General features: G+C 47.9%; 1 protein-coding gene across 1 annotated transcript; it reads left to right on the forward strand.

Moving 5' to 3' along the window:
- The first annotated feature begins 7,106 nt into the window (after positions 1–7,106).
- Positions 7,107–43,675, forward strand: smo (smoothened, frizzled class receptor). The gene is made up of 12 exons (XM_086010613.1): positions 7,107–8,056; positions 17,129–17,334; positions 17,827–18,036; positions 21,673–21,845; positions 23,499–23,718; positions 24,222–24,345; positions 26,162–26,254; positions 28,171–28,279; positions 29,483–29,668; positions 31,605–31,753; positions 37,336–37,470; positions 38,058–43,675. Exons 1-12 carry the CDS (start codon positions 7,807–7,809, stop codon positions 38,666–38,668), a joined length of 2,466 nt encoding a protein of 821 aa, XP_085866739.1. The 5' UTR covers positions 7,107–7,806; the 3' UTR covers positions 38,669–43,675.
- The last annotated feature ends 28,414 nt before the right edge of the window (positions 43,676–72,089 follow it).

Raw genomic sequence — 72,089 nt, forward strand, 5'->3', positions numbered from 1 at the left:
CACGCACATCACGTTGTACGCGACGTTAGGGCGCGTCTTAAAGGGGCAATGGCCCCAACAGGTAAGTTAAAAGGGCAACGGCCCCAAAAGGTAAGTTAAACATACAGTAAGGTAAGTTAAAGGGAATTATGTGTCTCAATGTAAGGGACAACCAGTGGTACCGCCACACCACATTGCTTCTGCACCAGATTCGCTGCAGTGATGAAACATTGGGTTATTTTTAGGAGCTGGCTTTGACCCAGCAGCTCACCCTCGGTGCGGAGGAAGTGGATAGATGGAACGATGTAAATAACGTTGGAGGCTGCAGCTCCCACTTATTATGGGCTGCTGGAGAAAACCTGCAGCAGCGTTCTGCTGTGTGGCAGTGAACGTTGCTGGCGAGTGAGTATAGCTGAGGTTAATTGGCTGTAGGCAGCACTGTGACGCATTTAGTGTTAAGTTTGAAGTGTGTGAACCAATCACATTTCACTTTAATGACTCAATTATCTTCTACAGTTCTGGTCTCCATATTATTAAAAAAATACAGAAGCACTGGGGAAGTTACAAAAAGAGGAGGCCACCAGAACTGAGAGGTTCTAACGATCGGAACAGGCTGAGGCTCTTTTCTCCAGAAAAGAGAAGACCGAGGGGTGACTTGATAGAGGTCTTTAAAATTCTGAAAGGGTTTGAGAGAGTAGACGTAGAGAAGATGTTTCCACTTGTGGGGAAGTCTAGGGGTCAAACTAAGGGCCATAAATATGAGAGAGTCACTAATAAATCCAATAAAGAATTCAGGAGAAACTTCTTTACCCAGAGAGTGGTTAGAATGTGGAACTCACTACCACAGGGAGTATTTGAGGCAAATAGCATAGCTGCATTAAGGGAACATAAGAACATACGAAATAGGAGCAGGAGCAGGCCATTCGGCTCCTCGAGCCTGCTCCGCCATTCAATAAGATCATGGCTGATCTTCTACCTCATCTCCACTTTCCTGCACTATCCCCATATCCCTTGATTCCCTTAATATCCAAAAATCTATTGATCTCTGCCTTGAATATACTCAATGACTGAGCCTCGACAGCCCTCTGGGGTAGAGAATTCCAAAGGTTCACCACCCTCTGAGTGAAGAAATTTCTCCTCATTTCAGTCCTAAATGGCCAACCCCTTATTCTGAGACTCTGACCCCTGGTTCTAGACTCCCCAGCCAGGGGAAACATCCTCCCTGCATCTACCCCATCAAGACTTGAAGAATTTTGTATGTTTCAATGAGATCACCTCTCATTCTTCTAATCTCTAGAGAATATAGGCCTAGTCTACTCAATCTCTCCTCATAGGAATCAGTCTGGTGAACCTTCGTTGCACTCTCTGTATGGTAAGTATATCCTTCCTTAGGTAAGGAGACCAAAACTGCACACAATACTCCAGGTGTGGTCTCACCAGGGCCCTATATAATTGCAGTAAGACGTCTTTACTCTTATACTCCAATCCTCTTGTAATAAAGGCCAACATACCATTTGCTTTCCTAATTGCTTGCTGTACCTGCATGTTAACTTTCAGTGATTCGTGTACAAGGTCCCTCTGAACACTAACATTTCCCAATCTCTCACCATTTAAAAAATACTCTGCTTTTCTAGATAAGCACTTAATGGAGAAAGGTTATGTGATAGGGTGAGATGAAGTAGGGTGGGAGGAGGCTCGTGGGGAGCATAAACACCGGCATGGACTGGTTGGGCTGAATAGCTGGTTTCTGTGCTGTAAATTCTGTGTAATTCTACTCCTTGTGCCCTTCCTCTCCTCAAGGTATTGATTTCCCACTAGGATTTGAGAGCTAGAGGCACCGGCCAACCTCCAGTACTTCACACATTCCTCAATGTATTGACTATGGACTGGGAGTATCAGAGGGCTGTTTGACCGTGAGGGTCGGGGAGTACACCATTGATGAGCCTCACCCGAATTCTGCACATATACATTTCCAACAAGGAGTGGGAAGTTCCCTGGACAGCCATCAGCTGTTGGAATCCTGGTTGATTTTATTGCCTCCAGGCCGCAACTACCTCCATGGGATTGGCCTCCGCTTGCATGGCACTTTGTGGGTGTCGTGGCTGACATGAGAAGCATGGCGGACGGGACGTCCAAGCCTGGAGCCGCTTACCCGTGAGACGCAGGGCGGACTGGTCGGATGGGAACTGGGAAGATTCCATGGCGCTGTGATATCAGCGTTTCCACCCCCCACCCCATACCCTTAATCTGTGAGACTCCAGCGTCCTTTCAGGGGAGCCAGTCTAGCTCCAGCGTCCTGTGCTGTTGTGTCACCTTCTGCTTGCTATCCTTCTGTTTAACAAGTTTGCCTTGTTTGGACAGTGAACGATCGCCAGTGTGAACCATTGTGAACACATCACCAAGTTCCCCCTCCCCGGTTTATACTGATACTAAAGGTGTCCCCTCCCCTCATTCTGTTGGGTACAATATAATTTCTGTGCAACTTCCTCCTGAGTGAGTCAGAGGATACGCTGTTCTATAACAATATGAGTGCTATCAACAAAGTGTGACAGAGTGGGTGTGATAGGGAGAATGTAACAGAGAGTGTGACATGGAGAGTGTGAGATGGAGAGTGTGGCAGAGAGTGTGACAGGGAGAGTGTGACCGAGAGTGTGACAGGGAGTGTGTGACAGGGAGAGTGTGACAGGGAGTGTGTGACAGGGAGTGTGTGACAGGGAGTGTGTGACAGGGAGAGTGTGACAGGGAGAGTGTGACAGGAGGGCGTGACAGGGAGGGTGTGACAGGGAGAGTGTGACAGGCTGAGTGTGACAGGGAGAATGTAATAGAGTGTGTGACAGGGAGAATGTAACAGAGAGTGTGACAGGGAGAGTGTGACAGGGAGAGTGTAACAGAAAGTGTGACAGGGAGAGTGTGACCGAGAGTGCGACAGGGAGTGTGTGACAGGGAGAGTGTGACAGGGAGAGTGTGACAGAGAGAATGACAAGTAGAGTGTGACAGGAGGGCGTGACAGGGAGGGTGTGACAGGGAGAGTGTGACAGGGAGAATGTAACAGAGTGTGTGACAGGGAGAATGTAACAGAGAGTGTGACAGGGAGAGTGTGACAGGGAGAGTGTAACAGAAAGTGTGACAGGGAGAGTGTGACCGAGAGTGCGACAGGGAGTGTGACAGAGAGAGTGCAACAGGTAGTGTGTGACAGGGAGAGTGTGACAGAGAGAATGACAAGTAGAGTGTGACAGGCTGAGTGCGACAGGAAATGTCCAATGGGAGGATGTTTCAGGAAATAACTGACATTTACAGGAAATGCACTCTATACATAAGATTGTTGACATATTAAATGAATGTTTCCTTTTTTTCTCCCCAATGGTGCTGACATATCCTGGGGTACTGTTCCGGGATACAGGTGGACCTCTGTTATAACTGGTTAACCCTTGTGTGCCTCTATGCTGACAGTCTTTTTTCTATGTATCACTTGTGATGTGATTTAAAAAAAATATAAAATTGGCGAGTGAAAACACAATCTTAGAATCAACACTGGAGAGTGTGCAGGACATTACAGTGAGAGACACTGTATTGAGGAACACTGTATTGAGGGACCCTGCATTGAGGGACACTGTGCCGAGGGACACTGTATTGAGAGACACTGTATTGAGAGACAATGTATTGAGGGACCCTGCATTGAAGGACACTGTATTGAGAGACACTGTATTGAGGGACACTGTATTGAGGGACACTGTACTGAGGGACACTGTACTGAGGGACACTGTATTGAGGAACACTGTATTGAGAGACACTATTGAGGGACACTGTATTGAGGGACACTGTATTGAGGGACACTGTATTGAGGGACACTGTATTGAGGGACACTGTACTGAGGGACACTGTACTGAGAGACATTATTGAGGGACACTGTAATGAGGGACACTACTGAGGGACACTGTATTGAGGAACACGATATTGAGGGACACTGTATTGAAGAACACTGTATTGAGAGACACTATTGAGGGACACTGTATTGAGGGACACTGTATTGAGGGACACTGTATTGAGGGACACTGTACTGAGGGACACTACTGAGAGACACTATTGAGGGACACTGTAATGAGGGACACTACTGAGGGACACTGTATTGAGGAACACGATATTGAGGGACACTGTACTGAGGGACACTGTACTGAGGGACACTGTATTGAGGGACACTGTATTGAGGGACACTGTATTGAGGAACACTGTATTGAGGAACACGATATTGAGGGACACTGTACTGAGGGACACTGTACTGAGGGACACTGTACTGAGGGACACTGCATTGAGGGACACTGTACTGAGGGGCACTGTACTGAGAGACACTATTGAGGGACACTAATGAGGGACACTACTGAGGGACACTGTATTGAGGAACACGATATTGAGGGACACTGTATTGAAGAACACTGCATTGAGGGACACTGTACTGAGGGACACTGTATTGAGGGACACTGTATTGAGGGACACTGTATTGAGGGACACTGTATTGAGGGACACTGTACTGAGAGACACTGTATTGAGGAACACTGTATTGAGAGACACTATTGAGGGACACTGTATTGAGGGACACTGTACTGAGGGACACTGTACTGAGGGACACTGTATTGAGGAACACTGCATTGAGAGACACTGTATTGAGAGACACTATTGAGGGACACTGTATTGAGGGACACTGTATTGAGAGACACTGTATTGAGGGACACTGTATTGAGGGACACTGTATTGAGGGACATTATTGAGGGACACTACTGAGGGACACTGTATTGAGGAACACTGCATTGAGAGACACTGTATTGAGAGACACTATTGAGGGACCCTGCATTGAGGGACACTGTATTGAGAGACACTGTATTGAGGGACACTGTATTGAGGGACACTGTACTGAGGGACACTGTACTGAGGGACACTGTACTGAGGGACACTGCATTGAGAGACACTGTATTGAGACACTGTATTGAGGGACACTGTATTGAGGGACACTGTATTGAGGGACACTGTACTGAGAGACATTATTGAGGGACACTGTACTGAGGGACACTGTACTGAGGGACACTGTATTGAGGGTCCCTGTACTGAGGGACACTGTATTGAGGGACACTATTGAGGGACACTATTGAGGGACACTAATGAGGGACACTACTGAGGGACACTGTATTGAGGAACACTGTACTGAGGGACACTGTACTGAGGGACACTACTGAGGGACACTGTACTGAGGGACACTGTACTGAGGGACACTGTATTGAGGAACACTGTATTGAGGGACACAGTATTGAGGGACACAGTATTGAGGGACACAGTATTGAGGGACGCTGTATTGAGGAACACTGTATTGAGGAACACTGTATTGAGCGACACTGTATTGAGGGACACTGTACTGAAGGACACTGTATTGAGGGACACTGTATTGAGGGACACTGTACTGAAGGACACTGTATTGAGGAACACTGTATTGAGAGACACTATTGAGGGACACTGTACTGAAGGACACTGTATTGAGGAACACTGTATTGATGGACACTGTATCGAGGAACACTATTGAGAGACACTGTATTGAGAGACACTGTATTGAGGGACACTGTATTGAGGTACATTGTATTGAGGGACACTGTACCGAAGGACACTGTATTGAGGAACACAGTATTGAGAGACACTGTATTGAGGAACACTGTATTGAGGTACACTGTATTGAGGGACACTGTATTGAGCGACACTGTACTGAGGGACACTGTACTGAGGGACACTGTACTGAGGGACACTGTACTGAGGGACACTGTACTGAGGGACACTGTATTGAGGGACACTGTATTGAGGGACACAGTACTGAGGGACACTGTATTGAGCGACACTGTATTGAGAGACACTGTATTGAGGAACACTGTATTGAGAGACACTGTATTAAGGGACACTGCAGTGACCACATCATAAATGAGTTCTAAAGTACAAGCTCCTTTCTGTATTTATCGGACTCTTGGAGAAATGTATTTCTGTTTGTTCTCTCCACTCCGAACCCCTCCCCCCCCACTTTTGCTGGGTACAACCTCCATGGGCACCAGGCAGATACACGGGACATCGCCCACCAGGACATTCTTGTGTAAGCCTAGATAGTATCAGTCTTTCCCTGATGGAGGGGGCATCATAGTCAAGCCCAGTTCTCCCCTCACCTACTGTCCTCGCAGGCGTGCTTCCTGGCAAGTCACACTCGATAGTGGACAGGAGAAAGAAAGAACTTGCAGTTCTAGCGTACCTTTCACAACCTCAGGATGTCCCAAAGTGCTTTACAGCCATTTAAGTGTAGCCAATGTGGGAAATGTGGCAGTCAATTTTGCGCACAGCAAGGTCCCACAAACAGCAATGTGATAATGACCAGATAATCTGTTTTTAGTGATGTTGGTTGAGGGGTAAATATTTGCCAGGATGGGGGGGACTCCCCTTTCACTACTTTGAAATAGTGCCATGGGATCTTTTACGCCCACCTGAGAAAGCAGACGGGGCCTTGCTTTAAGGTCTCATCCGAAAGACAGGAGCAGGAATGCCTTGCCCCTTCCCTGACCCAGGGATCCCAGGGCTGGTTGTGCAGCCCTTTGGCTGGCTCAGGGGTGGAGCAGTCAGATTACTCCTCACACACTCTTGCAGACCACTACGTCACGGCCTCGTAGGCTCCTTTCAAGGGGTGTTTGGCGGGGTGGGAGGGGAACATGTTGATCTTTTGTGTTATGGCTGCCTTTGGAACCTGACAGTCGAGCAGGGAGAGCTTTAAAGCTCGCCGGGATCACTGGGTGCCCGGGAACAACTGTGTTTAGTATTCAGCCGGGGTGTTGACGTGAGGGTCGGAGGGGGAGGGGGTCTCAGTGGATGCAGCGTTGGGTGTTTGTATACTGAGAGGGTCTGAAGTGAAACTTTCCCTGTGTTCGAGTTTGCTGATGTTGTATATGAACTTGCTGTACGCAAGGGTTTTTTGTTTGGAGTTGAAGGGGGTGTTATCTTCCTAACTGCATGGATAGGCAGGCGGGGGCCTGAAAAGGGGGCACTCACTGGGCTTAGCTTTTGCCAGTGTTTTTTTTGGATTGTGAGTTGGCTGGGAGGGGGGGGGATGGGTTTGGCTTATCCTCACCATGTGCCTCCCATTCCCCACCATGAATAAAGACAGCTGTTGATGAACCAGCCTCACAGAGAGAGAGTGTGTGTGTGCTAAAAAAAAACTTTTTTTTTTGAATGTACTTAGTAGAAGTTCCCCTTATTGTAGATTGGAGACCCAGAACCTAACCGAGCATTGGGAGAGGTTGCAAGGAGCGAAGAGAGAGAGGGGGAAAAACCGACTGGGTATCAAATTACAATCCTTTTTTTTCTCTCTGTCACTTCTGCTGTTTGTTAAAGTGGGAGTCGGGAGGCGAATTCTTTCAGATCACGCTCGATCTTTGGTATAAATCAATTCGTTTGCATTTTTTCGTGGGCTTTGCTTTTTTTTAAAAATGTGACGGTGTTGAAAAAAAAAAGTCTGTCTCGCTGTGTTTGAGGAGAGGAGGGAGAGGGAATGGTCAGATCTGCAACCAGTGGAGTTTGCAATGAGTTGAAACTGACGCGATGGCATTCGCTGCAAGTTGGGAAACTGACACATCTTCTGGGGCAGAGAGGCAGAGAAGGAGGCCAGCAGTCCCGCAGATGAAGTTTCAGCAAGTTTTTTTTTGAGGGGAAGGGGGGGGGACACGATTATTGCCGCTGCATTCAGAGAGACGAGCAGAGAAAGGAGGGGGGAAAAAAGGATTTCTTTAAGTTTCTAAGTGGAAGTCTGGAGGTTCCAAGATGTCTACCGGCTGGGAGTCTTTTGTTAAGGCGGCTGCAGTCTCCTTGCTTTTACTCTGGACTTTCCTGGGGACGAGCGGCACCAACCACACGTCTCCCCAAGACCGCTGCAAGAAAGTGTCGGACTGCGAGCCCCTGAGATACAACACATGCCTGGGCTCGGTTCTACCTTACACCCACACCTCGCTCGCCCTGGCCGAGGATTCCACTACCCAAGAGGAGGCTCACAACAAGCTGGTCCTGTGGTCAGGTACTGCATTCAAACCCCTCGCATAAAAAAACTTGCCTTCCTTGACCATTTTTGAACATAAATCAGACTGGAAAAATCTTTTAAGCTCCAGAAGTAGATTCCCCTCCCCCCTTTCTTTCTTTTTTTTGGTACCATTTTAAGGTGGAGATGCAGAACTATCATGAAAACCGAATGCACTTCCAGCCTGTAAGATGGTCTCGTGAGTGAGCGAGCTGGATGGATTGTAGTTATACCTCACTTTTCAGTCAGTGTGAAATGGACTTGGCGTGTGCATCAGTATTATAGTGACGGTGTAACTGAAGAGACTACCAGCCGCACTAAAGTCCTGAGGGTCCCACCCCCCCCCCCTCGCTTCGTCCCACCATGGGCGGCTGTGCCTTCAGCTGCCTGGGCCCTAAATTCTGGAATTTCCTCCCTAAACCTCTCCCTCCTCCTTTTTAAGGTGCTCCTTAATACCTACCTCTTTTACCAAGCTTTTGGTCACCTGTCCTAATATCTCTTTATGTGGCTGGAGGTCAGATTTTTGTTTGATAATCGCTCTTGTGAAGCGCCTTGGGGACATTTTACTACGTTAAAGGTGCTATCTAAATGCAAGTTGTTGTTGTTTAGGTGGTTCTCGGAGTCGGATGGTGTAAGGGAGGTGAATTATTACTACTCAAGCTCCTTTTTTACCAAGCTTTAGGTCTCCTGTCTCAATATCTCTATGTGGCTCGCTGTCAAATTTATGTTTGATTACACTTCTGTACCCTCTCAAAACTTCACGTCGTTCCTAAAGTGTGGTGCCAAGAATTGGACAAAATACTCCAGCTGGGGCCGAACTAGTGTTTTATTTCGGTTTAGCATAACCTCCTGGCTTTTTGTACTCCATGTCTCTATTTATAAATCCCAGGATCCCATTTGCTTTATTAACTGCTTTGCTCACCTGTCTTCCCACCTTCAATGATTTGTGCACAAACACCTCCAGGTCTCTCTGTTCCAGCACCCCCTGTAAATTTGTACCATTTAGCATGTATTGTCTCTCCTCATTCTTCCTACCAAAATGTATCGCCTCAGACTTCTCGGCGTTGAATTTCACCTGCCACGTGTCCACCCATTCCACCAGCCTGTCTATCACTTGAAGTCTATTACTATCTTCCAAGTTTTGTGTCATCTGCACATTTCAAAATTGTGCCCTGTACCATCAAGTCCAAGTCATTAATGTATATCAAAAACTGCAGTGAACCTTGGGAAATGCCACTGTATACCTCCCTCCAGTCTGAAAAACAGCCATTCACCACAACTCTCTGTTTTCTATCCCTTAGCCAATTTTGTATCCATGCTGTTATTGCCCCTTTTATCCCATAGGCTTCAATTTTGCTAACAAGCCTAATGTGTGGTACTTTATCAAACGCCTTTTGAAAGTTCATATACACATCAACTGCACTGCCCTCATCCACCCTCACTGTTACCTCATCAAAAAACTCAATCAAGTTAGTCAAATATGATTTGCCCTTAACAAATTCGTGCTGACACTCCTTTATTAGTCCATGCTTGTCCAAGTGGCTGTTAATTTTCTCCCGGATTATTATTTCTAAAAGCTTTCCCACCACCAACGTTAAATTGATTGGCCTGTAATTGCCAAGTTTATCATTCTCCCCATTTCCGAACAAGGGTGTGACATTTGCAGTCCTGTATCTAAGGAGGATTTGAAGATTGTGGCCAGCAACTCCACAATTTCTACCCTTATTTCCCTCAGTAACCTAGGTTGAATCCCACCCGGACCATGTGACTTATCCACTTTAATTACCGCCAGCCTGTATAGTGTCTCCTGTTTACCTATTTTTATCTCATCAGTATCCCAGCAACCTCCTTGTTTACCATAGCTTTGGCAAAGTCTTCTTCTGTGGTAAACACCGATGCAAAGTACTCATTTAGTACCTCAGCCATGCCTTTTGCCTCCACCAATAGATCTCAATTTTGGGTCCTAATCGGCCCCACCGCTCCTTTAACAACCCTTTTACTGTTAATATGCCTATAGCTTTGGATTCCTTTTTATGTTAGCGCCAGTCTATTCTTGTACTGTCTCTTTGCCCCTCTTAGTTCCTTTTTCACTTCTCTACTTTTTATATACGGCCTGATTCGCCCTTGTATTATCAAGCTGGCATCTGTCATCTGCTTCATCCTACTCTCTAACTCCTTTGTCATCCAGGGCACTCTGGCTTTGGTTGCTTTCCCTTTCTCCCTTGTGGGAATGTACCTAGACTGTACCCGAACCATCTCCTCTTTAAAGGCCGCCCATTGCTCCATAACATTTCTGCCTGCCAGTCTTTGACTCCAATTTACACGGGCCAGATCCCTTCTCAGTTTGCTGAAATTAGCCCTCCTCCAGTTAAGTTTTTTATTCTAGATTGCTCCTTGTCCTCCTTCATAACTAATCTAAACCTTACAATACTATCATCACAATTCCCAAGATGCTCTCCAACTGTGAAGTTCTCCACTTGCCCTACTTCATTCCCCCAGGACTAGATCCAGCAATGCCTCCTTCCTCGTTTGGGCAGGAAACAGTTGTTGCTGAGCTGTGAGACCCCTCAAGGGGGTTGTCTCACACTGGCTTCAGTTCAAGCCTAGGGCAGTATAACTCCGGTCTTAAGTTCATATTGGGTTACTACCTCTTTCCATGTTCAAAGCGTGGGTGGAGGGCACAGTACGGGCACGTCAGGGAGGCACGGTCCCATGGCTGGGTCCTGTTTGCTTTATTGCTGGTGAAAATCAATTCAAAATCTCCGCTCCTCATTCATTCACAACAACTTGCATTTATATAATGCCTTTAACATAGTAAAATGCCCCAAGACGCTTCACAGGAGCGTACTCGGACAAAAACTGACACCGAGCCAAAGAAGGCGATATTAGGACAGGTGCAATGTTCCCTCTAAACTGTGCGTGGCCGCGCAGTAATCTGCAAGGTCCCACGCAGGCCGCTCACGAGCTTTTCCATTTGAAATACAGGGGCCTGCGCAGAAATTTAAAGAGACCGTGCTCTGAAATAAACAGGCCGCAGACAACAAAGACAATTTAGAGGGAACATTGGACAGGTGACTAAAATCTTGGTCAAAAAGGTGGGTCTCAAAGGAGGAGAGAGAGGCAGAGCGGTTTTGAGATGGAATTCCAGAGGTTAGGACCTAGACGGCTGAAGGCATGGCCTCCAATGGTGGGGCGAAGTAGTGGGGGGATGCACAAGAGGCCCAAGTTGGAAGAATGCAGAATTGGAGGAGGGACATAGCGCTGGCGGAGGTTACAGAGATAAAGTGGGGCAAGGCCGTGGAGGGATTTGAACACAAAAAGAGAATTTTAAAGTAGAGGCACTGGGGAACTGGGAGCCAATGTAGGTCAGTGAGCATAGGGGCGATGGGTGAACGGGACTTGGTGCAACTTACTATGTGGCCAGCAGAGTTTTGGATGAGCTTAAGTTTATGGAGGGTGGAAGATGGGAAGCCAGCCAGCCAGAAGAGTATTGGAATAGTCGAGTTTGGAGATAACAACAGCACAGATGAGGGGTTTGGCAACAGGTTGGCTGAGGCCAGGGCGGAGATGGGCGATGTTGGGGAGTTGGAAGGAGGCGGTGTTTATGATGGAGAGGATATGATGTCAGAAGCTCAGCTCAGGGTCAAATACGATGTTACGTTTGCAAACCGTTTAGTTCAGCCTGAGACAGTGGTCAGGGAGGGGCTTGGAAGTGGTGGGGTGGGTATGGAGTTTGTAGTGGGGGCCAGAAACGATGGTTTTGGTTTTCCAAATGTTTAACTGGAGGAAATTGTGGCTTATCCAGGACTGGATGTCGGACAACCAGTCTTAACAACGCAGAAGCAGTGGAGGGGTGGAGAGAGGTGGTGGTGAGGTAGAGCTGGGCGTCGTCGGTGTACATGTGGAACCTGATGCCATGTTTTTGGATGATGTCGCCGAGGGACAGCATGTAAATGAGGAAGCGGACAGGACCAAGGATAGAAAGAAAGACTTGCATTTATATAGCGCCTTTCAAGATCTCAATGTCCCAAAGCGCTTTACAGCCAGTGAAGTAATTTTTGACGTGTAGTCACTGTTGTAATGTAGGAAATGCGGCAGCCAATTTGCGCACAGCAAGCTCCCACAAACAGCAATGTGATAATGACCAGATAATCTGTAGTAGTGATGTTGGGCAGGAGCCCGAGGAGAACTCCCTTGTTCTTCTTGGATATAGTGCCATGGGATCTTTTACATCTCATGTGAAAGGTAATCTGCTACATCATCCCACTCATGAGTCCTATCTGGGTTTGTTGTTCACCATGTTAGTGACCTCAAAAAAATTCAACTAGATTAGTCAGACATGACTTACCCGTCACAAATCCAATGACAACACTCTTTGCTCAGTCACACTGTCCCTGATGATAGATTCCAGTAACTTCCCCACAAGTGAATTACATAGACTTAAGCCCAACTAGTCCGTGCTGGAGTCTATACTCCACACGTGTCTCCTCCCATTCCATCTACCTCATCTCAGCCTTTCAGCATATCTTTCTATTCCCTGCTCTCTCGTGTACCCATCTAGTTTCCTTTTGAAAGTGACGTTAAACTGACAGGTCAGTAAGTTTCCTGGTTTCTCCCTCCCTTCTTAAATAAAGGTGTGACGTTTGCAATTTTCCAATCTAAAAGCACAATTCCCAAATCTGGAGAGCTTTGTAAAATCATGACGAACGCATCTGCAATTTCCTCGCCTGTTTCTTTTAATACCCGAGTGTGGAAGCCATCAGGTCCTGGAGATTTGTTTATCTTAAGTCCCATTATTTTCTCCATGAGTTGCTTTATCAATCAAGTCAGAATTTTCAAGATGATGAATTATGTTAACAACATCTTTTAGAAATAACTGATTTGGGCAAAAGGTCAGTAATTTGAAGGTAAGAGGGATTACCTTTATTCGGGATATAATGAACACTGCCAAATTTCTAAGTACACAAGAAATGAAGAAATTCAACAAAGGATTAGGAGAGAAAGGGGTTGCTCTGAAAAGCTCTCATTCAAATTCCCTAAACAATGTGAGAAGCTGAATAAATCTCCAGTTCCTACGCTCTTGAAAACAGTGTCAGTACCCACATGTATGCTGACAACATCCAGCTCTACCTCCTCACCACCTCTCCCGACACCGCCACTGCCTTTGACTTGTCAGATTGCTTGTCTGACATCCAGTACTGGATGAGCAGAAATTTCCTCCAACTAAATATTGGGAAGACAGAAACCATTGTTTTCAGTCCCCACCATAAACTCTGTTCCCTAGCCACCGACTCCATCCCTCTCCCTGACAACTGTCTGAGGCTGAGCCAGACTGTTAGCAACTTTGGTGTCATGTTTTACCCCGCGATGAGCTTCTGACCACACATCCACGCCATCACTAAGGCCGCCTATTTCCATCTCCATAACATCGCCCAACTCCGCCCCTACCTCAGCTCATCTGCTGCTGAAACCCTCATCCATGCCTTTGTTACCTCTAGACTTGACTATTCCAATGCACTCCTGGCCGGCCCCCCACATTCTACCCTCCGTAAACTTGAAGCCATCCAAAACTCTGCTGCCTGTATCCTAACTCGCACCAAGTGCCGTTCACCCATCACCCATGTGCTCGCTGACCTACATTGGTTCCTGGTCAAGCAATGCCTTGATTTTAAAATTATCATCCTTGTTTTCAAACCCCTCCATGGCCTCGCCCCTCCTTTTCTCTGTTACCTCTTCCAGCCCTACAACGCTCCGAGATATCTACGCTCCTCCAATTCTGGCCTCTTGATTTTAATTGTTCCACCATTGGCAGCCATGCCTTCAGCTGCCAAGGACCTAAGCCCTGGAATTCCCTCCCTAAGCCTCTCCACATCGCTACCTCTCTCTTTCCTCCTTTAAGACGCTCCTTAAAACCTACCACTTTGACCCAGCTCTGCCCTAATTTCTCCTTATGTGGCTCGGTGTCAAATTTTATTTAACAAATAGGGTCCGGGTAAGAAAAAATTGTAATAAGACAAATAGGGCCATAGTAAAAAAATGTTAAGATGTCTAAAAATGTTAAAAAGACAAATCTAAAGGCACTGTATCTGAATGCACGAAGCATTCGTAATAAGGTAGACGAATTAACAGCGCAAATAGATGTAAACGGATATGATATAATTGCAATTATGGAAACATGGCTGCAGGGTGACCAAGGCTAGGAGCTGAATATCCAAGGATATTCGATATTTAGGAAGGACAGGCAAAAAGGAAAAGGGTGGCGTTGTTGGTAAAAGATGAAATCAGAGCAATAGTGAGAAAGGATATTGGCTCAGAAAATCAAGATGTAGAATCAGTCTGGGTGGAGCTAAGAAGCACTAAGGGGCAGAAAACATTGGTGGGAGCAGTCTATGGGCCTCCAAACAGTAGTGGTAATGTAGGGGACGGCATCAAACAGGAAATTAGAGATGCATGTAACAAGGGTACCACAGTAATTATGGGAGACTTTAATTTACATATAGACTGGCCAAACCAAATTAGCAATAATGCTATGGAGGATGAATTCCTGGAGTGTGTACGAGATGATTTTTTAGACCAGTACGTTGAGGAGTCAGCTAGGGAACTGGCTATCCTAGATTGGGTATTGTGCAATGAGAAGGGGTTAATTAATAATCTTGTTGTGCCAGGTCCTTTAGGGAAGAGTGACCATAACATGATAGAATTCTTCATTAAGATGGAAATTGAAGAAGTCCAATCCGAAACTAGGGCCCTAAATCTAAACAAAGGAACTACAATGGTATGAGGAGTGAGTTGGCTATGATAGATTGGGGAGCTTCATTAAAAGGCATGATGGTGGATAGGCAATGGCTAACATTTAAGGAATGAATGCATGAATTGCAACAGTTATACATTCCTTTCTGGCGCAAAAACACAAATGGAAAAGCAACCCAACCATGGCTAACAAAAGAAATTAAGGATTGTATTAGATCTAAAGAGGAGTCATATAAAGTTGCCAGAAAAAGTAGCAAGCCTGAGGATTGGGAGCAGTTTACAGTTCATCAAAAAAGGACCAAGAGATTGATTAAGAGGGGAAAAATAGAGTATATGAGTAAATTTGCAAGGAATATAAAAGTGGACTGTAAAAGCTTCTACAAGTTTGTAAACAGAAAAAGATTAGTGAAGACAAATGTAGGTCCCTTACAGTCAGAAACGGGAGAATTTAGAATGGGAAACAAGGAAATGGCGAGCAATTAAACAAATACTTTGATTCTGTCTTCACGGAAGAGGACACAAATAACTTCCCAGAAATGCGAGGGAACCAAGGATCTAGTGAGAAGGAGGAATTAAAGGAAATTAGTATTCGTAAAAAAATAGTGCTGGAGAAATTAATGGGACTGAAAGCTAATAAATCCCCAGGACCTGATAATCTGCATCCCAGAGTATTAAAAGAGGTAGCCATGGAAATAGTGGATGCATTGGTTGTCATCTTCCAAAATTCTATAGATTATGGAGCACTTCCTGCAGATTGGAGGGTGGCAAATGTAACCCCACTATTGAAAAAAGGAGGGAGAGAGAAAACGGGGAACTACAGATTAGCCTAACATCAGTAGTAGGGAAAATGCTAGAGTCTATTATAAAGGATGTGATAACAGGACACTTAGAAAATATCAACGGGATTAGACAAAGCCAATATGGATTTATGAAAGGGAAATAGTGTTTGACAAACCTACTGGAGTTTTTTGAGGGTGTAACTGGTAGAATAGATAAGGGAGAACCAGTGGATGTGGTGTATTTGGATTTTCAGAAGGCCTTTGATAAAGTCTCACATAAGAGGTTAGTGTGCAAAATTAAAGCACATGGGATTGGAGGTAATTATACTGGCATGGATTGAAAATTGGTAAACAGAGAGTAGGAATAAATGGGTCTTTTTCGGGTTGGCAGGCGGTGACTAATGGGGTACCGCAGGGGTCAGTGCTTGGGCCCCAGCTATTCACAATATATATCAATGATTTGGATGAGGGAACTAAATGTAATATTTCCAAGTTTGCTGATGACACAAAACTAGGTGGGATTGTGAGTTGTGAGGAGGATGCAGAGGCTTCAAGGCGATTTAGACAAGTTGAGTGAGTGGGCAAATACATGGCAGATGCAGTATAACGTGGATAAATGTGAAGTTATCCACTTTGGTAGGAAAAACAGAAAGGCAGAGTATTATTTAAATGGTGATAGATTGGGAAATGCTAATGTACAAAGGGACCTGGATGTCCTTGTACACCAGTCACTGAAAGGTGCAGCAAGCAGTTAGGAAGGCAAATGGTATGTTGGCCTTCATTGCAAGAGGATTTGAGTACAGGAGCAAGGATGTCTTACTACAGTTGTACAGGGCCTTGGTGAGACCACACCTGGAGTGCTGTGTGCAGTTTTGGTCTCCTTACCCAAGAAAGGATATACTTGCCATAGAGGGAGTGCAGCGAAGGTTTACCAGACTGATTCCTGGGATGGCAGGACTGTCGTATGAGGAGAGATTGGGTCGACTAGGCCTGTATTCACTAGAGTTTAGAAGAATGAGAGGGGATCTCATTGAAACGTATAACATTCTGACAGGGCTAGACAGACTGGATGCAGGGAGGATGTTTCCTTTGGCTGAGGGGTCTAGAACAAGGGGTCACAGTCTCAGGATATGGGGTAGGACATTTAGGACTGAGATAAGGGGAAATTTCTTCACTCAGAGGGTGGTGAACCTGTGGAATTCTCTACCACAGAAGGCTGTGGAGGCCAAGTCACTGAATATATTTAAGAAGGAGATAGATAGATTTCTAGACACAAAAGGCATCAAGGGGTATGGGGAGAGCGGGAATATGGTATTGAGATAGATCAGCCATGATCATATTGAACGGCGGAGCAGGCTCGAAGGGCCGAATGGCCTACTCCTGCTCCTATTTTTCTATGTGAAGCGCCTTCGGACGTTTTACTACATTAAAGACGCTATATAAATGCGAGTTGTTGTTGTGTTGGAGTTTATAAAGTCTCTCCTCAAGTACTTTTGGTAAGGGTCACATTCATGTCCCCTTTTCCTCTTGTCTTCTCTTCCAGGGCTGCGGAATGCTCCGGGCTGTTGGTCTGTGATTCAGCAGCTTCTGTGTGCCGTCTACATGCCGAAATGTGAAAACGGCAAAGTGGAACTGCCCGGTCAGGTCATGTGCCAGATCACCAGAAGGCCCTGTGCCATTGTGGAGCGGGAGAGAGGCTGGCCTGACTTTCTGAAGTGTTCGATTGACCGCTTTCCTGAAGGATGCCTGGTGAGTGGGTGCGAGTCAGCCAAAGCAAAAAAATAATCCGTACACGGGTTGTGTCCTCCACCCACTGAAGGCTTTGACTTCCCCGCTGGTGTCCCACTCCCCTCCGGTACCACCGCCCAACCAAATGACTGCTTTTCATGTGTGAGCCTCGAGAGTGAGTGTCGACAGACTATTCCATCTCGGGAGATGGGGGGGGGTGGGGGTAGAGATATCACACCGGAACCTGATCCTATCCGCACGCGCGCGCACTTTTTCCAGTCGGAGTCATTGGTATAGTCACACTATCTTTACCTGAGTTTTACAGGTTGGATTGGCACAGAGTTGTGGTGGTGCAACGTGTCAGGTTGCCAGGCTGCCAGATTGCCAGCAGTTGGTATGGGGACACGAAAAGGCGTGCTGTCGGAGCAGGGAGGAAATACAGAGAGGTAAAACGTCCGCAAAAGAATAAAGCGATTTTTAGCTTTTTATTTGTAAATTCTCTCTTCCTTTCAGAATGAAGTTCAGAACATCAAGTTTAACAGCTCCGGCCGCTGTGAGTCCCCTCTGGTGCGCACGGAGAACCCCAAGAGCTGGTACGAGGACGTGGAGGGCTGTGGGATCCAGTGTCAGAACCCGCTCTTCACAGACAGCGAGCACGACGCCATGCACGTCTACATCGCCATCTTCGGTTCCATCACTATTCTCTGCACCTTCTTCACGCTGGTGAGTGCCGCCTTGGTTGGCTTTTCAGAGGCCGTGTGCCTTTCATTGGGAATGAGCCTGCAAGCTCCCTGATCTCCGTGACCCCTTGTTACACAAAGGAGGGATAATAACACGGAAGTAAACAACAGCTTTGGCGGTGTGTTTATTTTAATCTCCCGGTGAAGTTAAATTTCACAAACATACAGGGGTAGATGTTAAAAATATTGGGCAGTGTACCAGCGGAGCCCAGTAGCGCTGCTGGGAGACTTGGTCCATTTCTGGCTGGCAGAAAGGTAGGTCCTGGGGTGAAGTAGCAGCCCAGTGACGCAGTGGCCCACATTCTCCCCATGGGGTCCAGAGCTGCCATTTTGCCCCACCAAAACAACTCTTAGCGTTTACCATTTTTGGTACCCACCGGATGCACTGTTGGGTAAAACTGGGCGGAGCCTGCACGGCCAACCCAGTGGGGTCTCAAAATGGCGATCGGGATCCTACTTGTGTCCCGATTTGCATATTTAAAGGGCCAACCACCTGAAGCAGATGGGCGTGCTGGAGGCCCATTTCACGATGGCGTCATCAGGCACGGGGCAGGAAGCTATTTCCCCCGTAGTTTTCGGGGCGCTACCAGGCAGAGGCACTGGAAATCTCCCCTATGATGTGTGTGCGTGTTTCGCGCCGGGGCGGAGGAGAGAGAGCAAATGACTACTCCAGGACTTCCTGTACTTTACAGCTGGGCTCACTTCAGAATAGAATTGCGTTATTAGAAAAGAGATTACATTCAGCCTGATGAATTCAGCTTCACGAATTGTAAAACACAGTGATTCCGAGGCAAAAAACGAAATCAGAGTTTAAATAACTGTAGTTTGTGATGTCATCTGAACGCCTTGATTAGATTCCAGCTTATAACTCACCCCCGGGTATCTGTTATTCAGGATGGATGTGTTAAGTGCTCATTTACAGCAGGATTGTGCTGATGTTTATTCTGGTAAGCCTGAACTATAGGTGCTTGGTGCTGGTCAGGATATGTTCCTCACGTGAATTCACCTCACTGAGTGTGTCGACGTTGAACAGGGCCGAGTGACCTGTGTCCTTTAGCACAAGGTTTATTGGCTATCAGAGTCCAAAATATTGGAGAGTCTCGACTCAGTTCCTGATGGGCAAATGCTCATAATGCATAAATACTCATTACTTGGCACAAATTGGAATGAGGTTGATAGTCTTATAAGGATGGCAAGGGTGAGAAATGGAACTAAATGGAACTATCAGTAGGGGATGTTTTGCTGGGATTGGAAGCTAAGGTACCTTATTAGGGTAGAGTAGAAGGAACAAAAACAGAAAATGCTGGAGATACTCAGCAGGTCAGGCAGCATCTGTGGAGAGAGAAACAGAGTTAACGTTTCAGGTCGATGACCTTTCATCAGCATAGAAGGAGCTTCACTCTCTATCTAACCGGTATTATATCTAACACCAGTTAGATATAATAGCAATTTATGAAAGGGAAATCCTGTTTGACAAACCTATTGGAGTTCTTTGAGGATGTAACTAGTGGAGTAGACAAAGGGGATCCGGTAGATGTGGTGTATTTGGATTTTCAGAAGGCCTTCGACAAGGTCCCACAAGAGGTTGGTGAACAAAATTAGGGCACATGGAATTGGGGGTAGCATGGATTGAGAATTGGTTAACAGACAGAAAACAAAGAGTAGGGATAAACGGGTCTTTTTCAGGATGGCAGGCTGTGACTAGTGGGGTACCGCAAGGATCGGTGCTTGGGCCCCAGCTATTCATAATCTATATCAATGATTTGGATGAGGGGACTAAATGTAACATTTCCAAATTTGCTGATGATACAAAGCTAGGTGACCAGTGTCAGTTGTGAAGAGGATGTGAAGAGGCTTCAGGGGGATCTCGACAGGATCAGTGAGTGGGCGAGAACATGGCAGATGGAATATAATGTGGATAAATGTGAAGTTATCCACTTTGGTAGAAAAAACAGAAAGGCAGAGTATTTCCTAAATGGTTAAAGATTGGAGAATGTAGATGCTCAAAGGGACCTGGGTGTCCTTGTACATGAGTCACTGAAAGTGAATGTGCAGGTGGAGCAAGCCATTAGGAGGGCAAGTGGTATGCTGGCCTTCATTACAAGAGGATTTGAGTACAGGAGTAAAGAAGTCTTACTTCAATTATATAGGGCCTTGGTGAGACCACACCTGGAATACTGTGTATAATTTTGGTCTCCTTACCTAAGGAAGGATATACAGTAAACTCTTTCGTATCCGGCACCTACGGGACCGGGATGGTGCCAGTTGATTAAAAATTCCGGATAATGGAGAGGTATACCTACTAAGGTACGAGAGCCCCATTACACAGCCACAGGTGCAGGAACCCCGGTTACACGGCCACAGGTACTGAAGCCCCGGTTACACGGCCACAGGTACTGGAGCCCCGGTTACACGGCCACAGGTGCAGGAGCCCCGGTTACACGGCCACAGGTGCAGGAGTCCCTGTTACACGGTCACAGATCCAGGAGTCCTGATTACACGGCCAAAAGTGCTGGAGCCCTGGTTACACAGCCACAGGTACTGGAGCCCCGGTTACACAGCCACAGATCCGGGAGTCCCTGTTACACGGCCACAGATACAGGAGCCGTGGTTACACGGCCACTTGTGCAGGAGCCTTGGTTACATGGCCACATGTGCAGGAGTCCCGGTTACACGGCCACAAGTGCTGGAGCTCCAGTTACACGGCCACAGGTACAGGGGACCCAGTTACACAACCAGAGGTACAGGAGCCATGGTTACACGGCAAAAGGTACGAGAACCCCGGTTACACAGCCACAAATATACAGTAAAACTTACTGTACCTACTCCTGAATTTTGCCGGTTATTAGAGAATTCCGGATAATTAGGCGCCATTTAAACGAGAGTTTACTGTACTTGCCATAGAGGGAGTGCAACGAAGGTTCACGAGCTTGATTCCTGGGATGGCGGAACTGTCGTATGAGAAGAGATTGAATAAACTAGGCCTGTATTCTCTTGAATTCAGAAGAATGAGAGGGGATCTCATTGAAGCATACAAAATGATTACAGGGCTTGATAGAGTGGTTGCTGGGAGAATGGGGAGTCTAGAACCAGGGGTCACAGCCTTAGGATAAAGGGTAGGCCATTCAGGACTGAGACAAGAAGAAATTTCTTCACTCAGAGGGTGGTGAATCTTTGGAATTCTCTACCCCAGAGGGCTGTGGAGGCTCAGTCATTGGGTATATTCAAAACAGAAGTTGATAGATTTCTGACTAGTAAGGGCATCAAGGGATGTGGTGATAGGGCGGTGAATGGAGTTGAGGCAAAAGATCAGCCATGATCTCATTGACTGGCGGAGCAGGCTCGAAGGGCCGAATGGCCTACTCCTGCTCCTATTTCTTCTGTTCTTAATGGTCCATGCTGACATTCAAAGATGCTCCAGTCCCAGCGCCAGCATCCCCACTTTGATGATGTCAACAAAGCAGTACCAATGTGTTTCCAAATAGATGTCGCTGGTGGCACCCTGTAGTGATTGTTGAAGGGCCTTGTGTTGTTTGGGGCTCTATTCTCAGTCTAGCTTCTTGCACTTTATGTTTAGTTTATCCCGTCTTTGTTTGTTTCTCTCTTTCTTTGTTTCTAGGCCACGTTCGTTGCTGACTGGAAGAATTCTAACCGTTACCCTGCTGTCATCTTGTTCTATGTAAACGCCTGCTTCTTCATTGGAAGCATTGGCTGGCTCGCCCAGTTCATGGACGGAGCACGGAAGGAGATTGTGTGCAAGGCAGATGGGACCATGCGACTCGGAGAGCCAACGTACGTTCATCTTGCATTGGTTTATTCTTGTGTGTCGCACTCTCCTGATGGCGCCTCGTGGTCTCCACCATGAGCATTTTACTTCCAGGTTTCCGTCACAAAGGGTGGGATCTGTGCAGAACTGAGAGATTATAACTGTTGAACAGGCTGGGACTCTTCTCTAGAAAAGAGAAAGCTGAGGGGGTGATCTGGTGGAGGTCTTTAGGATTATGAAAGGGTTTGATAGGGTAGATGTAAAGATGATTTTTCCACCTGTGAGGGAGTCCAAAACCAGGGGCCATATATATACGATAGTTACTAATAAATCCAATAGGGTAAAGAAGTTTCTCCTGAATTCCCTAAGAGTGGCTAGAATATGGAACTCGCTATCGCAAGGAGTAGTTGAGTCGAATAGCAGAGATGCATTTAAGGGGAAAGCTAGATAAACACATGAGGGAGAAAGGCATAGAAGGTTATGCTGATGGGGTTGGATGAAGTAAGGTGGGAGGAGCCTCGTGTGGAGCATAAACACCAGCATGGACCAGTTGGGCCGAATGGCCTGTTTCTGTGCTGTAAATTCCACGTACATCTGCTGCAAACCAAGTGGTTGACCATGCAGTGAGCTGCAAGGTTAGTGTCTTAACGGGTTATTTTCTAAAAGAGCTCTCCCCTCCATAAAGGTCGCAGGTGAGTATGAGGATAGAAAGGTTGCTGCCCGGGGTTTGTGATAACACCTATGTCCCCTGGAGGAGATGCACACTGTTGAGAGTAAGAGAGTTAGCAATTGATGGACTTGAACAAGCATAAAATCCATAAAGCGATGGCTACAGCCATTCATTTTATATGAAAGGAATTCTTATGATGCTCAAATTGAAGCAATCCCATTGTTTGTGACCTTTCGATCTCATTGGGTGGAGAGGCAGTCACAGTGAGAAACGATAAATATCTCCGGAGACCTGATACTCAATGAGTGTCCCAGACTCATAAAAGGGGTTATGGTTTCTGTGTAGGGTTGCCAACTCTGGTTGGATGTATACCCGGAGGTTTCATCACATGACCTCCAGCCTCTAAAAGCCCTGCATAGTCAGAAACGGCCTTTTTCCCCCGTTTCCAATATTTCTATTAACTAATAAACAAAAGTGTCCAAAGACTATGGAAAAAAAATCATTTGTTCTGTAATTGTCCCTACGATTTATCTCCTGGGTTACTCGCAGCAGTGTCCAGGGGATTAATCTTAAATTCCTGGAGACGCCAGGGCAATCCTGGAGGCTTGGCAACCCCATTTCTGCGACAAAAATGAAGCATGTGTGTTAACTTTAGTTTGGTAGTGTTTTCCGGTGTCCTGGCCAATATTTATCCCGCAATCAAATCACTAAAAACAGATTATCTGGTCATTATCACATTGCTATTTATGGGCAAATTGGTTGCTGTGTTTCCTACATTACAACAATGATTACACTTCAAAAGTACTTCATTGGCTGTAAAGCGCTTTGGGACACCCTGCGGTCTTGAAAGGAGCTATGGAAATGCAAATTCTTTCTTTAACACACTTCTAAAACATACACCACTGAAGTATGAAGTGGTTTGATTTAAGTACATTCCGGGTTCCCAGGTCCACACGGTGCCAGTGTACCGACGGAAAGATCTCACTGTAAACTGCTGTTTCTCTGACAGGTCCAATGAAACGCTCTCCTGTGTTATAATTTTCGTTATTGTCTACTACTCTCTCATGTCTGGGGTGATCTGGTTCGTGATGCTGACCTACGCCTGGCACATGTCATTCAAGGCTCTCGGCACCACCTATCAGCCTCTCTCTGGCAAGACATCCTACTTCCACCTCGTCACCTGGTCGATCCCGTTTATACTCACCGTCGCCATATTGGCTTTGGCTCAGGTAATCCATGCATCCAACTGTGCTGCCCAGGAACTGGGAGGGTTTGGTGGGATGGTCAGGAGGACGATGGCGATTGGGATCTGGGATGGAGAATATGAAGGAACCCCTTTTTTTGGGGGGAGGAGGACATGTTCAACTGGAATGGTAATGAGGGTTAAGGGATGGTGCTGGGGTTTGAAATAAGATTAGGAAGACACATCAGATTTGGGATGGTGGTTGAGGGGGGAATGGTGTCACATTCATGGTGGGAGTCAATAGAAGATGCATGTTGGGTTCAAGGTGAGGATGGTGTAGAGTTACTGAGTAAGATTAGGAGTGAGGATCTATTCCCAGTATGTAAAATATAAAAACTCTCCCTCTATGCTTAGTATTTGCTCTTGCTTAACATGTATCACAGTTAGACTTGATTCTTGACCTGTACATGATCTGAGTCTGTGTCCAGCAACTTCTGCTGGAATATTCCCATCAGGATGGTCGTGCAGTAAGATGATTTTGTTCCGTAGGTGGACGGAGACTCCGTAAGCGGGATCTGCTTTGTTGGATACAAGAATTATCACTTTCGGGCAGGGTTCGTCCTGGCTCCGATTGGATTGGTTCTGCTGGTTGGTGGCTATTTCCTTATAAGAGGTACGTAGCATTGACTTGTTCTTTGTACAATTACAACGTCAGACTCTGCAATACTAGTGTGTGATACCTTCGTGTGCTTTACTCAATATGCATTGGGCAGGCGCAGTACAGCAGCAGCCAATGCACTCTTGGTTCTCAGCCAGATCTCACTCCCTCAAGTCAGTTCCCTGCATTGCTTTGTCCTCCATTTCCTCAGGCTTGTGGTGACTGCCCCTTTGATTATTCCCCTGCTCCGCAAGGGAAGGGACCTGACACTCTACTGTGGCACGATTAGTACCAGCCACTGACCATGTGTGCAGTTGTCCGCATAGGACCCAGGTCTATGGTTCCTCATTGCAAGTTGGAACGCCAACGCACCGAATTCTTGGTTCCGTAACCCTTAATACCCTTGCCTAACAAAAATCTATCAATCTCAGTTTTGAAATTTTCAATTGGCCCCCAGCCTCAACAGCCATTTTGGGGGAAGGGATGAACAGGTTAAAGTGCAGGGTCAGGACATAGATTCATGTTGGGCAATTTCCCACGTGGTACGGCCCCAGCCTCTTCCCTCACCCTTGCCTCTTCTGGCTGCCCTTCCCCCTGAAATACTGTACCGGAACTGCAGCAGATACAACATCTGTCCACCTGACTCTTCCCAAACCATTGTCCCAGGCCCCAAACACTCCTTCCATGTGAGGAGTAATTTTAAGAAGAAAGGCTTGCATTTTATATAGCGTCTTTCACACCCTCAGGACGTCTCAACGCGCATTACAGCCAAAGTACTTTTGAACAGTGAAGTTACCGTTGCAATGTAGTGAAACGTGGCAGCTAATTTGCGCACAGCTAGGTTACACACACAGCAATGAGATCATGACCAGAAGATCTGTTTTAGTGATGTTGGTCCTAATAAAAATGAATTGGCAATCTCGGTCAGTTAGACAACTGGATGGCTAACGTTTGAAATGGGGAAAAAATATCACCCTGATACATTGGGGCAGGAGGGGCTCTCTTTTGAGATTCAGGCTGAAGCAAGTTGCTGGGGCAGTGTAGAGGGAACTTTACTCTGCATCTGGCTGTGCGATACCCGAGTTAGGAACAGGAGGAGACCATTCAGTTCCTCGAGCTATTCAATTAGGTCATGGTTGATCTGTATCTTAACTTAATTTACCCACCTTTGCTCCATATCCCTTGACACCTTTCCTAACAAAAATCTATTAATCTCAGTCATGAAAACTTCAATTGACCCTCAGCATCCATAGTCCGTTGGGGGAGAGAGTTCCAGATTTCCACTGCTTATGCTTGACATTGCTACTGGGTATCTTAAATGGCAGAAGTTCCATTCCCTAGCAAAAGAATAAACATACCTGACCCTGCACTTTAACCTGTTCTTCCCCTCCCCTCTTCATGTTGTTCAGTCCTATAAAGGATCTCTTCCCTCCTAGTTTCCAGATCTGGTGAAGGATTTACATCCCTTCATTAATCTGCCTTTTCTCCTTTCAGATAGGAATGAGAGGAGGCCAGTCAGCCCCTCGAGCCTGTTCGATTAGATCATGGCTGATCTATCTCTTAACTCCATCGACTTAACCTTGGTTCCGTAACCCTTAATACTCTTGCCTAACAAAAATCAATCAATCTCAGTTTTGAAATTTTCAATTGGCCACCACCCCCCCCCCCCCCCCCCCCCAGCCATTCTGGGGGAGGGGAGTTCCAGCTATCCACTACCCTTTGTGTGAAGATACTGCTTTACTTTTTGATTTCCGGTTTCTAGTATTTGCAGTTTCTTGTATTTTTAAATTGGTCGCAGACTCATTTCAGTTGCTTATTGTTTCTTTTACAGGTGTCATGACCCTGTTCTCAATTAAAAGTAACCACCCCGGGCTCCTGAGTGAGAAAGCAGCCAGTAAAATTAACGAAACGATGCTGCGTCTCGGTAAGGGCCTGTCAGCACAAGAACTCTCCTCTTTATACTCAAAGAAACACTTCAATTCTCTGCTGTGTAACTTGAGGGATTGGCACAGGGGCATTAAAATAAAATGTTTTTTTTAATTCATTTTCTTTGAACATTTTCATGTATTAGATGTAAAAATATTGGAAATGGAGAGGTGGGGGAAAAGACTGTTTGACAGTCGAGATTAATCCGATAGTTTATCGGAGAGTCTGGTCACTTTCCAATTGCCGTGGGACGGTGGTGGAGGATGGACCGATGGCGGGAGTGTGGGGGCGGGGGCGGTTGGAGGTCATGTGATGAAACCGCCAGGAATATGCCCAACCAGAGTTGGCAACCCCATGAGACAACCATGTGAGTGAGGAGGCAACTAGTCCAGGATGTTGCATGGCTAATTTATTTGGGAGCGCAGGGAGGGGGAGGCAGCGTGAATGTTTTTTTTTGTAGAATTTTTCCTCCGGAGTTGGGTAGAATCCATGCTTAGAAGTGTGTTTTTTGGTCTAATTTTCCCTACCTTTTCGTTTGTCCTGTTTAGACCTAGATTAGGGTTGCCAACTCTCCAGGATTGTCCTGGAGTTCCCAGGAATTCAAGATTAATCTCCTGGACACTGCTTCCAACAACCTTGGAGAAAAGTGATAAGGACACTAAAAGAATGAGTTTTTTTTAAAAAAGAAAATCTTTGCACACTTTTGTTTTAGTTATAAAAATATCAGAGATGGTGGGGGGAGGAATAAAAGCTGTTTGACTGATGGTCAAGAGTCATCCAAGCAGGTAATGAAGAGTCCGTTCGCTTTCCAGTTGGCTGTGAGAAGGCGATGTGCCGTGAGGATGGTTGTGTCAGGCAAACAGTGGGGGGAGGTGCAGGGTGGGTGGAGGCAGGAGGGTCATATGGCGATAACCTCCAGGAATACATCCAACCAGAGATGGCAACCCTAACACAGGCATTCTTTTTGTTGGTGAGGGTGAGACACTCCCTCCTTTTTAAGATATTTTCTCCCATTTCCTCTTACCTGAGCCACCTATTCTCTGTAACTGCCTGGGTAGGCCCACAGCCTGTTCCACTAGGCCTCTACCGCTGTCGCCGTGGAACTGGGTGCTGGAAGTTAACCTCTACAGCAATGTTCTCGCTAAGCCGCACGGCCATGCAACTGCGCAGCTCTCTGGAGGTCCCGCGCGGGCCGCTTACCGGCTTTTCCATTGGAGATTTTGTGCATGCGCAGAATTTGGAATGGGCCACGCAGCTCGTTAAAGGGACCAGGCACCCAAAAAAAAAATTAGGGGGAAAATTGCTCTAAAGTAAGATATTTCAGACAGGAAGAAACCCTGAGTCCAGCTGGCCTGCACATCCAGTTATCCCCTTTCTTTCCTGAGAGATATCCCTCTTATCGTTTATAACATTTATTACCCATGCATCGCTTCAGACTCCAGGAACTTTTTTCTTTCCTTCTTGAAACCCCTTCCTGTGTAACCACCTGCACTGTCCATTTGTTCCATATAGGGATTATAATTTGCCAATGAGAATCTATCTGAATTGCCTTACTTTTGTTTTCCTGAGCCTTGTTTTGGAATTTTATAGAGAAGGTAACTTGAAGTCAATCCCCTTTATATTCTTAAAAAAAAATTTGTGTCAAAGCTCCCCATCGTCTTCTGTTGTTCAGACTACACAATTGCAGGTGTATGAGAGCAGCCTGGGGTGACCGTATCTCTGTGGGTGGAAGAATTTGTGCCTCATTGCCATGGAATTAGGATAGGCTGCTCATATCTATCTATGTGTATGTATGTGTGTGCGTGCTTCTGTGTCTGTGTGCACGTTTGTGTGTGCACATGAGTGTGTCTGCGAGCCTATGTGTGTCTGTGTGTGCGCGCGTGGTGTTTTAATGAGTTAAGTTTTATTTTTCAGGTATTTTCGGATTCCTGGCATTTGGCTTTGTTTTCATCACATTTGGCTGCCATTTCTATGACTTCTTTAACCAGGCTGACTGGGAGAGGAGTTTCCGCGACTATGTTCTGTAAGTGACCCTGCCTTCTTCGGCCTATCTCCTGCTCTGTTAAGTAGAACCCATTAGCTGCAGGCTACGGTAGCTCACAGTAAAATCCTTGGAGTCGGGAGTTTCCAAGTCCTGTTCAGTTTAACCAGGTCCCTGAGGTCCTCTTTAGGATGCCATATTGGATACATTTTCCAGTATCCCTTGCAACCTTCCCCTCCAATTCATGTAAACCAGCAATTAGATATAAAATAGTGGGCAGACTGACCTTAAGCACAGTACAAGTGAGGAGTGTGTGAAGCATCTTTCAACTCTTGGATCTGGGATTGAATCCAGCTTAGCCTAGAATGGAGTTTGTTGGGTTCCTTCTGTGAGTAAGTACTGTGCTTATTGGAGTGTGATAGCAGACTGTGGAAAGGAAGATAGAGTGGCCCAGGAAATGATGCTGGACCTCCTATTTTGAATTTATACATAATTCACACATCAGGTGTCAGCCTTGGCTCAGTGCTCTTGCCTCAGGCAGAAGGTTGTGCGTTCAAGTTCACTCCAGTACTGAAGGATTGCTGCACTGTCTGAGGTGCCGTCTTTCAGATGGGATGTTAAACTGAGGGCCCCGTCTGCCCCCTCAGGTGGATAAAAAAGATCCCATGGCAATATTCGAAGAAGAGCAGGGGCGTGCTCCATTTATCCCTCAACCAACATCACTAAAAAACAGATTAGCTGGTCATTTATCTCATGGCTGATTGTGGGACCTTACTGTGTGCAAATTGGCTGCCGTGTTTCATTACATTGCAATAGAATGTCATTGACTGTAAAGTGGTTTGGGACGTACAGAGGTCATGCAAGGAGCTCTATAAATGCAAATTCTTTCCTTTCCTTTCTATAATTAAGCACTAATTTTCAGCCTCACACAGGGAAGTCACCAGGGTGATTAGGATAGGATATGACATCATGGGCCAGGAACAGATTATAGTTTGGCTTATTGCCAGGAACGGATACACTGAGATACATTGGTTATATCAGTAATTAGTTAGTGTATGTATTTGATTGTTTGCATCTTTGAGTATATATTGATTGTGCTGTGTGTGTAGATTTGATTGTGCTTCATGTGTGTGTAAATTTGTTTGCATTTTCGTGTGTATATTTGACCAATTTGCATATTGTACATATAGGCGTGTATTTGACTGAGTCTTTTGTATTTGATTGTCTTTGCTTTTCATCCCTCAGGTGTGAGGCCAATGTCTCCATCGCTGAGCAAACCAACACTCCCATCCCCGAATGTAGCATCAAGAATCGCCCCAGCCTTCTGGTGGAAAAGATAAACATATTTGCCATGTTTGGGACGGGCATCGCCATGAGTACCTGGGTGTGGACCAAAGCTACAGTCTTGATCTGGAAAAGGACATGGTTTAGGTATCTGAAGTCACTGGGCCCATGGGCTAATGGAAAAGTTAGAATTGCTACAACCAAAACTTATTTCCTTGTAATTTTTATAATCTCCTATTATGTCTCTGGTATTTCTGCCCCGCACCCCCAGGCCACAATCCAACTCTGATGAACAAGGAGGCATCCTGCTTCCAGTATTCCCCATAAGTGCCCTCTGTCACTTGGAGGCCTCTGTCACTAGGAGGCCTGTAATAGCGGATAAACTTAGCCTTGCTAGGAACATAGCAACAGGAGGAGGCCATTCAGTCCCTCAAGCCTGTTCAGACATTCAGTTAGATCATGGCTGATCTATATCTTGACTCCATCTACCCGCTTTGGTTATGTAACCCTCAATACCCTTACCTAACAAAAATCAACCGATCTCAGTTTTGAAAATTTCAATTGACCCCCAGCCTCAACAGGTTTTGGGGGAAAGAGTTCCAGATTTCCACTACCCTGTGTGTGAAGAATTGCTTCCTGACATCACTCCTGAACGGCCTAGCTCTAATTTTAAGGTTCTGCCCTCTTGTTCTGGACTCCCCCCACCAGAGGAAATAGTTTCTCTCGATCTACCCGATCAACTCCTTTAATCATCTTAATCACCTCAATTAGATCACCCCTTAATCTTCTATACTCGAGGGAATACAAGCCTAGTCTACACAACTTGTCCTCATAATTTAACTCTTTTAGCCCTTTTGTCAAATGGGAAATACCTGCTATTCACTTGGCTACTCCCTGCAGCAGGCTGTCTGAGATCAGGATCTCCGTGATGTGGAGGGTTGAATCTACACCCCTCCTGGCATGGCACCATGTGTTGCAGTTCCAAAGCCTCGTGCCGTTAACCAGCCAAGAGTCAATGATCTGAATAGATGCTTTGTTCCTGTGTTTAATGCTGTACAATCAGGACATGCTGTTTTTAATATTTGATCTCAACAATGGAGATGTAAGTAGAACACTGACAATATTGAGCAGTTTGCTGATGGCGCATGGAGATCTGAATCAATATTATTGAGAAACCCTTTGTAAAAAGGGTCAAGGCCCGTAGTGCAGGATGTCATCAGGATTGAAAGGAGAAGGGCTAGGTAAATTAAAACATAGTAATTAGGTGACGTCAAGCTTCAATTTTAAAACTCTTTAGATTGTAGGAGATAGGGAGGTAAGGAATCCCAGATAATAGTTCCTTTGTTTACTAATTTTAGATGAATGGCAACTGGCAGTTAATAATGAGAAAGGTAGGTTGGTGCAAAGAATAATAAATGTGATCACAGTGAAGAGTGTACCATTAAATACGGTGAGGAATGAGAGGGTGTGCCAGTTGATGAATCACTAAAGGCAGCATCACAGTACATGCCTGTTGTTGCTTAGGCATATAAGGTATTGGAGTAGATCCATAGAACGTAGATCTAATGCAGCATTACAAATACTCTGTATAGGGTTGGTGAAACCACGCATGTGTTATGTCTAGATTGGGCCAAAGTACGAGTCAAAAGACAAAGTCAGTGAGGAAGGTCTTGGGTCGTGAATCAATGAAGAGAGTGGGGGATGTGAGTTCTTATTGACAAACGTATGGGAGAAAGAGGCTCCACGATCCAGTGGATCAGTAAGGTGGAGAGACACTTTAGCCCCGATTTTAACCTAGCCCGTCCAGCAGGAACAGGGCGTATCCGGGTCATGGGCCCGTTTTACACCCCACTCAGCAATGAGTTCACCTGCCCGAACCCTCCCCGTTCTCACTGGGCGGGTTAGGTTATGCAGAATCAGGGGCCGCGACAGCAAATCTGATAAACTGGGAGCCTGGTGTAACTTGGTGATTAACGCCCTCACGCTGGAACAGTTCACACTGTGCCCCAGAGAGGGATTCTTCTGCACACCTACCCCTCGCCCCAGCTGTTCAACCGAAGCTGAATGCCGTCTATATTTTCAGAATTATCGGTCGAAGCGATGATGAGCCAAAGCGAATTAAGAAGAGTAGAATGATCGCCAAAGCTTTTTCAAAGCGGAAGGAGTTGCTGAAAAACCCAGAGAAAGAGCTCTCATTCAGTATGCAGACTGTATCTCACGAAGGGCCAGTAGGTGAGTACCTGTTGGAAGGGCTCTCATTCAGTGTGCGGACTGTACCTGTTGAAATAAAAACAAATATTGCTGGAAATACTCAGCAGATCAGGCAGCATCTGTGGAGAGAGAAACAGAGTTAAGGTTTCAGGTCGATGACCTGTCACCAGAACTGGCAAAGGTTAGAGATGTACAGGAAACTTTGGTTTATCCAGAGGTTAACTGTCCGGAATGCTCGAGCCACCGGCAAAATTCAGGAGTCGGTTCAGTAAGTTTTTTTTTCTTTTCGTTGCTTTTTTTTCCACCAGTCAGGCTCTGCAAGGTCTAGCTAAAGCTGTTGCTTAGCTACAGAGACGCTTGCAAGCTATGGCCGACTGTTTAGAAGCTGTAGCAACAGGGTTTGTTGCTAGATACGGAGCTCAAAAGCTTCCGTATGTTTTAACATTAGCGCTGGTTTGTCCGGCAGTTTTGATGGGACGGCAACAGCTCGGTCCCGTCGGTGCCGGATAGCACAAAGTTTCCTGTAACGGGTTTTAAGCAAATGCAGATGCAGGGAAGGGCGGGGGGGCGGGTGGAGGAAAGAACAAAAGGGAAGGTCTGTGATAGGGTGGAGGGCAGAAGTGATTAAATGAAAAAAGGGGTGATGGTGCGAGGCAAAGGGGGTGGTAATGGGACAAGTAAAGAAACAAAAGATGGGTCTAGAGGAGGTGTAAATGACAATAGAATCATTTCCAGCAGCTGCTGTCTGGGGGGAAAATGGGGGCAGAGGTTATGATCTGTAATTGTTGAACTTGGTGTGGAGTCTGGAAGGCTGTAATGTGCCTAATTGGAAGATGAGGTGGAGTTCCTCGAGCTTCTGTTGAGCTGCATTAGGATGCCAAGGACCGAGAGGTCAGAGTGGGAGTGGGACGGAGAATTAAAGTGACAGGCGACCGGAAGCTCAGGGTCACGCTTGAGAACTGAACAGAGGTGTTCAGCAAAGTGATCACGCAATCTGCATTTGGTCTCCCCAGTGTCGAGACTGCATCGTGAGCAGCGAATACAGTACAAAGTAGTACAAGTAAATCGCTGTTTCACGAAGAAGTATAAGTAACGCCCTGGACGGTGGGAAGGGAGGAGGTAAAAGGGTATTACTTATTGAGACTGGGCTCTTGTTAAAAAAATAATTGCTTCCTGGTCCCAGTTGAAACCTCAATTATAGTGATTAGGGAGGCCAAGGCTGATTCCGATGCCAGGAGTTTTTAATAAGGAGATTAGACTGTATTTCATTAACCGATAAAACAAGTGATAGAGTCACAGATCCTATACGACACGCTGGAACAGGTTAACCTGGCTAAGTGCCTGTGCTTTGATTTAATGGTTTTGAATTCCGTTGCCTAGATTTTTCTCTGATTACCCTTCTGTGAAGCTCCAAGGGACATTTTACAACGACAGCATTCTGCCTCCCCCCTCCTCGCCCCACCCCCCAGCAATCTGTCTCGTCTCCCCACCCCACCCTCAGCAATCTGTCTCCCCACCCCCCCTCAGCAATCTGTCTCCCCCCTCTCCCCCGGCAATCTCTCGTCTCCCCCCCCCCCCCCCCGGCAATCTGTCTCGCCACCCCCCCGGCAATCTGTCTCGCCACCCCCCCGGCAATCTGTCTCGCCACCCCCCCCGGCAATCTGTCTCGCCACCCCCCCCGGCAATCTGTCTCGCCACCCCCCCCGGCAATCTGTCTCGCCACCCCCCCCGGCAATCTGTCTCGCCACCCCCCCGGCAATCTGTCTCGCCACCCCCCCGGCAATCTGTCTCGCCACCCCCCCGGCAATCTGTCTCGCCACCCCCCCCGGCAATCTGTCTCGCCACCCCCCCGGCAATCTGTCTCGCCACCCCCCCCGGCAATCTGTCTCGCCACCCCCCCGGCAATCTGTCTCGCCACCCCCCCCGGCAATCTGTCTCCCCACCCCCCCGGCAATCTGTCTCCCCACCCCCCCGGCAATCTGTCTCCCCACCCCCCCGGCAATCTGTCTCCCCACCCCCCCGGCAATCTGTCTCCCCACCCCCCCGGCAATCTGTCTCCCCACCCCCCCGGCAATCTGTCTCCCCACCCCCCCCGGCAATCTGTCTCCCCTCCCCCCCGGCAATCTGTCTCCCCTCCCCCCCGGCAATCTGTCTCCCCTCCCCCCCGGCAATCTGTCTCCCCTCCCCCCCCGGCAATCTGTCTCCCCTCCCCCCCGGCAATCTGTCTCCCCTCCCCCCCGGCAACCTGTCTCCCCACCCCCCCCTCGGCAACCTGTCTCCCCACCCCCCCTCGGCAACCTGTCTCCCCACCCCCCCTCGGCAACCTGTCTCCCCACCCCCCCTCGGCAACCTGTCTCCCCACCCCCCCTCGGCAACCTGTCTCCCCACCCCCCCTCGGCAACCTGTCTCCCCACCCCCCCTCGGCAACCTGTCTCCCCACCCCCCCTCGGCAACCTGTCTCCCCACCCCCCCTCGGCAACCTGTCTCCCCACCCCCCCTCGGCAACCTGTCTCCCCACCCCCCCTCGGCAACCTGTCTCCCCACCCCCCCTCGGCAACCTGTCTCCCCACCCCCCCTCGGCAACCTGTCTCCCCACCCCCCCTCGGCAACCTGTCTCCCCACCCCCCCTCGGCAACCTGTCTCCCCACCCCCCCTCGGCAACCTGTCTCCCCACCCCCCCTCGGCAACCTGTCTCCCCACCCCCCCTCGGCAACCTGTCTCCCCACCCCCCCTCGGCAACCTGTCTCCCCACCCCCCCTCGGCAACCTGTCTCCCCACCCCCCCTCGGCAACCTGTCTCCCCACCCCCCCTCGGCAACCTGTCTCCCCACCCCCCCTCGGCAACCTGTCTCCCCACCCCCCCTCGGCAACCTGTCTCCCCACCCCCCCTCGGCAACCTGTCTCCCCACCCCCCCTCGGCAACCTGTCTCCCCACCCCCCCTCGGCAACCTGTCTCCCCACCCCCCCTCGGCAACCTGTCTCCCCACCCCCCCTCGGCAACCTGTCTCCCCACCCCCCCTCGGCAACCTGTCTCCCCACCCCCCCTCGGCAACCTGTCTCCCCACCCCCCCTCGGCAACCTGTCTCCCCACCCCCCCTCGGCAACCTGTCTCCCCACCCCCCCTCGGCAACCTGTCTCCCCACCCCCCCTCGGCAACCTGTCTCCCCACCCCCCCTCGGCAACCTGTCTCCCCACCCCCCCTCGGCAACCTGTCTCCCCACCCCCCCTCGGCAACCTGTCTCCCCACCCCCCCTCGGCAACCTGTCTCCCCACCCCCCCTCGGCAACCTGTCTCCCCACCCCCCCTCGGCAACCTGTCTCCCCACCCCCCCTCGGCAACCTGTCTCCCCACCCCCCCTCGGCAACCTGTCTCCCCACCCCCCCTCGGCAACCTGTCTCCCCACCCCCCCTCGGCAACCTGTCTCCCCACCCCCCCTCGGCAACCTGTCTCCCCACCCCCCCTCGGCAACCTGTCTCCCCACCCCCCCTCGGCAACCTGTCTCCCCACCCCCCCTCGGCAACCTGTCTCCCCACCCCCCCTCGGCAACCTGTCTCCCCACCCCCCCTCGGCAACCTGTCTCCCCACCCCCCCTCGGCAACCTGTCTCCCCACCCCCCCTCGGCAACCTGTCTCCCCACCCCCCCTCGGCAACCTGTCTCCCCACCCCCCCTCGGCAACCTGTCTCCCCACCCCCCCTCGGCAACCTGTCTCCCCACCCCCCCTCGGCAACCTGTCTCCCCACCCCCCCTCGGCAACCTGTCTCCCCACCCCCCCTCGGCAACCTGTCTCCCCACCCCCCCTCGGCAACCTGTCTCCCCACCCCCCCTCGGCAACCTGTCTCCCCACCCCCCCTCGGCAACCTGTCTCCCCACCCCCCCTCGGCAACCTGTCTCCCCACCCCCCCTCGGCAACCTGTCTCCCCACCCCCCCTCGGCAACCTGTCTCCCCACCCCCCCTCGGCAACCTGTCTCCCCACCCCCCCTCGGCAACCTGTCTCCCCACCCCCCCTCGGCAACCTGTCTCCCCACCCCCCCTCGGCAACCTGTCTCCCCACCCCCCCTCGGCAACCTGTCTCCCCACCCCCCCTCGGCAACCTGTCTCCCCACCCCCCCTCGGCAACCTGTCTCCCCACCCCCCCTCGGCAACCTGTCTCCCCACCCCCCCTCGGCAACCTGTCTCCCCACCCCCCCTCGGCAACCTGTCTCCCCACCCCCCCTCGGCAACCTGTCTCCCCACCCCCCCTCGGCAACCTGTCTCCCCACCCCCCCTCGGCAACCTGTCTCCCCACCCCCCCTCGGCAACCTGTCTCCCCACCCCCCCTCGGCAACCTGTCTCCCCACCCCCCCTCGGCAACCTGTCTCCCCACCCCCCCTCGGCAACCTGTCTCCCCACCCCCCCTCGGCAACCTGTCTCCCCACCCCCCCTCGGCAACCTGTCTCCCCACCCCCCCTCGGCAACCTGTCTCCCCACCCCCCCTCGGCAACCTGTCTCCCCACCCCCCCTCGGCAACCTGTCTCCCCACCCCCCCTCGGCAACCTGTCTCCCCACCCCCCCTCGGCAACCTGTCTCCCCACCCCCCCTCGGCAACCTGTCTCCCCACCCCCCCTCGGCAACCTGTCTCCCCACCCCCCCTCGGCAACCTGTCTCCCCACCCCCCCTCGGCAACCTGTCTCCCCACCCCCCCTCGGCAACCTGTCTCCCCACCCCCCCTCGGCAACCTGTCTCCCCACCCCCCCTCGGCAACCTGTCTCCCCACCCCCCCTCGGCAACCTGTCTCCCCACCCCCCCTCGGCAACCTGTCTCCCCACCCCCCCTCGGCAACCTGTCTCCCCACCCCCCCTCGGCAACCTGTCTCCCCACCCCCCCTCGGCAACCTGTCTCCCCACCCCCCCTCGGCAACCTGTCTCCCCACCCCCCCTCGGCAACCTGTCTCCCCACCCCCCCTCGGCAACCTGTCTCCCCACCCCCCCTCGGCAACCTGTCTCCCCACCCCCCCTCGGCAACCTGTCTCCCCACCCCCCCTCGGCAACCTGTCTCCCCACCCCCCCTCGGCAACCTGTCTCCCCACCCCCCCTCGGCAACCTGTCTCCCCACCCCCCCTCGGCAACCTGTCTCCCCACCCCCCCTCGGCAACCTGTCTCCCCACCCCCCCTCGGCAACCTGTCTCCCCACCCCCCCTCGGCAACCTGTCTCCCCACCCCCCCTCGGCAACCTGTCTCCCCACCCCCCCTCGGCAACCTGTCTCCCCACCCCCCCTCGGCAACCTGTCTCCCCACCCCCCCTCGGCAACCTGTCTCCCCACCCCCCCTCGGCAACCTGTCTCCCCACCCCCCCTCGGCAACCTGTCTCCCCACCCCCCCTCGGCAACCTGTCTCCCCACCCCCCCCCGGCAACCTGTCTCCCCCCCTCGGGGACTTTTCAACCTTGCTGTTGGGATAGATGAAAATAGATAAGTTTTTTTTTAAAGAACTTGCTGGGCGCCTGATTCTGTGTGTTAGTTTTACAATCACAGTTAGACGGGAGGTAAGCAGCTTTACACCAAGCACCTGTTGGAGGAGGGAAAGAAAGGAGAAATCAATATCTGAAAATCATCCTGCGTTTTCAGCTGGAATCAACTTTGACCTGAACGAGCCATCTGCTGACCTCTCGTCCGCCTGGGCTCAACACGTAACCAAGATGGTGGCCAGAAGGGGAGCCATTTTACCTCAGGACATTTCTGTCACTCCGGTAGGAACACCAGGTGAGTTTACCACTCCGATAAACAATCGTCAGCCAATAAAACAATGTAACTTTCTTGCGTCCTAGCACGATTTCTTCAGGTCAGTTTGAACCTTCAGCTGTAGTGTTTGGCTCATGGCAAATGGGAGTGGGGAGGCGAGAGAAGACATTCCCTTTGGGCCCAAGAACCTTGTTACAACAGCATTTCAGGTCAGCCGACACCTTAAGCTGCCAGGGTCAACCATTTTGAGGCTGACCACTGTATATAAACGGTGTGGCCACATCAGCAATAACACCCGGAGCAAACCTTACTGGGGAGTATTTTGGCCACCTCCTTATTGATAAGGCCATGGTTAGGCAGTCGCAGTTACTGTACAAATCGCGGGCCTTCTGTGCTCCATGAAGGAGCTGTTTAATTGCAAATTTATTTTCTGCTCATTTGATAAATTAAAACTTGCCCACAGAGCACATCATGACGTACAGATCTCAGAAGTTCGGTACTGCCTTCTTTAAGTGGGTTGTGTTGCAGCCGTTTTTCGTATCTGCTTGAAACTGAGAGCTAGCGAGAAGTTTGGGACTCCTGCCTGACTCTGTTTCGTTCCATTTCAGTGCCACCGGATGAGAACAAGAGGAACCTCTGGATCATTGAAGCCGAGATTCCCGCAGAACTCCAGAAGAAAGCCGGGAAGAAGAAGAAGAAAAAGAGGAAGAAAGGCATCAGACCTCTGGGGCCTCCGGAGGAGACGCACGACATGGGCTACTGCACGGAGAGGGCGTCTAGCACTGTCCCACGCTTGCCCAAGTTGCCCGGGCAAAAAAGCTTGGTGTCTAAAACTGTGGAACCAGCTGACGTTCAGGGTATTTTACCGGGCACTTTCTTGGAGTACGGAGTCAACCCTGGACCCCACGATGGGAGGTTTCCCCGAGGAGGGCTCAGTAGCTCTTCAGGGTACAGGCGGAATGCGCCACTGAATTTGATCGCAAACCCTCTTTCGGTTGAAGATGTGCTGCAGGATGAGCTGGGATTTTCCCACGGAGATCGATTCCAGCCCCCGCAGAGACCATGCAATCGCGCATTCCCCCATTCCTCGGCCAGTATGGAGCTCGGAGGACTCCCCCATGTACCCAGATCCCAGGGCAGAAGGACTGCTATTGCACCTGTACATTCGAGAACAAATCTAGTAGATACGGAGTTGATGGATGCCGACTCTGATTTTTGAATCTTGGGCCAATATTGGTATTGTTTAAGACATCATCTGCTCAAGCAGCAGCACCATCCGACTGCAACTAGGGACTTTGGTAAACATCTGCTGCAGTTCAAAGGAGTTGGTGGAAACCATGGGCGGTACTTTACCGACCAGTCGGGAATGTGAATGGCTAGCAACTGCAAGTATCTTTACTGTTCGCATTAGTTCATGGAAACTGTAGGAAGTGCTTCACTACCCATCTCAAAGAGATTGCAGTGTCCCATCACATTAGGAAACATCTTCTGAAAAGATGCCTTCCACGTTGATGCCCAGGCCGCAGGCCAATTTGGTAAAGATACTGGAGACTTTTTCAGAGCTGAGGCTCGGTGAATCGGTCTGGAATGGGAATGTAACTTCCATGTCTAGCCTTGCGTCCTACTAGACTGGGATTATTCACTGATCTTCGACAGAAGTTTAGATGCTTGTTAACCACGCCTTGCATTCAGTTGGATTTTGTACATGCCCAACAAGTTACACCATAGAGGATTATAGTACAGAAGAAGGCCATTTGGCCCATCGTGTCTGTGCTGGCCCTTTCCAAGAGCAATCCAAGACTAATCCCATTGCTCTTTCATCCCCCCCCCCCACACCTTTGAATACTTATCCACTTTTCCTTTAAAAGATGCAATGATCTCCCTCAACTACTCCTGTGATGAAGCATTCCAAGCTCCAACAATTCTCTGTGTAAAGAAATGTCTCCTGATCTCTTTCCTCACTCTGAGTGATAATTTAAAATTGATGATCAATTGTCACTGACTCCTCAACCAGTTGAATAGCCATTGAACTGTTTATTGGACTCTCCCTTTAATAACTTCACTGCAAGGGGTTTCCAATGCTAGTGAGTTCCACCTCCCAAAATATTTAACTGTTCCTAGCATCAAGTTACAGCGTTGATGATGTGTTTTATTTTACAAACACCTAATTTGTCGTTCCCTGATGTTATTTTTTAGAAAAAAGGAAAACACTTAACATCTTAAGGTTAAGAACGTTCTTTAAAAACATTACAAAAAAACCCAATTTTGATCAGATTGAGGAAATGTGTCAGGGTTTGACCCGGGTAACTATCAGCCCTTTCTGCTCTGAAGGGAAGGGAAATGTTAGTCGTGACGATGGTATCAAGATGTTCCCAAACCTGCCTGAGCGCCGAGATCAGTGGAGTTTATGAGGTCCAAGATACTTGGGCACCAGCCCATTACACAGTCGTGCCCAAGTCACACGAAGGTACGTCGTGATGTTGTCTATCTGCTGTGTGTCTGAATGTGGTGGATATCACAAGTATTGCACAGTGTTGGCAGGATACAGTCACTTGCTGTTGACCATACTTGCCAGAAAAGATCGGTCTTACTCGCTCAAGCTGGCCACTCCGTAATGAGCGCTTGTCCTTTGCAACTCTATCCACAGCCATCCTTTGCCCTTCCTCCCCCAATCTCCCCTTCACTTAAGATCCCCTGCCCCTAATAGTGGGTGCATTTTAGCCCAAGTTACAAGTTTAAAGCTACCTGTACAGCGCACATTGTCCATATCCCCGACCCTGCTTATTCTGTGTTTTTACTGTGCTCTCTTCAACTTGATTATTCCATTGCTCTACTGGCCATCCTCCCATCCTCAACCCTCCATAAATTTCAGGTCATCAAAAACTCTGCTGCTGGTATCCTATCCTGCACCAAGTCCCGCTCACCCTGTGCTTACTGACCTACAATGGCTCCTGGTCTCCCAGCACTTCAAATTTAAAATTCTCAACTTTTGGCTTAAATCCCTTGATGGCATCACCCCTCTATACCTCTGTAACCTCCTCCAGCTCTAAAACCCGCCGAGAAATGTGCGTTCCTCTAACTCTGGCCTCCTGTGCATCCCGGACTCCCTTTGCCCAACCATTGGCGGCTATGCCTTCTGTCTTCTAGGCACTAAGCTCTGGAATTCCCTCCCTAAACCTCTCCGCCTCTCCACTTCTCTCTTCCCCCTTTAACACCCTCCTTACAACCCATCTCTTTGACTCAGCTTTTAGTCACCCCTCCTAATATCTCTTTTTTGGGTTGACGTTGATTTCTGTTTGCTTAGGCTTCCGTGAGCACCTTGGGAGGTTTTGCCTATGTTAAATGGCAAGTTGTTGTTGTACTGGCTCTTCCCATGAGTTGCGAGCAACTCCACTCAATTGGACCCAAGGTTTAAGTAAGAAGACATTGAAGGAGGAACAATTTTAGAATTGTCCTTCTGTATCATTAGCCTCACTTTGCAAGCTGAGCCGGTTAACAGTGTGTACAAAGACTACTGCGGTCTCTAGTCCAACCAAAGCCAAGGCTCCACATTCAACAGCTCCAAGTGTAAAGGGGCGATCAGTGTCATGGCAGCTTAGTCACACCACACGGTCTATTGACTTCATCTGATCTCCTTACATCCGTGGTGCCGTACTCTTTGAAATGGCTCAGCCAATCGCATTGCCATATCTGTGTCTCAACGCGGCCTCTTTGAGCCAACGAGCACCGACCCCACAATGTGGCCTCGGGGCTCACCTCCTTTGCAGCACGGACACCCAACAGGCTGAACGTGGCCTTTTTGTGTTTTGCTGATGTAAATGGATCAGTAACATATGGCTGAAAAGGACAGGGGGATGCTAAAGCCCTGCAGACTTCAGGAGACGGGTAGCAGAATTATGCTGAAAATGGACAGGGAGAAAAGACAAAATGTACTTCAAAACTACTTTCTGTTGCAAAAATGACTTGGCGTAAATAGTTTGTTTAATGAAGAACACTGCAGTGCGGTTTCTGTGGTTGTGTATGTGTATTTTTGTTTGACCAGATTATGAATCAGAATTGTAGTTAATTCTGAGAGAAGTATATCGATAGAGGGCAATGATTTTAGTGTGGGGGGAAAAACCCCACTTTGTATTATATACACAAGGATAAGCAACATTTCTACAAGAACCAGAAGACAGTATTGGAAGTGTCCAGGTTGGAAATACTTCATTCCCCAGTAACTTGGTATCATGTATCTCATTTGGGTCCCATTGTACAGCAAACAAAGCATGGTCAAAGTTTCCAAATTAGCACCCCCAGCAGCAAAGGAATCTCGGACAATCACAGTCAGCGTTCATGCACTAATATCCCACCGCCCACTTAAAAGGTCTTCCTTTTATTGAATTTTTGTGCCACATACAGGAAATGTCGGTACTGAGGAATGAACTCTGTATTTGCCCAGTGTCACCATTGACCATCTCGAGTCAGGCTGGGAGGTGGCAGATGCAGTGTACAACCCCCTCGGTCCTGCCCTAACCACTTCCTAATGTACTGTGGCATTTCCCTTCCCTGCTACCCCCGTGCCCTGTCTAGGATTGTCCAATGTGTGTCAAATTATAACCAGGGTTTGGCTGTTGGCTACCCTCGACTAGCAACTAGGCTTATTTGGCCCTGAACAATTCGAGAGCCAGCAAGTGCAGGTTGCCCAATTTGCCGTAATAGCATAGATCCTGTTCCACACGCCTCTTGCTAGTGCCTTGCTTCGCTCCCTCACTCTGACACTGGCCAGCTGTCATTATCAGTAAAGGCAGTGGAACAGCTTCAAGGCACAAGGCCCGGTGTGACCTTCTCCAGTGCAAGATCCAGGGGTTAGCAGTCAGCATCTCAGACTGCCCAAAAACAGGCTCGATGCCAGTTGGGCAGGTGGGGTACCCCAGGTGCCCAACCAGGACATGAGAGCACCTGCTAATTTTGGTGTTGAACAGCTGAAAGTGCTGTCTCCCGGCACAAGCCGAGTTTGACCGGACAGAATCTGGAATCTCCCCTCTGGCTGCTTATCTCCGCTGCATTTCAAGTGCACAGATTCCACACACCCACCGTTATAATTTGTTGATGCGGGGGGGGATTTCCCGAGCTTGCCCTGCCGGTGAGGTGCCTCGTGGTTTCCCGGTGTGCCGCTGGTCAAGGCTCCCTGTCGCGGTCCAACCTTCGGGAAATCAGCCCTTTGGTGGCAGTGTTTGGGCCGCAGAGTACGAGACATAGAAACATAGAAAGATAGGAGCAGGAGTAGGCCATACGGCCCTTCGAGCCTGCTCCGCCATTCAACGAGATCATGGCTGATCATCCAAACCCTAGCACCCGGTCCCTACACTGACAGCCATCCCACCCAAGCCCTATCCCTGTAACCCCACATATTTAATCCCCCCTAACACTAAGGGTCAATTTTTTTTTATCATGGCCAATCAACCTAACCCGCACATCTTTGGACTGTGGGAGGAAACCGGAGCACCCGGAGAAAACCCACGCAAACACGGGGAGAATGTGCAAACTCCACACAGTGCAAACTCCACACAGAGACTGGTCCTGACCCCCCGCCCCTCTCTGGTATTTAAACGCGTGCTGCATTTTCTTTATCCATTGTTTCTCAATGTCACTTCCAATGCTCCAAACAATGAAATGCAGGGGGTTTGAACCTTATTAGTTTGAAACGTTAGGTGCACTTTATGGGGGTAATTTTCACCTGAGCGATTGTGTACAACGGGCGGTAGTGAGTCGGCAACCCATTCTTCATCTCTCCCCATTTTTATTTCCCAATCGCTATCGCCTGTTGTACATTATCGCACAAAGTTAAAATGACCCACCTGGAGATTAACCAGTGAGTGTGTGTGTGTGTGAACCCCATAAACAGCCAGCGTATGGAGATCCTGTAAATGGGGCCTGTCCCCTGACCCCCCCCCCCCCCCGCCCCACCTCCCACCGCCGGCAAGTGATAGTCTGGTTCTGTAAAATGTTGAAGACTTGATATTTTTTTATAGAAATATAAATGGTTATTTTTGTACTATACATAGCCATTTTAAACTTATTGTAATCGGTGTATATAGAGGTCTGTAGAATGGTTACATATAGTGTGTGTGGGGGGGAAGAAGGTCATTTTAAACACTTTCTTAATTCCTTAGTGTGACGTCTACTTGATAAAATGTTGTTTTTCACCTGATAATTTTACAATAAAAGCATTTTTTTTAAACCAGCAATTCATCAACTTGTGTTTCTTTAAAAATTGTTCACCGTCCAATTTTCTCCCCGTCTACTGAAGCTCATTTCTGCTGGGCTAGCAGGTCCACAGGCAACCCTGCCCTCCGACACACACCCCTGCTACCTTGCGTTGAGGGTCCATTATTTGCACGTGAGTCTGTACAGTGAGTGTCACCATGCAATTCTACCACAAAGCATCATGGTCAAACCTCATCCTGCCCTCATTCGACATCCACACTTGGGCGTTCCAGCAGAACGGGACAAATGGTCAGGACCAGGAACTGATTCCCTGCCCCCACTATTTAGTCCAGAACACAGAGCAGAGGTTCTGGGACCACTCTCGGGTATCCCAGAGTTGATCATCTAATGCGCAGCTTCTGACCATCTAATGTATCCCTGGGCATCACTACTCCTATCCCTGAGAAGATGCAGGTCTCTCATTAAGCCCACAAGATCATTAGCCTCTCACCGGGTTCAGTTTATGGCTTTGTTGAATTTCTCCACAGTTTAGTGGCAGTTTTATTCTCCTTTTATCAGGCCGGAATCTCGTGTCAGTGACTGTGTGGATTGTTCAATTTGGTTGTTCAAACAAGTGTCAGCCTTGAGTTGGTTGGACGCACTCGCGCCTCCTGAGTCTGAAGGTTGTGGGTTTCAAGCCCCACTCCAGAGACATGCACACATAATCAAGGCTGACGCTCCCAGTGCAGGATTGAGGAGTGCTGCTGCGCTGTCAGAGATTCTAGCCTAGAAATTCGCAGTGTGTGCTGGTTGTTGAGGCCTGTTTCGGGAAAAAAAAATGGCGGCCACCTCACTTCCGCCTGCCTCTGGCGCAGGACACGGCGGCTGCCATTTTGGTAAGGGCTGGCCCCTGAACTGTAAATAAGCAGACCGTGACGTAAGTTGGTGTGCTGAATTGACACCACGTCTGCAAATTTCGACCTTATCGCTGGGTTCTAAGGACGCTCAGAAAAGCGTGCGGGAAGCAGCCCTGCAGAGATACTGTCTGCGCTTCTTAAAGGGACACACACATCTTTCAGGTAAGTTTGGATTTAAGCTTTTGGACTGGTTTTTATATATTTTATTGAAGTAGTGGCTTGGTGCAGTAGAGGTTAAAAGTTTTTAAAGTGTGCAGGAAGTGATGCTGGATGCTTCGGATGGTAAAGGAAGGCCTCTGAGAAGACAGAAAATGCTGGAAATACTCAGCAAGTCAGACAGCATCCGCTGAGAAAGAAACAGAGTTAATGTCTCAGGTCGAGCTGCTGCCTGACCTGCGGAATATTGCCAGCATTTTATGCTTTTATTTCAGATTTACAGCATCCACTTGCAGAGGGAAGAGGAAGATGCAGAAGGAAGGATTCAACCCAGACAGCCCCTTTCTGGCTGCGATATCCGGGACGGAATCATCCGCCTGTGGTACCAGTGACCACAACCCCAATTCCCCTTTCAACATTTGTCCCACACCTTACCTTCCCTCTCTTACTGACAATCGCAGCGTCCTCTTGGCCACAGTGCTGAAATAAAAGCCACCACAAAGCAAACCTTCCAATCCAACTTTATACATCTATTCATCCAATATGACATCAAGAAATCAACTCAGCCCCCTTATGCATTCCCTTAGTGACTGTCTTGTGTGTGCCTTTGCCTATCCTACTGATGTCATGCAGTGCTACCCCAGTGGCTGCAGCATGGCTGGTGGGGGGCACTGCAGCTGGCTTTGCAGGATGACCTCCAGAAGCTGGTGACTGGGAGTGTTAAATCATGTGAGGGTGTTTCTTCCTTTTCTTCCACTTCATTCTCCTGTCCCTCTTCTTGGTCAACCATTGGCTGGACTGGCTAGATTTCTTGGGTGTGTGAAATGAGGAAGGCACAAGGGCAGAGTTGTGGTGAAGGGAGGGTGGGAAAGCAAGAGCTGCATGCTTACACCATGTGTACCTTGTAAATCAGAGGATATTGTGGGATGAGGGGGAAGTGAGATAACGTTGAGGAGGATGAGGATATGAGCATCTTGTATCTTTTCAGCCCTGCCGCTGACCAAGGGCTCAGCCATGCCCCTGCCAAGAATGACCAGCACCGTCTCCTCCAAGGGCATGAGGTGAAGCTAGGAATGGGAGGTGTGCCTTATGTTTGGTACAGATTGTTGGTAGTTGAGTGATTGGGGGGGGGGGGAAATGAGAAGTGTGTGAGGTTAGTGGTGCAGTTGGTAGGAGATGGCTTTTGAACATGCATTCACTGACCTTGATCACTGGTCTGAGGTCATGAAGCTTCTTTGGGTACTGGAGCCAGGTCGTGGGGGTGACACTGCTGGCAGTGACAGCCTCGGTGATCTGGTCCCACATCGTTCTTTCTGGAGGGCCTCCTGGCCCCTGTAGAGGACTTCTCTTCCAGTGTTGACCCCCTGCACAAAGCTGGAGTGCTGCGTGTGAGAGCCTGTCTGGCTTGTTGAGCCATTTGTGTTGGTGCTGAAGCACTTTTCCCATTTTTTTTTTAGGTGCGGAAGACAATTCAGCTTTAAGAGCTGAAGACTGCCATTTGGGAATTATTTTTAATGTTTATTGTTTTCAGAAGGCAGTTGAGCTCTAAGAGCTAAAGACTGCCTATTTTTAAATTAATTTTACTTTTTTCATTTTAGAAGGCAGTTCCCCCTTAAGGGACCGACATTGCTTTCTAAAATGACAGCCTTGCTTTAAGACAACGCTGCTTTTGCTTCAGGGATGCTACGGTCATGCTACATTGGACCTCCTGCTGAGAGTACCGTCGGAAAACCAGTGTTGCACGGTAGGTTTAGCACTGTGCTAATTTAAGTTAGCAGGCAGCACCGAGTTGCCTGCGCTATTATTTTGGGCGACCGTTAACTTCGGCCTGCAGTGGCACTGGCAGGTTTCCAGCCTACTCCAATTTCTAGGCCGCTGTCTTTTGGATGAGATGTTAGACCAAGGCGCCGTCCGCCATTTCAGGTGGATGTACAAGATCCCCCGACACTATTGGACGATGCGTAAAGGTGTTCTCCCGGTGTCCTGGCCAACATTTATCCTTCAAACGACATGTGAAACATTATCTGGTCATTTATCTCATTGCTGTTTGTGGGACTTTGCTGTGCAAAAATTGGCTGCAAGGTTTCCCTAAATTACAACCGCGATTATACTTCAAAAGTATTTCATTGGATGTAAAACATTTTATAAACATAAGATTATTCTTTTTAGTCTCTAAATACATGTCCTCTTTACAACAGCACCATCTCCTGGCCCCTCATCCACCCACCTCACTGAAATCTTCTGCAGTATTTACCAACTGGGCCATTTTAACCAGCAAAATACACCAGAAACTCCATTAAAATACATCAACAATCAACCCAGGGTATACGAGCAAACCGCACCAAAATATACCAGCAAACCTCACAAAAATACACCAGAAAACTTCACCAAAATATACCAGCAAAATAAAATAAACCAAACCCCACCAAAATACGCCAGAACATTTGCCCAAATTTAAAGCAGAAAATCCCCCAAAATAAACCAGCAAACTCACCAGAATTATATCAGTAAACACGGCACAATACAGTGGGTTTGAACGGTGGCTTATTTTAAGGAAGTACTGAGAGGAGAATGTGCAAAGTGATTTCTCCCGGGTGCCTACCTGAAATAATAATAGGAAAATTAAACATTTGAGAAGAATTCCACAATGACAATCCTGAAACAGAGTGGGCGAAGGACCAGGAGATGGTGCTGTTGTAAAGAGAATATAAATGTGGGTTTAGAGGCTGCAGTTACCGTGGGATCATTGTGAGCGGGTGAACAAGTCCATTGTGCTATAATTCTACAGAATCCGAAAGGAGCTTTCCTTGTGATTTAAAGAGCAAGTGTTACCTAACTCAGCAGACCAGGGATCGAACCTGTAAAAAGAAAACAGAAAGACTTGCATTTACATAGCACCTTTCACGACCTTAGGATGTCACAAAGTGCTTTACAGCTAATTAAGTACTTTTGAAATGTAGTCACTGTTGCAATGTAGGAAACGTGGCAGCCAAATTGCACACAGCAAGATCCCACAAACAGCAATGAGATAATAACAGCCTCCTCCGCCTGGCTGAACTTGTTCTGACATTGAACTTCTCCTTTAACTCCATTCACTTCCTCCTAATAAAAGGTGTTGCTATGGGAACCCATTTACGTCCTAGCTATGCCTGGCCTTTTCGTGGGATACGTGGAACATCCTCTACACAGGGCCCCGCCCTCGCTTCTTTTGGTTACAGCCCAGAAGGAGGTCATTTGGCCCGTCGAGCCCATGCCGGCTCTCTGCAATAGCACTTCAGCTAGTCCCAATCCCCCACCCTTTCTCCGTAGCCCTGCAAATGTTTTTCCTTCAGGTACTTATCTATTTCCCTTTTGAAAGCTATGATTGAATCTGCCTCCATTGGTACATTGATGACTGTATCGATGCCACTTCCTGCTCTCGCCCTGAACTGGAAAATGTCATCAACTTTGCTTCAAATTTCTACCCCTCCCTCGCCTTCACATGGTCCATCTCTGACTCTTCCCTTCGCTTCCTTGACTTCTCTATCTCCATTTCTAGGGCTAGGCTGTCCACCAGTATCTACTGCAATTGCACAGCTACCTAGACTACACGTCCTGTAAGGACTCTATTCCATTCTCCCAGTTTCTCTGTCGCATCTGTTGATGATGCCACCTTCCACACCAGTGCTCCCGATATGTCTTCCTTTTTTTTCAACCGAGGATTCCCCTCCACCGTGGTTGACCTGGCCCTTGACCAGTCTGTCCGATTTCCCGCAGTTCTGCCCTCACCCCTTCCCCTCCCTCCCAGAACCACGATAGGGTTCCCCTTGTCCTCACCTTCCACTCCACCAGCCTCCACATTCAACCGATCATCTTCCGCCACCTCTAGCAGGATGCCACCACCAAATGCAGCTTCCCCTCCCCTTTGCAGCGTTCCAAAGGGACTGTTCCTCCACGACACCCTGGTCCATTCTTCAATCTCCCCCAACACTTGCTCCCCTTCCAACGGCACCTTCCCATGCAAGCGCAGGTGATGCAACACTTGCGCTTTCACCTCCTCTCTTCCCACCGTCCAGGGCTCCAAACACTCCTTACAGGTGAATCAACGATTTACTTGTACTTCTTTCAATTTAGTATATGGTATTCGCTGCTCACAATGTGAGCTTCTCTACACTGGGGAGACCAAACGCAGATTGGGTGGTCACTTTCTTGAATACTTCCATTCAGTCCACAAGCGTGACCCTGAGCCTCCAGTCGCTTGCCATTTTAATTCTCCGCCCCACTCTAACCTTGGCCTCCTCCATTGTTCCAATGAAGCTCGAGGAACAGCACCAGGATGCTTCCTGACCTGCTGAGTATTTCCAGTAATTTTCTGTTTTTATTTCAGATTTCCATCCGCAGTATTTTGCTTCTGTTGTAGCAATGTGATAATGACCAGATCATGTTTTTTTTAATGATGTAGGGAGAACTCACCTACTCCTCTTTAAATTGGGCCACGGGATCTTGTACGCTACCAGAGAGGGCCTTGGTTTAACATCTCATCCAAAAGACGACACCTCCGACAGTGCAGGGGAGTGGGCCTAGCTGAAGTGCTCTTGTAGAGAGCTGGCACGGGCTCGATGGACCGAATGACTTTCTTCCGTGCTGTAACCATTCTATGATTCTACGCAGCACTCCCTCAGTACAGCACTGGAGTGTTATCCTGGATTATCTGCTCAAGTCTCTGGAATGAGACTTGAACCAGAGGCAAGAGTGCTACCCACTGAGCCACGGCTGACACCTCACCCACAGATTAAAGTACGTGACACATAGTGACCTTTTTCAAGGCAGCAAATATTAGCTTGTTTTCCTGGCCATGAGTACAGGGACCTAATTTAATTAGTTGGATTGGATCTCTGGCTCATTAGTGGCAGGGCGGTTGCCGGGGGAACGTGTGTGTGGTGTGGGATTTTGTGAAGTGCGTGTTTGAAGGAAACACAGCATGCTCGCTGTCTGATCCAGCATTCTACAACAGTCATACCTCACAGATGGTTCATGATATGAAATAATTCACGGGCAACCACTCAGTCTTGTAACATTTTTGGGGGGTGAATGTTACTGCTGTATCGATTTATGTCCTTTAAAAAAACAGATGTTCTACATAAATATCTGGCCAGAATCTGGATTGAGAGTATTGGAAACATTAATAACTCTTGAGCTGCTGTGATCATTGAAGTACCATCCCATGGAAGGTAACGAGACAGGTCTGAGCAGGATGGAAGGTTGGCGAGATATTCTGGAGTTACATTTGATTACTGGGGCAGGGCGTAACCGGATCCTGGAGTCAACAGGACAAGTGGGGGAAGGAGGGGGTATTTAAGAACATAAGAAATAGGAGCAGGAGTAGGCCAATCAGCCCCTCGAGCCTGCTCCGCCATTCAATAAGATCATGGCTGATCTGATCCTAACCGCCAATCCACTATCACAGAACCATCTCCTGAATCTAACAGAATTAGACACACGAAATAGGAGCAGGATCAGGCTACACGGCCCCTGGGCCCGCTCCGCTACCCACAGGGCCATGACCGATCCGAACCTAGACTCATGTACAAATTCCTGCCCGCTCCCCGTAACCCTTAATTCCCTTTACTTCTAGGAAACTGTCTATTTCTGTTTTTAAATTTATGTAATGATGTAGCTTCTACAGCTTTTTGGGGCAGCATTTTCCATGGACCTACCACCCTCTGAGTGAAGTAGTTCCTCCTCATCTCAGTTTTGAAAGAGCAGCCCCTTATTCTAAGACTATGCCCCCTAGTTCTAGTTTCACCCATCATCGGGAACATCTTCCCCGCATCCACCCGATCCAACCCCTTCACAATCTTATATGTTTCAATAAGATCGCCTCTCATTCTTCTGAACTCCAATGAGTAGAGTCCCAATCTACTCAACCTCTCCTCATATGTCCATCCCCTCATCCCCGGGATTAACTGAGTGAACCTTCTTTGTACTGACTCGAGAGCAAGTATGTCCTTTCTTAAGTATGGACACCAAAACTGTACGCAGTATTCCAGGTGCGGTCTCACCAATACCTTGTACAACTGAAGCAATACCTCCCTATTTTTATATTCTATCCCCCTAGCAATGAAAGCCAACATTCCATTGGCCTTCTTAATCACTTGCTGCACCTGCATACTAACCTTTTGAGTTTCGTGCACCAGGACCCCCAGATCCCTTTGTACTTCAGTACTTTCCAGTTTCTTGCCATTAAGATAATAACTTGCTCTACGATTTTTCCTGCCAAAGTGCATAACCTCACACTTTCCAGTATTGTATTCCATCTGCCAAATCTCTGCCCACTTACTTAGCCTGTCGATGTCCCCTTGCAGGTTTTTTATGTCCTCCTCACTCACTACTTTCCCTCCCATCTTAGTGTCATCTGCAAACTTTGATATGTTACACTCGGTCCCCTCCTCTAAATCGTTAATATAGATTATAAAGAGTTGGGGACCCAGCACTGACCCCTGCGGAACACCACTAGTTACTGATTGCCAGTCTGAGAATGAACCATTTATCCCAACTCTCTGCCTTCTGTTAGATAGCCAATCCTCTATCCATGCCAGAATATTACCCCCAATCCCGTGATTTTTTATCTTAAGCAATAATCTTTTGTGTGGCACCTTGTCAAATGCCTTTTGGAAGTCTAAATACACTACGTCCACTGGTTCCCCTTTATCCACCCTATACGTTACTTCCTCAAAGAACTCCAGCAAATTTGTCAAACATGACTTCCCCTTCATAAAACCATGCTGACTTTGTCCTATTAAATTATGATTATCCAAATGTCCTGTTACTGTCTCCTTAATAATGGACTCCAAAATTTTACCTACCACAGATGTTAGGCTAACCGGTCTATAGTTTCCAGCCTTCTGTCTACTGCCCTTTTTAAATAAGGGTGTTACATTAGCAGTTTTCCAGTCTGCTGGGACCTTTGCCGAGTCCAGGGAGTTTTGGAAAATTATTACCAATGCATCCACAATCCCTACCGCCACTTCCCTCAAGACCCTAGGATGTAAGCCATCAGGTCCAGGTGATTTATCCGCCTTGAATCCCATTATTTTACCGAGCACCACTTCCTTAGTGATTTTGATCGTGTTTAGCTCCTCCCCCCCCCCCCTTTAGCCCCCTGTTTGTCCAGTGTTGGGATATTTTTAGTGTCTTCTACTGTAAAGACTGATGTAAAATATTCATTCAGTGTTTTTGCCATCTCCATATTTCCCACCATTAATTTCCCGGTCTCATCCTCTAAGGGACCAACATTTACTTTAGCCACCCTTTTTATTTTTATATAACTATAAAAACTCTTACTATCTGTTTTTATATTTTTTGCTAATTTACTTTCATAATCTATCTTCCCTTTCTTAATCAATCTTTGTTATTTTTTGCTGTCTTTTAAAGTTTTCCCAATCCTCTATCCTCCCACTAGATTTGGCTACCTTATATGCCCTTGTTTTTAGTCGAATACTATCTTTAATTTCTTTACTTAGCCACGGATGGCTGTCTTTTCTTTTACACCCTTTTCTTCTCAGTGGAATATATATTTTTTGGAAGTTGTAAAATAACTCCTTAAATGTACACCACTGATCATGTATCGTCTTACCCTTTAATCTATTTTCCCAATCCACTCTACTCAATTCCGCTCTCATACCTTCATAGTCTCCTTTATTCAAGCTTAGCACGCTTGTTTGAGATCCAACCTTCTCACCCTCTAATTGAATATGGAATTCAACCATGTTATGGTCACTCATTCCAAGGGGATCCTTTACTAGGACATTTTTAATTAATCCTGTCTCGTTACACAGGACCAGATCTAAGGTTGCTTGCCTCCTGGTCGGTTCAGTTACATACTGCTCAAGAAACCCATCCCTAATACACTCAAATGAACTCATCCTCAAGGCAGCCCTGCCCAATTTGATTTGTCCAATTAATATGATAGTTAAAATCCCCCATAATTATAGATGTTCCCTTATTACAAGCCTCAACTATTTCCTGATTGATACTCCGTCCAACAGAGTTGCAACTGTTCGGAGACCTATAGACTACGCCCACTAGTGTTTTTTTCCCCTTATTATTCCTTACCTCCACCCAAACTGTTTCATTATCCTGATCTTTTGACCCAATATCATTTCTCTGTATTACAGTGATTCCTTCCTTTATTAACATAGCCACCCCACCTCCCCTTCCTTCCTGCCTGTCCTTCCTGATCGTTAAATAACCTGGTATGTTTAATTCCCAGGCATTGTCACCCTGCAGCCATGTTTCTGTAATGGCCACAAGATCATACCCATATGTAGTTATTTGTGCCATCATGTTTGATCATGTGGCTCTTGTGAGATGGAAAATGAGCAGTGTCATGTGATCTCCCTGCTTGGGTAAATCATTAGTGTGTGGGAGCTGCCCGATCAGGTTGGATGGGGAGCTAGATTAATATCTGGCTGGAAGTAGCGAAAGACTGAGATATTCAAATACTCCACAGGATACAACGGCCCCTAGTGCCACCTGGGATTGACTCTTCTCTGGAGAACAATGGGCTGGAGTTGTCTTGGAGATGTGAGGGTGGATATTCTGGAATTTTGTTTGGGAATTGTAGAGTTTTTATATAGAACGTTCCCTCGGGTGATTGAACGGGTAAGGGTGAGTCGATGGTAGAATCTACACAGTCCAGCAGCAGGCTAGATGTGCAGAATGGTCTCTTCTCCTTCCATACTTTCTGATACCTTGGCCATATTTACTGGGATGAATGCATGACCGTTGCACAGCAACGAGCTTAACCCGGATGGAAAAAGCACACCTGACAACACACGCATCAATTAGCAGGTGTTGTGTTGTGCCTCCGTTAATCAAACAGCTTGTGGAAACCCCAAGTCCTTTGAACCTGGGATTATTAATGTGGTGTCACAGTCCAAGAAAAAGTGCCACAGACACGGATGGTGTGTACAGATAATGGAAGACCCAGGGTCAAAGAGAGCGCCATATTCATTGTGTTAAAGGAAGTATGTTTCTGAACAGCAGGACCAGAAAGGACTCCTCTGCTGTGCTAAAATGGTGTGTTGTTGATAAGCACCAACAAGGGACAGGTAAACAGACCACATTTACCATGACCTCAGGACCAACTACCCACCTGTTGCTTCAGGCTTTTAAAAATTCTTAAAGGCCTCCCTCCCCCTGACGGCTCAGAAGGTAAATGTACTGCCACGTGTGTTACTGAGCAAAGCAGACCAAGAAAGGCCCAGCTTCAGTCTCCAGTCTGTGCTGACATCAACCTGGCTGCCAGCAGCTTTGTCACAATTACCCTCAGTGACCTTTGTCTAAGGAAGGGGAAACTCAACCAGGGTTCCTGTTGCTATCCAGGGATGCAAGTTGGAAAATGTGGGCATACATGCGCACGTATGTGCGTGTGCGTGAGTTCGTGTGTGCACGTGCGCTTGCGTGTGGGTGCACGTGCCTGCGTTCGTGTGCATGTGTGCTTACGTGTCTGTGTGGGTGCACGTGCGTGCATTCATGTGTGCTTACGTGTCTGTGTGTGACTGTGTGTTTAGGATATGAAAGGGCTCAGCTTCAATGCTCTCATGGTCTGTTGGTCCCCACGAGGAGTGGTTGTACAATCCCGCACTCCAAGTTGGGAGCTGCTCTTGCAGGGAGTGCCCGTCTCGACCCGCGCTGGGAGCACAGAATTACCCCGACTCTTTAGAGTAACCAAAAGGCTGCAGGCATCTGAAGAAATGAATCACCGCCACCGGGGGTGGGGGAGAAGGAGAGGAGCAGATCCAAGATTTTTTAAAACTGTTTTTAAAATAAAACGGGCCAACAATTTACATTGGAAAAACAGTGCCCCTCCCCCAGTGGCTCAGCTTGTTTATCCCGTGAGTAACTGAACCACAAAGATCAAAAGGGCCTCGGGTTCACTTCTGCTCTGTGGTGAGTTAGCTGAGCTGAGCCGAGCCGATGTGGTGGTAGGGATGATATCATAGAATAGGACAGCACAGAAGGCGGCCATTCGGCCCATCGAATCTGCACCGGCTCTTTTGACGAGCAATCCAGTTAGTCCCACTCCCCCGCTCTTTCCCCATATCCCTGCAATTTTTTCTTCTTCAAGTATTTATCCAATTCCCTTTTGAAGGCAACTATTGACTCTGTAACTACTACCCTATCAGGCAGTGCAATCCAAATTCTAGCCACTCGTTAATGTTATAATGATAATATTTGCATTTATATATAGAATCTTATAGCACAGAAGGAGGCCATTTGGTCCATCGTGTCTGTGATGGCTCTTTGAATGAACTAGCCAGTTAGTCCCATTCCCTCCACTCTTTCTCCATTGCCCTGCAAGTTTTGCTTTTTCAGGAAATATTGTTTTGATGGGAAGGGCACTATATGAATGCAAGCTGTCTGTGGCTGCTGCCTAATATATGTGATTGCCTAACTCGCAGCAGTAACGTCCCACAATGAGATGGATGACCAGCTTTCTGGTGGTGTTGGCTGAGGGGGGGGATGTTAGCCAAGACAGCAGAGGAACCCCCAACGCTTCTTTGAACAGTACCAGGGATCGATAATGTCCACCAGAACAGGGGCTTCAGTTTAACATCTCACCTGAAGGAGGGCACCTCCAATACTGCAGCACTCCTGGAGTGTTCATCTTGATTCGGAGCTCAAGTCCTGGAGTGAAGCTTAAACCCAGACTTTCTGATTCAGGGGCAAGGGCACGACTAACTGACCCAAGCCACACAATTGGCCTCGGTATCAGTAGTAGCGCAAATTGGCTGCATTGCAACAGTGACTACTCTTCAAAAGTACTTCATTGGCTGTAAAGTGCTTTGGGACATCCTGAGGTCGTGAAAGCAACTATATAAATGCAAGTCTTTTGTTCTTTTTCAGTGTGTTAGGGAGGAGAAAATCAGCCAGGGTTCCTACCCGTGTGTGTGTGTGTGTGTGTGTGGATATGGTTGGGGTCGAATACTCTGCCAATACTCATTGTCTAGGCAGACACATTAAGAATAGCCATGTTACTTACGAAGTCAGACTTCAGTACGAGGTCACGGCCTTAAGGAGGGAAGGGACGAAATGGGGAGAGAAAATCATAAGCTTTTAAAGGTAAAATAAACTCCATCTTTAAATGAGAAAAACAAGTGCTGACTGCAACATCCAACAGTGTGAGCATCACAACTAACATATTGAAAGGTCATTCTTGATGCTGAGAGTTTTAAATGCTGCCAATATACACACAATGCTCTGCAGAAAGGAACAGTCTGATCCACTAATACAATACCGGACACATCAAAGCCCTCTGACAAAGTGCGCTAGCGAGGCTTTATGGCGTTACTGCTTCAGAGGTGACTTGCTGATGCGGATAAAAACCTGGCTCACAAAAGAAGCATAAGGCAAGGTATTAAAGGCTAAGATTAACTCTATTTTTCTTTCCACGGATGCTGCCTGACCTGCTGAGTGTTTCCAGCATTTTCTGTTTTTAATTGAGATTTCCAGCATCCACAGTATGTGGTATTAGAGGTGTTGACTTCAGTAGAGATAATATCAACTGGTGAATTAGACCGCACACTGATGACTCCCTCTTCTGTCAGAAAATATGCCCGCCGGGAATTTCCTCCGGAGCTCTCCCGATCGGCTGCTGTAGTTTTGGTGGGAGCCCCATTTACATAAGAAACATAAGAAATAGGAGCAGGAGTAGGCCATACGGCCCCTCGAGTCTGTTCCGCCATTCAATAAGATCATGGCTGATCTTCGATCTCAACTCCACTTTCCCGCCCGATCCCCACATCCCTTGATTCCGTTGAAGTCCACAAAGTGCTACAGTACAAAGGGATCTGGGGGTCCTGGTGCATGAAACACAAAAAGTTAGTATGCAGGTGCAGCAGGTGATCAGGAAGGCCAATGGAATCTTGGCTTTTATTGCAAGGGGGATGGAGTATAAAAACAGGGAAGTCTTGCTGCAGTTATACAGGGTATTGGTGAGGCCACACCTGGAATACTGCGTGCAGTTTTGGTTTCCATATTTAAGAAAAGATATACTTGCTCTCGAGGCGGTTCAGAGAAGGTTCACTCGGTTGATTCCAGAGATGAGGGGGTTGACTTATGAGGAAAGGTTGAGTAGGTTGGGACTCTACTCATTGGAGTTCAGAAGAATGAGAGGCAATCTTATCAAAACATGTAAGATTGTGAGGGGGCTTGATTGGGTGGATGCGGTGAGGATGTTTCCACTGATGGGTGAGATTAGAACTAGGGGGCATAATCTTAGAATAAGGGGCTGCCCTTTCATAGAAACATAGAAGATAGGAGCAGGAGTAGGCCATTCGGCCCCTCGAGCCTGCTCCGCCATTCGATGAGATCATGGCTGATCGTCCAAACTCAGTACCCCGTACCTGCCTTCTCCCCATATCTCTTGATACCTTTAGCTCTAAGAAATATATCTAACTCCTTCTTGAATATATTTAAAGACTTGGCCTCAATCGCCTTCTGTGGTAGAGAATTCCACAGATTCACCACGCTCTGGGTGAAGAAATTCTTCCTCATCTCTGTCCTAAATGGCTTACCCCTTATCCTTAGACTATGACCCCTGGTTCTGGACTCTCCGACCATCGGGAACATTCTACCTGCATCTAGTTTGTCCAGACCTGTCAGAATTTTATAAGTTTTGATGAGATCCCCTCTCATTCTTCTAAACTCCAGCGAGTATAACCCCAATCGACCCAATCTCTCCTCATACGTCATTCCTGCCATCCCAGGGATCAGCCTTGTGAATCTTCGCTGAACTCCTTCCATGGCAAGAACATCCTTCCTCAGATAAGGTGACCAAAACTGCACACAGTCCTCAAGGTGTGGTCTCACCAAGGCCCTGTACAACTGCAGCAGGACATCCTTGCTCCTGTACTCAAACCCTTTTGCTATGAAGGCCAACATACCATTTGCCTTCTTAACCGCCTGCTGCACCTGCATGCTTACCTTCAGCGACTGGTGCACAAGGACACCCAGGTCTCGTTGCACTTCCCCTTCTCCCAATCTATTGCCATTCAGATAATAGTCTGCCTTTCTGTTTTTGACACCAAAGTGGATAACCTCGCATTTATCCACGTTATATTGCATCTGCCACGCTTCTGCCCAATCACCCAACCTGTCCAAATCATCCTGGAGTTTCTCGGTATCCTCCTCGCAGCACACACGCCCACCTAGCTTTGTGTCATCTGCAAACTTGGAGATATTACATCTAGTTCCCTTATCTAGATCATTAATGTATATTGTGAATAGCTGAGGTCCAAGGACCGATCCCTGCGGTACCCCACTAGTCACTGCCTGCCACTCAGAAAAAGACCCGTTAATTCCTACTCTCTGCTTTCTGTCCGCCAACCAGTTCTCTATCCAAGTCAATACCTTGCCCCCAATCCCATGTGCCTTAACTTTACACGCTAATCTCTTATGTGGGACCTTATCGAAAGCCTTTTGAAAGTCCAAATACACCACATCTACTGGTTCTCCCTTATCTATTTTCCCAGTTACATCCTCAAAAAATTCCAGTAGATTAGTCAAGCACGATTTACTTTTTGTAAATCCATGTTGACTTTGTCCGATCCTGTCACTGTTTCCAAGTGCTCAGCTATTACATCCTTTATAATGGACTCTAGCATTTTCCCCACTACCGATGTCAGGCTTACCGGTCTGTAATTCCCCGCTTTCTCTCTACCACCCTTTTTTGAATAGTGGGGTAACATTAGCTACCCTCCAATCCATGGGTACAGTTCCAGATTCCAGCGAATTTTGGAAGATGATCAGCAATGCATCTACTATTTCTAGGGCCACTTCCTTAAGTACCAAAACTGAGATGAGGAGAAACTTCTTCACTCAGAAGGTAGTAAATCTATGGAATTTGCTACTCCAGAGAGCTGTGGAAGCTGCAACATTAAATAAATTTAAAATGGAGATAGACATTTTCCTAGCAGATAAGGGAATTAGGGGTTACAGGGAGAGAGCAGGGAAGTGGACGGAGTCTAGGTTCAGATCAGCCATGATCCTATTGAATGGCGGAGCAGGCCCGAGGGGCCGTATGGCCTACTCCTGCTCCTATTTCTTATGTTCTTAAATCTATCGATCTCAGCCTTGACTAGTGTAATGTATTATCACATGGTTTGTCACAAGGTTTAGTATGAGCATGCTCAGTTCGCTCTGGCCTAGTAAACAAGCACCTTGACTAGCAACTCATCGTGTCTCTGTCCTTCATTTGTTCTACCCACATATATTACATTTTTGGTGACGAGGATGGGATTTCAAAGCCATTTTTAGGGATCATGGAAGGACACAGTGTTCAACCTTCACGTGGAAAAGTTTATGGTGAATTTGTGACACCTAAACTGAATTTTTGCGATGTTTTACTGTTAATGCTGATGCAGAATCATCTGTGCTTCGCCTTAGTGTGTGTATATACACAGCAACAGCGGAGTTGATTCTCACAGGTACACCGGTAGCGTGCTGAGTCACTGTTCGACGAGATCGGGACAATCATGGCCGTGCCTACAGGATTCATCGGAAGCCTCGGCATGTATGATCGAGCTCGCGAACCATTCAGTTCTTACATTCAACGGATGAAGATGTTTTTTAAGGCCAATAACATTATTGAGACCGAAGGTGCAGATGAGAATGTTCAAGCTCAAAATAAAGTAATTTATGAATGTAAAACAGCAATTTTTCTAACGGAGATCAGGCCAGATGTCTATGGAACATTAACAAACCTACTCGCACCAGGGAAAGCGAAGGATGTGTCGTTTGAAGACATTGTTGAGAAACTCGAGGACCATTTCGACCCAAAGCCATTAGAAATAGCAGAGAGCTATAAGTTTGGTATCAGAAACCAAAAACAAAGTGAAACCATCAGTGAGTACATTGCAGCTCTTAACCTGTCTTTGTATTGTAGCTTCGGCACGTTGTTGGATCGTGCGTTGCGAGATAAGTTTGTGTGTGGACTGGTGGATGAGCGCACACAGTCCACGTTACTGAACACTCCAAACCTAACGTTTGACATAGCATGCAAAATTGCCCTATCTATGGAGATGGCATCTTAGAATGCGAGGGAGCTCCGTCCAACTCAAGTGACTAGTGCAGCTGAGGTCTACAGTCACAAAGCCACCACCAAACCTAACGTTGTGAGACCAAGTCAAAAGCATGTCAGTGAGAGCAGTTCAGTGAATTGTTATTGCTGCAATGGAGATCACTCACCACAGTCCTGCCAATACAGAAATGCGAAGTGTTTTCACTGCCAGAAGCAAGGCCGTATTTCAACAGCTTGCAGAGCTAGACCTAAAGCAGGAAGTAAGAACCATTTTAATGGCAATGCAAAGCAGCGACAACAAAAGGGAGGAATTCACAATATTGAAGTGAACACACCTGATGTTGAAGAACTAGGCATCCACAGTATCTATGCCACCAGTAGCAATGCTAGCAGTCGTGAGAAAGACTTCTGTACAAAATTTTTGATCAATGAGCAATATATTGGATATGTGTATCGATACGGCGGCGGAATGCTCCATCATGAATAAGGACACATATGAGAGTAAGTTTAATCAAGTACCACTTACAAAGAATACCGTAGAGTTAAAAACCTACTCTGGAGAAATCCTAGAGACATGTGGACAAATGGAATGTACATTTCAGCACAATGGCCAGTCAGTAAGGCTGCCCATTATTGTAGTGAGCTACAACAACAGGCCAACCCTCATGGGCAAAGACTGGTTGAGAAAGTTAAAACTAGACTGGAAAAACATCTTCAGTGTAGGTGCTCCAAAGAAGTGACTCGACACAATGCTGAAGTACGAAAGCATTTTCACAGACAGTTATGAGGGCATCACTGGGTATGACGCGCGTATCTGCATCAAGTCCAACACGAAGCCTTTCTGTTGTAAGGCAAGGCTGGTCCCCTAGGCATTGAAAAGTCAGGTGGAGGGAGAGCTAAAGAAAGAGAGAGAGAGAATGGAGTGCTAGTAAAAACGGACAAAAATGAATGGGCTACCCTGACTGTGGTAGTGCCCAAAGCAGACAAAGCTGTATGCTTGTGCGGTGACTACAAAGTTACTATAACCAAGCAGTTGACAATGAGCAGTATCTGTTACCTACATCACAAGATTTGTATGCAGCACTCTCTGGGTCAAAGGTTTTCTCCAAGCTTGACCTGTCGCATGCTTACGCTCAGCTGAATGTTGATAGTCAACAATATCTCACCATCAACACACACAAGGGACTGTACTCATACACCAAGCTGCCGTATGGTGTAAAGTCCTCCCCCAAAATCTTCCAGGCTACGATGGATGAGATTTTGCAAGGAATTCCAAATTGCTTATGCAATCAAGACGATGTGCTGATCGCAACAAGCAGCGAGGAAGAAAATCTAGAAGTGCTTCAAAGGTTGAATTCCCACAATGTCAAATTGAAAAGGAGCAAATGTGCTCTTGAGCAGCCCGAGGTTGTGTACCGAGGTCTGAAAGTTGATGCAAATGGCTTGCAACCAGTGAAGGAAAAGGTTGATGCTGTCATCAATGCTCCAAAGCCACAGAACGTGTCTGTGTTAAGATCTTTCCTTGGAATGGTCCAGTACTACGCACGTTTCTTATCTGAGTTAGCAACCATTAGCTGCATTGCATAAGCTCCTCAAGAAAGATGTCCAGTGGAAATGGACAAAAGTGCAACAGGAAGCTTATGACACTTGTAAGAGAAGTCTCTCTAGCGATGCTCTACTTGTGCACTACGACACAAAGCGTGAGCTTAAGTTAGCATGTGATGCTTCTAGCTATAGCGTGGGAGCCGTCATAAGCCACGTAATGGATGACGGCCAAGAGAAACCAATCGTGTTTGCATCGCAAACCCTCACCAAGAGCAAAAGAAACGAAGCGCAAATTGAAAAGGAAGCACTCACCATAGTGTTTGGAATCAAGAAATTCCAATAGTTCCTGATCAGCAGAAAGTTTACCCTGATAACCGACCACAAACAGCTCTTAGCAATGTTGGGGCCCAAATCTGCCATCCCTGCAATGGCCGCATCAAGAATGCAACGTTGGGCAGTGTTGTCGTCACAATATGACTAACACGATTGAATATCGCACTTCAAAGCAAAACGCAATCGCAGATGCCTTGTCCAGGTTGCCACATGAAGACTTGAGTTGGGAGTGAAGGTGAGATTTTCACGCTAGGTGCAGTTGACAAAAACTTTCCCATGAATGCAACCGAGATTGCAGATGAGACTCAAAAGGACACAGGACTGAAAAGAGTGTCTGAAAACACCTTGAATGGATGGACTGATCAGTGTCTGGACACAGAGTTGAAACCATTCCATAATCGTCGTACTGAATTGACTTGTGAGCAAGGTTGTATGTTCAAACAAGTCTGAGATAAAAACAGGATCATCTTTGAGTTCAGAACCAAAACAAAACAGCCTGAAAATTGGTTCAACGCCAAAACCTTTTGTAAGGAGATCAAGAAGGCTCTGCAAACCTGTTATTAAACTGGATTTGTAGTTCATTTGTAGGCTTTATAGTTCATTTAAAAGAAAAAAAAGCCAGGAGTTTTTGTTATGTGGTACATGTAATGCTGGGAAAGGTGGGACCATAGTTTTGTTGTATTTGAGAGGGGAATATGTACATTTTTTTTGAAGGGGAAAGCAGTGCAATGTATTATCACATTGTTTGTCACATGGTTTAGTATGAGCATGCTCAGTTCACTCTGGCCTAGTGAACAAGCACCTTGACTAGCAACTCATTGTGTCTCTGTCCTTCATTGGTTCTACCCACATTTATTACAAATATACTCAACGACTCAGCAGCTACAGCCCTCTGGGGTAGAGAATTCCAAAAATTCACATCCCTGAGTGAAGAAATTTCTCCTCATCTCAGTTCTAAATCCTGAGATTATGCCCCTTAGTTCTAGACTCTCCAGCTAGGGGAAACAGCCTCTCAGTATCTACCCTGTCAATCCCTCTAAGAATTTTATATGTTTCAATGAGATCAGCTCTCATTCTTCTAAACTCCAGAGAATTTAGGCCCAATCTACTCAATCTCTCCTCATAGGGCAACCCTCTCATCCCAGGAATCAATCTACAACACACGTTTATCACATCTGTACTTCTGCTGCTTAATGGTCTGGCCTACGATCAGATCTCACGCTGCAATGATTCCCGCTGGAAGTGTGCATGATGCTGGGGCTGTGATGCCCCTCATGACCTTCACTGTGCTCACACATGAAGGACAGTAACTTGGTTTGCTGGTGCCCGTGGAATGTCTCCTGGCAACAATTATTGTCTTCAGGGAAGGAGAAAGAGAACAAAACGGGAACGGTAGCATAGTGGATATGTCACTGGACTAGTAATCCAGAGGCCTGGACTAATGATCCAGAGAAGTGAGTTCAACTCCCACCACAGCAGCTGGGGAATTTAAATTAAGTTGATTAAATAAATCTGGAATAAAAAGCTAGTATCGGTACTGGTGACCATGAAACTATCGGATTGTTGTAAAAACCCATCTGGTTCACTAATGACCTTTAGGGAAGGAAATCTGCCGTCCTTACCTGGTCTGGCCTATATGTGACTCCAGACCCACAGCAACCTGGTTGACTCTGAACTGCCCTCTGTAAGCCACTCAGTTGTAAAAAACCATCTACGAAAAACAATAAGAATAAAACCAGACGGACCACCCGGCATCGACCTCGACCTCGACACCATAGAAACATAGAAGATAGGAGCAGGAGTAGGCCATTCAGCCCCTCGAGTCTGTTCCACCATACACCAGCTACGGACAGGACAACAGCAAACACAGCCCAGTCGACCCTGCAAAGTCCTCCTCACCAACATCTGGGAATTTGTGGCAAAATTGGGAGAGCTGACTCACAGACTAGTCAAGCAACAGCCTGACATAGTCATACTCACAGAATCATACCTCTCAGCCGATGTCCCAAACTCCTCCATCACCATCCCTGGGTATGTCCTCAACATTGACTCCGGACCCAATGAAGTCTCATGGCTTCAGGTCAAGCATGGGCAAGGAAACCTCCTGCTGATTGCCACCTACCGCCCTCCCTCAGCTGATGAATCAGTACTCCTCCATGTTGAACACCACTTCGAAGAAGCACTGAGAGTAGCAAGAGCACAGAATGTACTCTGGGTGGGGGACTTCAATGTCCATCTCCAAGAGTGGCTCGATAGCACCACTACTGATCGAGCTGGCCGAGTCCTGAAGGACACAACTGCCAGTCTGGGCCTGCGACAGGTGGTGAGAGAACCAACACGAGGGAAAAATCTACTTGACCTGGTCCTCACCAATCGCAGATGCATCTGTCCATAACAGCATTGGTAGCAGTAACCACCGTCATTATGGAGATGAAGTCCCATCTTCACACTGAGGACACTCTGTCGTGTTGTGTGGCACTACCACCATGCTAAATGGGATAGATTCAGAACAGATCTAACAGCTCAAAACTGGGCATCCATGAGGCACTGTGGGCCATCAGCAGCATCAGAATTGTATTTCACCACAATCTATAACCTCATGGCCCGGCATATCCCTCACTCTACCATTACCATCAAGCCAGGGGACCAACCCTGGTTCAATAAGGAGTGTAGAAGAGCATGTCAGGAGCAGCACCAGGCATACCTAAAAATATGGTGCCAGCCTGGGGAAGCTGCAACACAGGACTACATGTATGCGTATGCTAAAAAGCAGAAGCAGCATGCTATAGACAGAGCTAAGCGATCCCACAATCAACGAATCAGATCAAAGCTCTGCAGTCCTGCCACATCCAGTCGTGAATGGTGGTGGGCCATTAAACAACTAACGGGTGGTGGACAATTAAACAACTAACGAGAGGAGGAGGCTCCATGAATATCCACATCCTCAATGATGGTGGAGCCCAGCACATGAGTGCAAAAGACAAAGCTGAAGCGTTTGCAACCATCTTCAGCCAGAAGTGCCGAGTGGATGATCCACATCGGCCTCCTCCTGAGATCCCCACTACCACAGAAGTCAATCTTCAGCCAATTCGATTCACTCCATGTGATATCAAGAAATGGCTGAGTGCACTGGATACAGCAAAGGCGATGGGCCCCGACAACACCCCAGCTGTCGTGAAGACTTGAGCTCCAGAACTAACCGCGCATCTAGCCAAGCTGTTCCAGTACAGCTATAACACTGGCATCTATCCGACAATGTGGAAAACTGCCCAGGTATGTCCTGTCCACAAAAAGCAGGACAAATCCAATCCGGCCAATTACCGCCCCATCAGTCTACTCTCAATCATCAGCAAAGTGATGGAAGGTGTCAAGCAGCACTTACTCACCAATAACCTGCTCACTGATGCCCAGTTTGGGTTCTGCCAGGACCACTCGGCTCCAGACCTCATTACAGCCTTGGTCTAAACATGGACAAAAGAGCTGAATTCCAGAGGTGAGGTGAGAGTGACTGCCCTGGACATCAAGGCAGCATTTGACCGAGTCTGGCATCAAGGAGCCCGAGTAAAACTGAAGTCAATTGGAATCGGGGGAAAACTCTCCACTGGCTGGAGTCATACCTAGCAGAAAGTAAGATGGTTGTGGTGGTTGGAGGTCAATCATCACAGCTCCAGGACATTGCTGCAGGAGTTCCTGAGGGCAGTGCCCTAGGCCCAACCATCTTCAGCTGCTTCATCAATAACATTCCCTCCATTATAAGGTCAAAAATGGGGATGTTCGCTGATGACTGCACAGTGTTCAGTGCCATTCGCCACTCCTCAGATAATGAAGCAGTCCATGCCCGCATGCAGCAGGACCTGGACGACATTCAAGCTTGGGCTGATAAGTGGCAGGTAGCATTCGTGACATTCAACGGCATTACCATCGCCGAATCCCCCATCATCAACATCCTGGGGCTCACCATTGACCAGAAACTTAACTGGACCAGCCACATAAATACTGTGGCAACAAGAGCAGGTCAGAGGCTGGGTATTCTGTGGCCAGTGTCTCACTTCCTGACTCCCCAAAGCCTTTCCACCATCTACAAGGCACAAGTCAGGAGTGTGATGGAATATGTAATGTATATACCTTTAAGGGGGGAACTATCTTTTACAGCTCATGTATACTGCAGTACCGGCAGTGACCACACCTGTATATAGCACTGAGTAGTAATCTGTACAGATCAGTTCTAGTGTGAGCCACGTTGAGTAAACACCTGTTGTACCGTTCTCCTGCAGTCTGTGTCTTATTATACACAGACACAACATTGGCGACAAGGCAAGTTCGAACCTACCTGCAACTCTGCATCACCTCCCGGGGATTCGTTCCTGGAGATCAGTGGATTGGAGTTCAAGACCAGAGACTCGGGCGTCGACCACAGGCAACCGCCCAGTCATCCAGCAGAGACTCGAGAATTGCGGGGGAGGCTGTCGAGAGCCAGGCTTGGCTTTCCAGTCGAGGTGGTCCAGCGAAACGGGCTGGCAACAGGTAGTGCGCAGACCCTTCCCGGACAGCAGCGGGCTAGAGCCCGACCGAGCGGCACAGCAAAGGGCCGAGCAGCGTTGACGGGGGAGAGAGAGAGAGGGCAGAGCGCACAGGGCGCAGCCGGTGTTCAGGGGCCGAGCAGCGTCGAAGAGAGGGAGAGAGAGACGCGCAGAAACCCGCGAGGCGCCGCCATTGCCACGAGGACCGCCGAGAGCGACGTTGGCAGCAGCGCAGGAGAAGCGCGCGAAACCTACAGGGCGCCGCCATTGCCACGAGAACCGCCGGGAGCGGCGTTGGCAGCAGCGGGGGAGGAAGGAAAGCGCGGGAGACGCCATTTTAAACTACACCCAAAATGCCGAAGAGTGGCAGTATCACCGCATTTGACAATGAAGTCGAAGATTGGACTACATATGTCGAACGAATAGAGGTATACTGCAAGGCAAATGAGGTGCCAGATGACAAGAAAGCGTTGGTGTTGTTAAATTTAATGGGTGCAAAGACGTATGGTTTATTACAAAATCTAGTAACCCCAACGAAGCCAATGGAAAAGAGTTTTGAAGACATAGTAACGATACTACAGGAACATTTAAACCCCACACCGCTGCTGATAGCAGAAAGATTCAAGTTTCACAAATGGAACCAGCATAAGGATGAAAGCAATGCTGATTATTTAACAGAACTGCGCAAACTATCGAAACACTGCCAGTTTGGAGCGGGACTGGCAGATACCTTAAGGGACAAGTTTGTGTGTGGGCTTCAAAGTGAAGGAACCCAGAAATGGAATTTATCTGAAAAGGACCTTACGCTGGAAAAGGCTTTCAGCATTGCGGTATCATATGAAGCAGCAGCACGGGGCGCTGCAAAGATACAACAGAGACCGCAAGAATATGGCACAAACGAAATGTCATATAGAACAGAGAAGTGCTATCGCTGCGGCAGAACAACACACGACCAGAATGATTGCTGGTTCAAAGACAAAGTGTGCAGACAGCGTGGAAAAGTAGGACACATAGCACGAGTCTGCAGGTCGGGAAAGAAAACCAGCAATAAGAAACCTACCAAAGAAAAGTACAAGAAGGTACATAAGGTGACAGAGGATAGTTCAGACGAACAAAAGAGTGATAACGACTCCGAAAGCAGGGAACTGAGTTGTCTGAAACTACATAATGTGATCACAACGGAGGATCACCGAACCATTTGGGTCACTCTCAAGATAGCAGGAGTCCAGGTAAAGATGGAATTGGACACAGGATCAGCCCTAACAGTCATAAACCGACGGGACTACGAGTGGCTATTCTCACACATACCCTTGAGAGACACAAAAATTATTTTGAAGACGTACACGGGGCAAAAAGTCTACCCCAAAGGAAAAATAAGGGTGACCGTTATATATAACGGTAAGGAAACACCAAACCTAGACCTGTATGTATTGCAAGATGGAGGACCACCATTACTGGGATGTGAATGGATCCGGAAAATACAACTGGATTGGCATTCCATACAGGCACTGACTGTGGCTGACGAAAAGGATGACGACGTTACACCTGGGCGACTGTCAAAGATCCTAACTGACGCGAAAGAAGTGTTCCAGCAAGGACTCGGAACACTAAAAGGCATGACAGCGATGAGTAAAATTGAAGAAAACGCAAGCCCAAAATTTTTTAAGGCCAGACCGGTACCTTATACGATCCGCCCAGTCGTCGAAGCAGAGCTGGAGAGTCTGGAACGTTCAGGTGTACTGTCCAAGGTAGACTGGAGCGAGTGGGCTACACCCATCGTCCCTGTGATGAAAAAGTCGTTGAGCAGCACGCCTGGGGAACCAAGGAAGGTTCGCATCTGTGGGGACTTTAAGGTAACAGTGAACCCGGTCCTTCACACCGTACAATATCCACTTCTGCGGATTGAAGATATTTTCGCCTCGCTATCTGGAGGGAAACGCTTCACTAAGATTGATCTGGCCCAGGCGTATCTGCAAATGGAGGTAGAAGAAGCATCAAAAAAATACCTCACAATCAACACCCATAAAGGTCTCTACCAATACAACTGGCTGGTATTCGGGGTAGCATCAGCTCCGGCTATTTGGCAGAGGACAATGGAACAAGTCCTGCAAGGGATCCCAGGGACCCAGTGTTATTTGGATGACATCCTGGTCACGGGCGAAAATGACAGTGATCACCTTGCCAACCTCTGGAGCAGGTGCTCACTAGATTGCAGGAATATGGGCTCCGAGCTAACCGCCCCAAATGCGAGTTTTTTAGAAAACAGATCTCGTATTGTGGCCACGTTATCGATAAAGAGAGGTTACATAAGTCCCCAGAGAAGATTGAGGCAGTAGTCAAGGCTCCAGCACCGGAAAATGTGTCACAACTGAGGTCGTTCCTCGGGCTGGTAAACTACTACCATAAGTTCTTGCCAAATTTGTCTACAATACTACACCCGCTGAACACCCTACTGCAAACTGGGGTGCCATGGAAGTGGAGTGACGAATGTAGACGAGCTTTCCAGGAGAGTAAAACACTAATCACATCGAAAGAGGTACTGGCCCATTACAACCCGGCATTACCAATTCGGTTGGCATGTGATGCGTCACCCTACGGCATTGGAGCAGTGCTGTCGCACAAATTCTCGGACGGCTCAAAGAGGCCAATAGCCTTTGCGTCACGATCACTAACCTCAGCCAAGCGTAACTACGCCCAGATTGACAGGGAGGCCCTCAGCCTAGTGTGGGGAGTGAAAAAGTTCAATCACTATCTGCACAGGCAGAAATTCACCTTGCTGACTGATCACCAGCCTCTTGTCTCCATTTTTAATCTGAAGAAGGGCGTTCCGGTGATGACTGCGCAACGACTACAAAGATGGTCACTTTTTCTAGGGGCGCACCACTATGAGATTGAATATAAGGGCACGAAACAGCATGGAAATGCTGATGGGCTATCACGCCTGCCACTGCCTACTGCGGAGGAAGCACCAGCAGTGGATCCTGTCGAAATATTCCATTCGACTATAGTTGAATACCTACCGGTAACTAACGCTTGTATCGAAAAGGAAACCCGAAATGACCCGACACTGTCTCGGGTATATGATTTGACGGTGAAGGGATGGCCAGCACATGGCGACTCACTGTTGCCAGCATTCTCGACAAGGAGAGAACAGCTGTCAGTGTGCCGGGGGACCTTGATGTTTGGATCCCGAGTGGTAATTCCACCCAAGTTAAGGGATAGAGTGCTCAATGAGCTTCATGAGGGTCATCTGGGAGGGGTAAAAATGAAAAGCCTAGCCAGGGCTTATGTGTGGTGGCCGGGAATCGATAAACAAATCGAGGACCTGACCAAGAGCTGCTCAGAATGCCAGAAAGTCCAAAATGCACCACCACAGGCCCCTCTACACCCATGGGAGTGGCCCTCATCTCCATGGCAACGGGTGCATATTGATTTTGCTGGTCCATTCATGGACTCAATGTTTTTAATAGCCGTGGATGTGCACTCGAAATGGCCTGAGGTCATCAAAATGTCCTCCACCACCACGGAGAAAACTATTGCAGTCCTACGGACCATTTTTGCCAGGAATGGCTTGCCAGAACAGATTTGCTCCGACAACGGACCACAGTTTGTGTCCGAAGAGTTCCAGAGGTTCTTGAAAAAGAATGGGGTAAGGCATTACACATCCGCCCCGTATCATCCAGCCACAAATGGATTGGCTGAGAGGTTCGTACAAACCTTTAAGAAGGCAATAAAGGCTATGTACAATGACAACATTCCGCTGCAGCACAAGGTGGACAATTTCCTATTTGCCTACCGGAATGCGACACATGCAGTCACCAACCAGGCCCCAGCCATGATGTTCTTTAACCGAAGGTTAAGATCTCGCCTGGATTTGCTCAGACCAAACGTACGAAGAGATGTTGAGAGTAAGCAATTCCAGCACATCCATGAGATGCCAACAAGGAGCTTCAATGTAGGGCAACCAGTCTTGGCCCGCGACTACCGAACAGAAAAATGGCAGCCAGGAACGATATGCACACGGCAGGGCCCACTAATGTACACAGTGGACGTTGGGGAGAGCATCGTGAGACGCCATGCTGACCAGATCCTAGAATCACAGGAACAAGTCAACCCCATGCCTCGCCCATACGTACCTGGTGATGAACCCAACGTACAGGTCGCATCTACCCCAGAAACAGTAGCATCGGAAGCTGATGAACCAACCGACGACAGGGGGCCAGAATCGCCTCTGCACCAAGAGCAAGACACTCGGGAAAGGCACTATCCAGAAAGGATCAGGAAGCCTCCCCAAAGACTGAATATATAAATAGACTATTTTCAGCTAATGTTGCATGTTAAAAGTGTTAATTGTAATTAGTTTGATATTTAATTGTTAAATGAGTGTTATGGTACTGTTAATCTAAAAGGGGAGGAATTGTAATGTATATACCTTTAAGGGGGGAAACTATCTTTTACAGCTCATGTATACTGCAGTACCGGCAGTGACCACACCTGTATATAGCACTGAGTAGTAATCTGTACAGATCAGTTCTAGTGTGAGCCACGTTGAGTAAACACCTGTTGTACCATTCTCCTGCAGTCTGTGTCTTATTATACACAGACACAACAGAATACTCTCCACTTGCCTGGATGAGTGCAGCTCCAACAACACTCAAGAAGCTCGACACCATCCAAGACAAAGCAGCCCGCTTGACTGGCACCCCATCCGCCACCTTAAACATTCACTCCCTCCACCACCAGTGTACCGTGGCTGCAGTGTGTACCATCTACAAGATGCACTGCAGCAACTCGCCAAGGCTTCTTCGGCAGCACCTCCCAAACCTGCGACCTCTACCATCTAGAAGGAGGGCTGCAGTGGAAGCACAGAGTTCTGTCATGCAAGCTCAGCCTGCTGCCATCGTGGTTGCATTTACCAATGTGGAAAGGGGCTTGCGGAGTGTCTCAGCAGTCCAGCAATCTGTCCTCCAACAGATTACTAGGATTGCTGAGGCGTCGCCCCAGGGGAGTGGCCATGGCTCCATGGAGCACGAACCTGCTTTCCTCTCTCAGGTTGACAGCATTCGTCCTCCCACCACTGTCACTTCGCCAGTGCCCTTGATGTTGCCAGTCAGGCAGCCCAGACTGCTGCCGCCTATGCCGAGGTGGTGCAGTCCAAAGCCGGGCCTTCTAGGCACAGAGCTGCTCGAGGTCGTCCTGCAAGGCCATCTGCGCTTTCCCCCACTGAAAGTCAGCAGCCTTCCACCAGCCATGCTGCAGCCACTGTGGTAGCACTGCGTAGGAGAACTAGGACAGGCAAAGGCACACTGAAGACAGGCATTAAGGGAATGCACTAGGGTGATAGTTGACTTTGTTATGTAATATTGGATGGATTGCAGTATAAAGTTGGATTAGAATGTTTCTTTTGTGGTGGCTTTTATTTCAGCATTGTGGCCAAGAGGATGATGTGATGGTCAGTAACAGAGGGAAGGTAAGGTGTGGGACTATTGTTGAATTGGGAATTGGGGTTGCGTTCACTGTTGTTTTATACAGTTCAAGCATAACCTCCCTGTTCTTAGATTCTATGCCTCAGCTAATAAAAGAAAGTATGCCGTATGCCTTCCTAACCACCTTATCTACCCGTCCTGCTACCTTCAGGGATCTGTGGACATGCACGCCAGGGTCCCTCTGTTCCTCTACACTTCTCAGTGTCCTACCATTTATTGTGTATTCTCTTGCCTTGTTAGCCCTCCCCAAATGCATTACCTCACACTTCTCCAGATTGAATTCCATTTGCCACTTTTCTGCCCATCTGACCAGTCCATTGATATCTTCCTGTAGTCTACAGCTTTCTTCCTCACTATCAACCACACAGCCAATTTTTGTATAATCTGCAAACTTCCTAATCATGGCCCCTACATTGAAGTCTAAATCATT

The sequence above is a fragment of the Somniosus microcephalus genome, chromosome 17 (genome assembly GCF_052327205.1).
Source record: "Somniosus microcephalus isolate GS21.2 chromosome 17, FLI_Smic_1.0, whole genome shotgun sequence".
In the NCBI taxonomy this organism is placed as follows: domain Eukaryota; kingdom Metazoa; phylum Chordata; class Chondrichthyes; order Squaliformes; family Somniosidae; genus Somniosus; species Somniosus microcephalus.

What these genes read in the sequence shown, in the direction of transcription:
- smo (XM_086010613.1), top strand. Translation starts at nt 7,807, where the DNA reads ATGTCTACCGGCTGGGAGTCTTTTGTTAAGGCGGCTGCAGTCTCCTTG. An exon ending in CGAAACGATGCTGCGTCTCG is followed by an intron (nt 26,255 to 28,170) that starts GTAAGGGCCTGT and finishes TTTATTTTTCAG; the next exon opens with GTATTTTCGGATTCCTGGCA. An exon ending in CACTCCGGTAGGAACACCAG is followed by an intron (nt 37,471 to 38,057) that starts GTGAGTTTACCA and finishes GTTCCATTTCAG; the next exon opens with TGCCACCGGATGAGAACAAG.